Below are 71,332 nucleotides of genomic sequence, written 5' to 3' on the forward strand. Positions count from 1 at the left end.
CACTGAGACTGTGATACTAGTAATTCACTGACCAACGATTATGTTAATTAAAGCAGGTGAGGTGAAGAGAGGTGAGGACAGGAGAGGCGAGGCGAGGCGAGGCGAGGTGAGGCGAGGCGAGGCTAAGCTAGGCGAGGCGAGGCGAGGCGAGGCGAGGCGAGGCGAGGCGAGGCGAGGCGAGGCAAGGCGAGGAGAGATCAGAACATGACAGGTCAGGTCAGGTCAGCCGAAGTAAGGTGAGGTAAGCTACGGTAAGGTAATGCTAAGCTAAGCTAAGCGTCTAAGGCCCTGTTTACACAACCCCGGGTTGCTTTTTACCCCGGGTAGAGTTGTCAATCTGCAATAGCGTGTGGTTTGCTTCGAGCCTGACCCGGGCCAGCCTCTCTACCGATCAGAAACTGAAAACATGGTTTAGAGAGATGACGAACAAAAAAACCTAGAAAGTACAACGGAATGGTGAGAGGTCCTGATGTACAAACCAAAAAAAAAGAAAAAAAAGAAACAACATGGTTATTTGACTGAAAGTACCAACCCAGGTTAGCTTTTGGCCCACTGTTTACGTGTAATAAGAACTTAAGAAATTGCAACCCGTCTCGCAGGGTCAACCCAAGTCTCGACAAGGGTTACCCGGCAAGAAGGGCTGACCCGGCTTGACCAATGTTTTCATGTAACTGCTTATAAACATTTGACTGCTAAAGGGTTACCCGCCGCGGTGATTCAACCCGGGGTAAAAAGCAACCCGCGGTCGTGTAAAGAGGGCCTTAGGCCCCTCTTTACACAAAGCCAGCCGAACATGTTTTTTAGCTGGGATCCTCTTGACGTAATCCTCTTATTTTCTTTACACATGATCAATACTATTTTCAAACGGATTGTCCCATTTCCGAAGCTCGCAATTATCTTTTAATTTGTGCTACGTTACTTTTTCTGAATAACTAGTTATATACATGTATTTGAAAGACCAAATATTAACTGGCTTCGAATTCTCTACGAAGAGAATTTATCTATACAAAAAAAAAAAAGAACAAAATGTATTTCGCTACTTAAGATATTGAACAAATTCAGCCAGGACAAAACTATATCTTATTTTGACTCATGTTCGGAACTTCGGCCGAGTAGCCAAGGCATATAATTTGACCCTAACTTAATAGACACGTTTTTATGCCGTGTCATTAAAAAAAATCGTCCGACGGCTTCGGAGGTAATCATAAACTGAACCAAACTAACTGCTGTGAAAGTAGCCGGCGGTTAATCTCCTCCAGTGCATGCGTAAGGCGGCTGGCATTTTTTGGTGGGGTTATCTTTGTTTTCATTACTTCATCAGTTGCAAAGAAACGATGCGATCTTGTCTCACTGTCTTGCTGAGTTGTTGGTTCCTTTTCAGGTTTCTTTACTTGTGATTTATGTTGCAACGAGACGTTCGTTTTCCTCTTTAAGGGCATAATATTCATCACCTGTCGAGTAAATTGAAACAGTTGAGCAAAACTGTGCACTTTGTTGCGTATTTTTTTTTTTTTTTTTTTTTACTTTGTTGTGTATTAAGATCGTGTCATTAAGTGTTAGGGCTCCACTGCTCCCCAAACTTTTATTTTTCGGAAAAATGCTAGTTCAATTGGGATTTACTTAATAATGAGGTTTACTTATTTTCCGTGACACTAACTTACTTTTTAGGATTTGTAAAACAGCATGGCTAATAATTATGCATTAGATGGTTTCCTGGCTGGTGCAGACTGCATCTACAGTATTAACAGACTGTACGGTTTTTGTCTGTAATACCAGTATTTGTTGTTATTCCACGTTTTTGTATGTCCCTTTTTTTTGTATAAACCCAGTTTCTAATAATTCTATTTTTTCTCTTTTTTCTCTTTTTTCTTCTTTCTTCTTTATTTTTGCGTAACTCCCTTTTTTCATTCATTATTTATTTCACTTCTCGACATAAGAAATTTGAAGATATTTTAAAAGTAACATATAAGATATAAGCAATCTTGCTACCTTAAGCTTGAGATGAAATAAAGGTCATATTGTATCTCACGTGTTATTTTGTCTGCAATTATATGACTTAAAGAACAAAGCAACTATGCTTTCCAGACTCGTCTACAAACCCTCCACTTTGGGTACTCCGGCCCAAAAAAGCCAAGGTATCAAAATTGGGGCTATGGTTTCAACTTGAGCGAATGTGGAGTCTCATCAAAGTTTGTAAGAAAACTAACGGCAAAAAGTCCCTCACAGTTGTGCTTGCTAAAAACTTCGTTTTTCTTTAATTTCAGATTCTCCCTCAGAGTGTTCATTTAAACCAATTTTTTGCAGCTAACTCAGTTTTAATAAAAAGCGCAATGGTTTTGAACTATCTCTTGCTTTCTTTTGGCATTACGTGAGAATCCCGCATTAAAAATAACCAATCAGAGAGTGGTTCTATTTCTTGTATATACACCAGGCATATAGCACTTTGTGAAACGGAACTCTTTGAGAAGCTTCCCCAAACGTTACTACAACAATAGAAATGATATTATATTAATTCAGTCATTTCCACCCATGGAGAGAAGTAGTGCGCTTCTTATCTAATCATGCACCCTGAGCTTAGAAGGAAACTGGCTTATAAGGCCCGGTCCAAATGCCGCTCCACTCATGTGCCGAAATTAACTCGATTAAGTTCGACTTTGGAGCGACGGCTGATTCAGACGGCGTACTTGCGTCGAACTTAATTCAGGAAGCCCGTGGTAAACAATTTTCGATGAGAAAATCTGCTTTCTGAATTCAATAATTCTGTCCAAATCGAAACGCTGTGGCTAATTTTTCGCTGTAATAGCAATGTTTAGGGACAGTAAATTCAGTCGCAACGTTGCTTGTATTTAGAAAGGTTTTTCCCCGACAAATTCGACCTGCCGAACCAAACTTATTCAAACGCCGCTCGCGTTTGGAACGGGTTATTAAAACGGAAGCGATTGAAAACGGATGCGGGATCCTATTCTTTTATAACCTTTTAAATGCGACATTTCAGGAACGTACCTTTCTTTGATCCATGCGTTTACCGATGATTGCTGGCGGTGCTTTCTTGATGGTGCATCTTGACTTCCGCTCCTTCTTTCTCTTTGCCATGGTTAGGCGTGTGTACAAATTTGCTCGATATTCTGCAACACGAAATATTATAAAGAAAAGCATGGGGGGGGGGGTGGGGTTAATAACGACATTCTCTGCAAAGTCTTTACACAGGGCATGCAGTACTTGCGTTGAAGAAATTCTCTGATGAAAAATAATCTAGCTAACATAAAAATCATAACAATAACGCGGCGGTGAAACTGTTAAAATGCAATCATAAAGCAGGGAGGCAGCGTGGCCAAGTGATTAGAAATCCGGAGGTCGCAGACTACTAAAAGTGAAGTTGTTTCTCGGAAAACCCTGGTTCAACTTTTCGGTAATGCTTGTAAATAGCCAGCTGGTCTGCCTCCCACCAGTTGCGATTTTTAAGCCTATTATGTTTGTTTGAAATATTTCTTTCTTTCAGTTTAACTGGCATGTCTGAGAACTAAGGTGAAGCTAAGCGCATCGACCACAACAACAACAACAACAACAACACATCCAAGGTTTCATACCCGAGAAACGCCTTCCGCCAATGCTTCGTTTCTCAATAAAGACGTGGCCGCAAACACAAGAGCTACTTGAGTCTAAAATCTGTAATATGGTACATGTAGATATAAGTTAAAAAACAACTATAATAATCCAAACTAATTTCAATTTACGTATTGAAGGTAAAAAAAGGTCCACATCCAAAATCTTCAATTTAAGTGATTATATGACAGTTTTGTTTCTAAGATATCCAGTAGTATACGAACAACGCAAAAGAAATATAATGAAGCTTTCAGCACGCGTTCTATCCCACAAGGAAAGCATATATCTTCAAAACAACATTGGATAATAAAGTGTATTATCGTTTGTCTCACGATGTAGTCACTTGAGATGTAGACCGCGACGTTTCGACTGCTTACTGCTAGTCTTCTTCAGCCGATAAGGTCGACTGATTGCACGGTATCATTTATATCACAAAGGTCGGCTGTAATTGGTGCATTTCGATCCTCCTATTGCTCCATTGTTCCGACGAGTAGCTGTTCCCTCAGTGATTCGCTGTTGTACCGTTCTGCTGTTGTTGTTTATCTTGATCGTGGGCATCCATGCTTCAGGAATTTCAATTCCACTATCCCTGTTGATGTTATTAGGCTGAAGTTTTATGTGAATAGCTTCCTTGACCCTACGTGTGTACCAGTGAGGATCTCGATCAATAAACTTGACCTCATTCCAGATAGGATAGTGGCCGGTCTCGTGGGTTTGTTCAGAAACGGCGGAGGTCTGGGTACGGGCGAGTCGTATATCCCTGTCGTGTTCGTTGATCCTCTCCTGCATAGATCTTCCTGTTTCCCCGATGTAGACTTTGCCGCACTCACAGGGAATCCTGTAGATAACACCAACTTGTTTAGCCAGGTTGACGGTGTCCTTTGCGCGCACTAAGTGTGACCGAAGTGTCGTGTCGGACTTGAAGACGGTCCGAATGCCTTGTTGTTCTAGGCAGCGGCGGAGAGACTCCGAAACTCTTTGGACATAATTATATAAGGCAAAACGGCAGTCGATTTAAATTCCGCGACGGGCTGTCTTCTTGGGGTTGTTCGTGCCTTTGTGATCTTCTGTACAATCTGTACAAAAGAGGAGGGATATCCGTTAGAAACAAGTACAGATGACAGATGTTTCTTCTCTCCAGCGATTACTGATGGTTTGGCCACGAGACGTTTAGCCCGGTCGTACAGACATTTCACAATACTGCGCTTTGCTTACTGAGGGTGGTGTGAATCGTACGCTAATTACTGATCAGTATGTGTTGGTTTCCTGTAGACACTGGTGGTAAGGCGGCCATCAGGTTCTCTATAAACTGACGTGTCGAGAAAGGCCGTCGAGTGGTCCTCGGAGAATGTGAGCAGCTACTACAAGTCAAACGTGAAAATTGCTCACTTGAATATCAACTCGATTCAAAACAAGATGGACGAAGTCAAGGAAATGCTTAATCGAAATATGTTTGATATCTTGTTTATCGCTGAAACAAAAGTTGATGCTATGTATAGCGACGATTTATTCAGTCACCCTGGTTATCGCATTATTCGTCAAGATCGGAAAAAGGGAGGAGGCGGTTTAATGGCTTTCGTGCGCGAGGATATGGCGGTGATTCGACGGCGTAGATTGGAGCCAGAGCAAGTGGAATCGATTTGCCTCGATGTGATGGACTCAAGAAGGTCGCGCCACTGGGCGAAACTCTATAACGAGGTGCTTGATAAGCACGCGCCACTGAAGAAAAAGCGTTTGAGAGAAGATCAATTAAAGGAGGCCGACAGTGGAAAGGCGACAGGAGCAGTTTTTATTGACTTATCAAAGGCATTCGATACCATCAGTCATTCCGTTTTATTGAGTAAACTGTCCCGTTATGGCGTATATAATATGGAACTTCAATGGTTTACTGATTATTTATTCCATCGCAAGCAGATCGTTCAATTTCACGGTGTGCTTTCTGAACCAAATCCAATTAACACTGGAGTTCCTCAAGGAAGTATTCTTGGGCCCCTCCTTTTTCTCATCTTCTTTAATGATGTGCATAGTCCGCTTCGTCATTGTAAGATTATCACTTACGCTGACGATACGGTGATTTTTACATCCTCAAGTGATATCGATGCGATACAAAGCAGCCTTTCTCAGGACTTAGATAATCTCTCTAACTGGTTTCGTGATAATGAACTTATTTTTAATCTGAAGAAAGGAAAATCTGAGGTGATGCTGTTTGGTACCGGTAAGCGGTTGAATCTGTTTCAAGGCTGTCAAGGCAAGCTCTTAGTCAACGGTTTTCCCATCAACACCACTACATGTTATAAGTACCTCGGCGTGCATCTGGACCCGACACTTAATTTTGAAACTCATTTTCAAAAAATTTACAAGAAGGCAGCAGGAAGAGTGAACCTCTTACGGCGCATCCGTTCCCGTATTGATACTTTTACTGCCCAACGAATTTACCAATCGATGAGTATGCCAATATTTACGTAATGCGGCTACACTAGTCTTGGATGGTCAGAGTCCCGCAAACGCATGATCCGCTCCATTGAGACCCGAAGCCTCGAAATCATTTCTCCAAAATGCAGTTCGCAGAACTGTGATCTTCGATTTTTAACTGTTGATAACTTTTAACAAAAAAGAGCGTGCTGCTTTGTATTTGACTGCCTTAATGGAACTGCATGCTTTCCATTTAAAGACTATTTTCACCGATTACATCATAACGCTTTAAACACTCGCAAAAATGGGAAAACTGCAAAACCACCAAAAGTCAGACTGGATTTTGCACGCCGTAGCTTTTATTTTTTAGGTGCCTCGATTTTTAATTTATTGCCTTTAAGTTTAAGAAACATTAATTCTAGAGTTTTATTTAGGAAAGCCTTAGACGATTATTATTTGTAATTTCTATTGTATTTTTAACGGTTTTTAATATGTATCTTATTTTATATATCTTAATAATTCTTGTTTATTAGTTTTTAATTCTTAGCAGGACCCCGTTGATAACAGTACTTTGTACTGAAAGGTTATCCTAAGGAAATATTCGATTATTATTATTATTATTATTACCATGGATCACCCCAGAGCTTCAACACGAAATCTCTCGCCGGAATCGTCTATTCAGGCTTCACGCCAGGAATCCTACAGAAGCCTCTTGGGAAGCCTACAGAAAACAAAGAAACAGGGTCACTTTGTTAAAAAGAAATGGCATGAAAGCTTTTTGTACGGACACTTCGAATAATTGTAAACACTACGGTGAATTTTGGAGTAAAATGGAACCCCTCTTACCCAACAAAGGAAAGAAGCAGTCAAAAATCATCTTGATGGAAGTCGATCGTGTAGTCACCGATTCTTCGGCTGTGGCTGAAATCTTTAACGAATATTTTTGTGATGTGGCGGTGAATGAAGGGACTGACAGAACTATTGAAGACTTTGCTGACCACCCGAGTGTTAAGCTTATTACTGAGAAGGGCGATACACAATCATTTAGCTTCTCGACTGTGAACGACAATTATCTGAAAAACATCTTGGACAGACTCAACCCAAGGAAGGCTGTCGGCTGTGATTCTATCTATCAGAGACTTTTGCGCATATCTGCTCCAGCCATAGCGCAACCGCTTACCAGACTAATCAATTACTTCATTACTAACAGATCGTGGCCAACAGTCTGGAAGAGCAGCAATATCTCTCCAGTTTTTAAGAAGGATGATGAGACAAAGAAGTCTTGCTATCGCCCTGTGTCTATTTTGACGGCTCTGTCGAAGATATATGAGCGTGTTGTAGCGGACCAAGTTTATACCGCATTTGTACCAAGGCTCTCACCCAACCTCTCTGGATATCTTAGTGGACACTCCTGTTGTACTGCTTTGCTGAAGATGGTGGAAGATTGGCGATTGAGTCTTGACGAGAGGATGGCGGTTGCTACTGTTGCAGTAGATCTGAGTAAGGCTTTTGACTCTGTGTGCCATACCCTTTTGCTCGCGAAGTTTAAGCTGAAGGCGTACGGTTTTACTGAACAAGCCGTGGACCTAATGTCATGTTATTTAACAGGACGGTGGCAAAGAGTCAAACTTGATGGGCATGCCTATTCTGACTGGAGAATTGTGAGAACCGGAGTCCCGCAGGGGTCACTCCTAGGCCCTCTTCTGTTCAACATCTACATTAATGATTTGAATTATGAAATCACCAACACGTCCTTGCGGCTCTATGCGGACGACACCACAGAGTATGCATCTGATGCTTCTCCTTCAGTCCTGGAATATGTTATTAACAGTGATCTCAGTATATTATCATCCTGGTTCAGACAGAATTACTTGGAGATAAACAGTGCCAAAACTCAGGCAATGGCCATCGGTCCAAAGCTATATCATTATGATTTTCTTGTAGATAATAAGTCTGTGGACACTACAGAGACACTAAAGATTCTCGGTGTTACATTAGATCGTAAGCTTAATTTTATGCATCATGTTGAGGGACAAGTGAAAAAAGCAGGGGCTAAAGCAACTGCTTTGCGAGGAATACCCAAATTCATACCGATTGATGTTATGGGCCGTCTATATAAAGCGTTTATTTTACCACATCTAGAGTATTGTGGGCCCTTATTGCTTGGTGTGGGTAACACTCAGGCTAATAAACTAGAGGACACGAACTATTATATTCTTAGATCGATTTTAGGCTTTGGTAGGCAAACCCCTTATGAGTTCCTTTTGAAGACTGTAGGCATTAGCTCTTTAGAACAGCGCAGGAAATTTCAGGCCTTAGTCCTTGTGTATAAATGCTTACATAATCAAGCTCCAAGCTATATTCAAGATCTCTTTAATTTTAAAGTAAGTTCATATAACCTAAGGGGGTCCGGTACAATTTTGGAGTTGCCTAGATGCAATTTGGAATGGCGGCATAAGTCCTTTTCCTTTATAGTCGCCAGGATTTGGAATTCAATTCCTCCAACTGTAAGGGACGCTAACGATCTTTTAACTTTTAAACGATTACTAGGTAATTATTTTAGGTTTAAGTAACTCATTTCTTATTATATTTGTACATACCTATTTTTAGGCATCTATTGTATATTACATATTTACATAGATTATATAATCCTATTTCTTCTTTTTCTTCTTTTATACAATTTTGAGTCTACGCACACGTTTTAACGAGCGCTTGCGCTCCTAGGTGTGGCGTGGTTAAATAAAGTATGGTATTGTATTGTAGGCGATCTTGCTGGTAGTCTCGATCTCCATGGTGAAACGGATTGATGGTTGACACCCACGAGACCGGCCACTATCCTATCTGGAATGAGGTCAAGTTTATTGATCGAGATCCTCACTGGTACACACGTAGGATCAAGGAAGCTATTCACATAAGACTTCACCCTAATAACATCAACAGGGATAGTGGAATTGAAATTCCTGAAACATGGATGCCCACGATCAAAAAACACAACAACAGGAGAACGGTACAACAGCGGACCACTGAGGGAACAGCTACTCGCCGGAGCAATGGAACAATAGGAGGATCGAAATGCACCAATCACAGCCGACCTTTGTGATATAAATGATACCGTGCAATCAGTCGACCTTATCGCCTGAAGAAGACTAGCAGTAAGCAGTCGAAACGTCGCGATCTACATCTCAAGTGACTACATCGTGAGACAAACACTAATACACTTTATTATTGCATCCACCACAACAACCTTTTCCTCGACATTGGATACTAAATTAAGATAATTCCAACACAAAATATTAAACAGAATCTTATACGCAAACAAGATGCTGTTTGGAAAAGTAGATTATCCCTTATCCGATTTTTGTGAAAAAGAGTTGGAGAGCACAGAACATCTCTCTTTCTAACGTACAAAATTGTGTATGTTTTAGGACGATTTAAAGGTTGTACTTAATATAACTGTTGGGATTTTAGATAAGATTATATAAGCATTCTAGTCAACTACATCCTTGAAAGTAAATATTTTATTTACCGTTGTAAGTTAAATAAGGGCTCTTTATGTTTAAGACTGTTAGTCAATAAATTTAAAAATCGTTTCAAACCGAACGTTTTATCCCGAAAAAAAAAATAACAAAACCATTTCCACGTTAAAAATGGAAACCTTTACTCCCATTAATACAACAGTAGCTGTTATTCGAACCTCGTTTTTCTAAGATTCCCTTAAATTCTCTTTATTTTAATTGAGTTGAATAAGTTATGTAATCCTTGTAGTGTAGTGCAGTATAGGTAAGGTAAGGTAATTGTTGTAAATTTTGTAATTTTAATTTGTACGTATCGATCTGTATGTTCTTGTACTATACTTGTAAAAGAAAAAAATGAAGTACAAATAGAAAAAAGAATAACTACGGTCACGCTTGCTTTCTTGGACTTTTTTAGTTTCCCGATCTAAATAGAGAAAAGTTTGACGAGCTTAGGAGAACTTTTGGATGGGGTTAATGTGACCGCGGTAACAACGACAAAGCGCCATATCTTATATAAGTATCTACCCCAAAACGTGCTGATAAACCACCATGATTAAAAAAAAGAAAAAGGAATAAAAAATATATAGCCTTCAGAAAATTACACTCGCAAAAAGGAAACCTGGTCAGTCTAATAAATCTGGCCCAGTTGTTGAAAGGTGGATAATGCTATCATGGTTAACCTGGTAAATCACTATCTAGTGACTGATAAACGTTGAAGATAAGTCGTATTTCTAATGATCATTGATAACAGTAATATTAGGGAACTTCAGATTGGACTACAAGTACGAGATAAGTTAAGAGCACTATTTTCGAATTTCAAACAGTGACGTCGCAGAGCCCTCGCTCTTCATGCTGGGTCTGTTGGTTTTGGCTGGAGAGGGTAGTTCATAGAATGAGGTGGGTATCTGTGCTAATATGGGGCCTGCAAACTGGAATAAACTTTATCACGGTTTTCGACGCCATATTGACGGGTTGGCAAAGCGGTCAGAAATTACAGTAATTGTATGGGAATCCGAGGACAAATAACTTTTTTCCAAAATTGAATTTTACACAATTTGTGAATCGCAACGTTAAAATACTACGTAGAAGAATGTATTCACCAAGTTTGGAGGATGTAGCTTGGCCAGAGGACGCTCAGTGAATTTTTCTAATTTTCCACGCATTTGCACGGTCTGTAAAATTTGGCTGGGTAGACGGACGTCTAGACGCGGGTCGGGGAAAAAAATTGCAAACAAATGCATGGAAAATTAAAAAAACGAAAGACTTTTATTAATCCTTCATTTCCTTACATCGATCTTGCTCGCACTGCCTAAACCTTTGGTTATTTCTAGCAATATGATTATTCCTGCAGCAAAGCATGCATTTTTTTTACTGGGTTTATATTTCACAATAACGGAGAACACCAGACACGTTGCTTCTTTGTCCACTGTCTGAATTCACTATGTTAAAGCTCTTCTTTTCTTTTCTTTTCCTTCTTCTACATCGATCTTGCCCGCACAGCCTAAACCTTTGGTTATTTCTAGCAATATGCCTGCTAATGTTATTTCCAGTGCATCCTTGTCATAACGCTTGTGAGCTCAACCCCAAACCTGTTGCTGCTAGTTCGCCCAGGACTGTTCGTTACATCAACACCTTTGCCCTCGATCTGCTTTTTTTGTTTCTCATTCCAGAAAGCTATATAATTGTATTTCAATTATTTTTCGATGCTTGTTCCTTCAGATTGTAACACAGATCTTTCTCCATCAGTTCTAATTTTATAGGCTTTTAATTGTGACGAGTGAATAATTGTGTGCTGGTACAAACAAGGCACGGTTTCTGGTCATTTGCCACCCGTACACTAATAATTTTAAACAGAATCTGTTTTTCTGTGCGGCCTATCATATCTACTTTAAACTTTGTGAAGTGTTTCCCATTACACACATATATGTATTTTGTATGGAAATGTCTAGCGAAACAAGTTTTGAATATACATTGTAATTATTTTATGTATCAGTAATGAATATTCGTTATGGAACGCTTCGTATACTGATCGTATACCCTGTACCTATAGTGTAGAATCCTAACCCCTTGTGTATGCATTATGTTCAGTATCGTAAGAAATAAAATCCATGCTTTGTAACGCTTGAAGCTGTTAAGCTGCTGTAGCCCCAAAATATAAACTTGTATCACTTGTAATGCGGAACACCTCGTAGGATGATGTTTTTGGGGCGAATCCGGTTGCTGCGGTAGGTAAAGTTTTACCATCTATTTAGGGTCGCCGGATTATTCCTGCAGCAAAGCATGCATTTTTTTTTACTGGGTCTATATTTCACAATAACGGAGAACACCAGACACGTTGCTTCTTTGTCCACTGTCTGAATTCACTATGTTAAAGCTTTTCTTTCGATTTTAATTCTCGAGTTATGGCTCACGGAGTTCTTTCCAATGGTGAATAATTAAATATATTGCTTGACAAAGCAAAACAGAATTCTTACCTTTGAATTACAAGCCACACATACGTTTGACATATTCTCGGCTTAGAATTCGCTTCCTTGTAGGGCAAATTCGACGCAAGAATCAAGCGAAGTCGATGTAGATTTAATTTCCCCGCAGAAGCTTGAATTTTTGTTGTTTTGCCTTATTCTTAGACCACGCATCGATAATGGCGACTGAGAATTGTTTTGAACGCCATCTGTCTTGGTGTGACGTCACACACGATGTGAAGTTTTGTTTGTTAGCCGCATCCTGTGAGATAGCTCCCTTGATATAAGTCTGTCAAAGTCATTATTTTTCAGTATTATTATATTTTTTAGCGACATATACTGCTATAAAGAACATACAAAAGTTCTAGAAAATTTGGTGTCGTGAATCACTACAGTTTCATTGTTGCACGAAAGCGAACGTTTGAAGGGATTCTTATATGGATATATATCCATATTATATCCTTATTTTGTCTTGTATCATTTCATTTTTCGTTTTGCTTAGTAAAATACCGAGCAACCTATTACGCTGCTTAGTTTGCTCTGACCGGAACAGATAAAAAGATTGTTCTCAACAAATCAACTGATTCAAGAGATTTCAATGTTTAATCAATGGTTGTTCCTCCTTGCAAGGACAAGTCAGCTCAACTGTTCCCCATTTGACATGTACGTATGCAAATTAGGTTTGTCCGGCAATTAGTCCAATAAAACGATATCGCGACGAATTCTAATTGCAGGAACATTTTAACTGACTTATAGTGTATTATGAATGATACAACCTCATTCGTGACTTATAAGGACGGTCTACGATCTTAAGATTATGCATCAGTCAATTCCAGCAGTGCCCATCCCCCCCCCCCCCGGGCAACCGCGGGGCATTTGCTCACGTTGTCAGTCCCGGGGGTGGGGCATCCGCAATTTTATCGCGGCCCGGGGGCTGGGCATTTGCTTACCCCGGGGCGATCCCCGGGCATTCGAAACACGTGTTTTGGAAAGTGCCATGGATAAGTTCATCGGGAAAGGCGAGGCATTTGTCGAACAATGGCTTGTCCGTCAGGGACTAGAGAAACTTGCAGATGTTTTTAAAGGTATGTTTTCTCAATGCTAGATATTTCTTCATTACTTGTAAGCATATAAATATAAGCGACAAGGGGAACTATATTTTGTTTATCACAAAACAATCACTAACGTGAACACGACTATTTCGCATTTCGCATTCAAAACTAGCCTAGCATTTTTTAAATTCATGAAAGTGGAGTTAAAATACTTAAGGTTTGCGAATTCAAATGATGCGATCTTCAAGACAGATCTCGCGAGCTTAAAATACAATGCATCATCATTTAAAATGTCTTGATTCTTCACAGAAAAAGTAGCCTGCGAATACAGGCGCCTATCATCGCTCGCGGCTGGGGGCACGTCCGCCGCAATCCCAGCTATCCCCTAGCAAACTGTTAAAAACAAATATAAAGAAATAAATATAATCAGAATCACCTAACACGTACTGTTGTCCTTGAAGTCTTACCGTTGCATTAAAATACTGAACAGTTGACCATTTTATTCACTAATTAATGAAAAAAATGCAGAGGTGTTGGAAGGCGACGATCCCGGGGGCGGGGCATTTGCCCTCATTCTTCGTCCCCACCCCGGGGCATTTAGACAGCTTATGTGTGCCCACCCCGGGAATTTGCCCATTTTTTAAAAAAAAATGCTAATGCCCGGGGGTTAGCCCGGGGGAGGGGGATGGGCGCTGCTGGAATTGACTGATGCATTAATAGTAAAGTGGTTTGACAAGTTATGTTAGGGTTTAGGGTTAGTTGATTAAGGGTTAGTTGGCATTTGAGAATGCATTGAGTTCAACATGACATTTTAACTGAAGTAGACTCGGCTACTTCATCTTATAGCTGTATATTGCTTTCAGTAAACGAAGGGCAAAAAATCTTATTTCTATAACAGAACGGAAATCTAACGATGACATTATTTTTAGGAGGTAATTTTGCCCATGCAGTTGTTTAAAGAAATAAGCGTAAGGTCCATTGTTAGCCGTAGTCAAGGTAGATAAATACTGACTTATCTTATTCAAGCATTTAAAATGGTGATAACAATAAACACTGACATATTTTAAAATTATTGGTTGTTTATTTGAGGAAAATATCATGCATGAAAGCAATTTTACATTACAATTTGAGGTGGTCATTTTATACGAAGAGAACTTATCACGTGGAATAGTGTTAAAGATTTATCTATTCTTGAATCCGGTTGCTTTCTTTTCCCTCTGTTTGTTATCTCTGCCTCAAAATTCCAAGGGATAGAGATCCTTAAATGCAAGCAAACAAAAAGGACGTACAATTATACACGAGATTGACACTCAAAATAGAACAGAAACAAAAAAAGAATTAAAAAATGCAAAGGGTCTGCTAGCAACTGATAAGAAGCGACAAGAACTTACCCAATAGGTTTGCCCTCGTTTCACCATTCGTTCATATACATGGCCTAACGTTTTCAACTGTAGAGAAAAAGAACAAAAAATTGACACATAAACATAGAATAATGTGCTTATTGAGACTTTAAGCGGGGGTGAAAGAGTTGTTGTTGTTGTTTATTTATTTATTTATTTATTTATTTTGTTTTCCCGAACTCATTAAAATAATGAGAACCGAAAAGACTGAAAGTGAAGCTTGCAACTGTGGGAAGGAAATTTCCGTAATGGCGCGAGCTAACATCTGCTTACCTGAAAATGTCACAAGAGTTCTAATTGTTAGCTCTTTTAATAACGGAGAATTGGACAAACAATTAAGAATAAAAATCATTGATAATAACTTCGAATGAAGTCTCGATGACTCGTTCGTCATTTTCAAATTCAAAAGAAATTAGATAAGAACAATGGTTGAAGTGTGAAGTGGTATCGTTAAATATTGTTATCGTCTTCGATTGGATCATGGCCACTTCCTTCTCAGCAGATAAATTTCATTTTGATTTTGAAAATGATGAACTAGCCATCAAAACGTCATTCGAAATCATTATCGCTGATTTTCATTCTTAACTGTTTGCTCTTTGCTCTTAAAAAACGTGTACTAAGAAATGTACTCGCTCGGCACTATCTTGCGTTCCTCGCTTATTTGAGAAACGAGTATAAAACGAAAATAGACGATAACAAAAGATGCCCAATTGATGGCTGATTTATTCAGGTTGTTTTATTACTATAAAACGGAAAAGGAATTAAAAAAGACAATGGTGAAGTGGTACCGTTAAATATTGCTATCGTCTTCGATTGCATCATGGCCACTTCCTTCTCAGCTGATAAATTTCATTAGATTTTAATTGAGAGAATTACTGGGTATTGATTTTACATAACAGAGACAAACATTGAAAACTTGTTTCGAGGCTGATCTTTAATTTTCTATTCCATTTTATTTCTTTAGCGTGTCTTGATAGGTTATTACTATAGAGAATGTAACTTCGAGCATAGCACAAAAGATTTCGTTCGTGGACAACCTTATTCATTCCAACGAGTATCGCGTCCAAGGTAACAATTACTGTCTCATCGGGTTTACTCGACTGTGGATCGAATCAAGGTTCTAGAGTGGAATTACATAATGTTAAAGTGATGTTTGATCTAAGAAGTTTGCACACTTTCGTCTAAAAGAGAGATATTCTAGATCTGATATTGGCATTTGAAAACAAAAAAACTTGATCATTTTCATGATTTTGTCAATTTCAGTTGAAAATGGCATATTAGAAAGACTTGTCGCTAAGGGACAGTATGATTCAGGTGTAAATTCCGGTGAGATAACAGAATAACTTTCCAAATACTAAAATGCTTTCTTTGTTGGATATGATCTTCGGGCCCTCGTCATCGTTAGATAGGTGTCCTTATTGATTCCCAGTATAGCTAACGTTCTAAATATATTTGAACACCAACCTGCTTCCTTACGTAAGAGCGCTTTCCATTTTTACGATCGCAGTACATGGCACCTGGTCGGCATTTATACAGACCTGGGCTAGGTTTGGATTCCATAGACTCGATTGGAAAGACAGTTAGGTAAGTCAATACTAAAACCAAACATATACAGACCCTGGCTATCATTTTCTTCCTATTTTGGAAAGACTATTTGATTTGGACTTCGCTAGATAAGGGAGAATGGTATGGTGTCGATCGGTTTGACACTGTGTTCTTTTATAAGAGGTTATTAATGTTGAGATGTCTTTCTAAGTGCCAGGGGTTGTTTTAATGGTAGGTCGAGTGACATGTTCGAATGACATTGTGGGCGGTAAATTTTTAATTACTATAACATTTAGGAGGAAACTGACAAATATGTAATAACGTCTCTGAATTTTAGATCCGACTAAACACATAGGTCTGTTATAACAGGTGTTTTTAACCAATAACGTCGTCGTTAAGTGAAATATCAATTAAGCACACTCTCGATGAGAATCTGCTCAACAAAACATTAACAGGCGTTTGATTGGAACAGTCTGCGGTATTTAAAATTGAGTTTCTGCTTTATCCATAGATTGCTCTATTGTTAACGGTTCTGGTTTTAATCAATATAACACATTAAACACCTTAAATGTTTACTTTTGAGGTAGGTTAGATCATATAACAATATATATATATATATTTTTTTTTTTTTTTCTTTCAGCAATGTAGGATATGACGGTGAAATTTACCTATTCTTACCGCCTTGATGTAGAGGTTTTCCCCGCTCGCTTCTCCAAAAACAATTTTAACAACCGATCAACTTTTTTTGTGGTTAGATTTAAAAATAAGGTTTGTCTCCCCAAGTTTTACATGGGTGTGAATAATTTTGACAGGTTTATAAAGCGGTTTCCATTTGAAATCAATTTAACTTGATTTGCCTTAAAAGGCCATAATCGAAACTAAGGACGAAAATACTTTGCTTAGTTGTTCCGCTATTCCTCCAGTTGACATTTAAATATACACATCACGAAACACAGGAAGCTAAAGCCTTTGCAAATTCATGAAAGACACCGGCGATAAGATTAAAAGTAAATTAATTTCCGAAGACAATTTGATTGCTGCTTTCACAAGGACAAACCATCGATGTTGGGCGGAAGATGTATAATTAATAACAAAAAAAAATTAAACGGTTTCTCATAGCCCTGTAGTAGGAAAGCCTTAGTTTATGATGACTTCGGCTGTCAGGTACAAATTTATCAATCATGCTGAAAAAGGAAAGCACTTGAACACAGCCTTAAACTCTTCCCACTCATATAGTTGGCAATACAAAGGTACTTAATACATGTGAGCGTTTGGGGTACATGGGGTACTACATGTGCGCGTCCGGTTCACTCGCCGTTCGTCATTTGCCAGCTCCAGAATTGAATGAAACAAATTTAATGTAACGGCCAAGCAGTTCAACTTGATTTTTGTAAACTACAAACCGTACAAGTTTGCCAACCTGGAACATTTCGCATAATTTACTCCTCTCAGATTTTTGACTCTTAATCATAATTTTTGTCTCAGTAAAAATCAAATACCAGGTCTGATGCAGTTTGTAGTTTGTTTCTATGAGTAAAGGTGCTGGTTAAAATTCAAATCGTTTGACCAGCACTGTGGAAATAGCGAAGTGTCTAGCGAGGTAGCTGTCAACTTGTTATCCACTTCGGGTTGTTATCAGTTGTTTTTGTCGGTTTTCGAAGGGGAAGCGACAACAAGCAGATAATGAACTTTCTTGGCAAAAACTTCTTTAAGTACCTCAGTCACCTAAAAGCCAGGACGAAATCTACGACGAATTGGGCAAATGAAAGTACCTCGATATGAACGGATGTGACTAGTGATGTTCGTTGTAAGATGTCCGCTGTACAGTCAGCAAAATTCTTTCAGAACCTCAGACTTTGCTCAACGAGTTTTAACAATAACCACACAGACTATATATAACATCTAATCTTTTCTCCGACTTCCATCGCATCACAAAGAAATCGAAATTACATATATCACTAACTAAAGAGCTTACAATTAAATAAATATTTTGTTCTACCCAAGCAGCATCGAATCCTGCCACCTTGTGATTGTCAGATCTGTGCATATCCTATCAGAGCTCAATGGCACTTATTTGGCCATAAAAATAGCCCGCATTCATCTTCAACAGCAGTCTACATAAAATTAGTTCTCAGTCCTCTTCCGCATTGACACGCCTGGGCAGTATAATTCTCGGTCATTTTGATCAATTTTGAGACCGGGTTTCTGCAAAGGTTTCCCAAGTTCATATTCTGATAACCGATGACCGATGACCGTACCTTTCCCAGGCTTCAGGCATGTAACAGGGTAGGGATTTCACAAGTCGAGCTATATGAAAGGGATACGGAAATCTGTCATCTTGACTCCTGCCACAACCTGATCTGAACTGAATGAATAATACCTTTTTTGTTTTTTTGTTTTTTTAACTTTTGTTTTTACTTTTTTTGAACTTCTCTTCTGAAGCTTGATATTCTCGCGTAGTATTGTTCATTAAGTTTGTTCTAAGGGTTCAGAAAAGGGTGCAGTGTTCTTTAGTAGGTATGTGAAAAGGGTATCTTTTTCAATAAAGGGTACACGAAAGGGGTACAAGTTCCTTTTCAGTCGAAATAGTGTACTAAAGGGTAAGGGCAGAGCCTCCCCATCGAAAACTTTGTGGAGTACTCCTCCCGGGTAGTTTTGGATTGTCGTCGTAAAATGCTGGAAAGTTGCCCCTGGTTTGCCAAAAAGTTGCTAAAAATTTGCCAAAAATCCAAAAAGTTGCTACCTAAATTTATTGATATTTTTTATGTAAACGTTAATTGTAATTTTTATTTTTAGTTCTTCAAAATAATTACTAATATCGGCCAAGAAAAATAGCTTGAAACCTACATGTAGTTTTAAAGAGTTCCTTGCAAATATGGGCGAAATTTAGGGATACTTTTAAGGTCGGTTCAAAACAGTTTCCAGCATTTTCCAAGACTTAATAATAATAAAAATATTTATTACAGGAAGCTCTCTCACCGACGGGTGATACTGAGAGGTCCTGTTCTAAATATATCATTAGTCGCAAACCTACCCCCGGAGTTGCTATCCGGCGTTCTACTGATTTCGGCAGTCTCACGAGGCGGTTCGCAAGTGAACTGGCGCATGAAAATGTACATGGTTGGTAAACTACTTCAGCTTTCGTTCGTGGCTCTCGCTTTAATTACTCGCGCTGGTGACGTGGAACTGAATCCTGGTTTTCGCCGTTTGACTGAGATTAAGGAAACCCGTGGTTTAAAGGTTGCTCACCTGAATGTTGGAAGTCTGCGGAATAAGGTTGACTTGTTACGCCTCGAACAGATCAATAACAATAGCCGGTTGACGTGCTAACATTATCGGAGACTCGGGCATTCAGGATTCAGAGATCTCGCTTCTTGGATTTAGCAGTGTTCGGCGCGATAGAAAAGGGATAAAATCAGGCGGTGGAGTTGCTATTTTACCTTTCCGTGTTCCGAATGACATAAACGGCGGTAAGAACGAATGTTTCTGGGTCGAGCTCTTTCGTGCTAAATGTAAGCCGACTTTGATCTGTTGCTTTTACCGAGCACCCGACATTGACTTTACCAAGTTTATTTCCAATCTTGAGAGGTGTATGTCTTCCCTGGACTTTGATAGATGTGACCTTGTTATTTTAGGGGATTTAAACATTGACCTCGGCTTCTACCGAAGTCGTCTTTTGAATTGGATGCGAGCAAAATGTACAAATTCTGCATAATTTTATGCGTTCCATGAACCTCTCAGAAATAATATCTGAGCCCACCCGCATCACGGAAAAGTCTAAATCATTGATTGATGTGATTCTAGTCAACAACTAGCATCGAATCGTCGACAGTGGGGTTGTTCCCTTATAAATGAGTGATCATTCCCTTGTTTACTGTATGTTGAATACCGGTGTTCCACCCCGCAGTGTATCAGTGTTATAAAAAAGAATTTCTTGCTCCGCGACAGAACATGTGTAAGTTTTCACTCTTGGTAATGTTTAACGGAAGTTCGTTAAAAATCCTTGCACCGGTACCGCTGGAAAGAAAGGACCGTCTCTCATAATTCAGACTAACCTTTGGTAAGGATAACCTACTTCTCGGCTTGTAGAATAGTTATGAATGCTCGAAAATCTTGTAAAATATGATAAAAAATAGATTGACTTAGACTGACTTCGATTTTGATAGGTCGTTATAACCATTCTTCATCAATTCATGCTACAATCATGGTGTAAAAACCTGTCCAATCATTGGTTAACGGTTGTTATCATTTCCGTGACACAATAGGTTACCATAGCAACAGCATAACCTGCTAAAAAACCGTTATGTTCAGCTTTAAGGGCTTATAATTCAAAAACATCACGGTGAATTTCTTTTATATTATCAAATTTTGATCAGCAGGATAAGATGCAATTTTTGTCAAAGTTTGACAGAATCTGTACATGGGATTCAAAACAAAACAATAGGCCTGCGAAACGTTGTCAAGTGACAGGTTATGTATTCCAACTTCGAAAGGTTGATAAACATTCAAGAAATTCGAGTAAATTGAAGTTTTCTATGAAATAGTTGACTATTTCGTGCTCTAAACCCATATTTTGCTCAAAAGGTTGCTCAGAAAGGCAAATCTTGCTCGAGGTTGCTGAACAACGAAAAGTTGCTCAAAAAGCCAAAAGCTGCGCAAAAAATTCCGAGCACAATCGGGTCAGGCCTACCCCAGGGCTTCAAGTAATCGAACCCTTCTAACACAGTGCTGTTTGAATATTCTCGTTTAAAAAGCCCGATGGAAACGGATAAACACAGCTTTAACAAACAAGATCCAGGTCTTTTTTACAACATAGCTACCAAGTTTCCCTCTACAAATGCGTATGTCTGTATTTAAAAAACTACCGCTGGTCATTACAACTTTCCTCTGAGGAACGAAAAAGGAAAACAAAAACAAAAACAGAAGAGTGTAAAATAATACAAATATTAGTTACATGAGTTAAAACTTCCTGTAGAAGTCAACAATGTTTCCTCAAATTTTAACATGTGGGGGAATCAAAGTTCTCACAGTCACAGAACGTAATCCTGACATCGTGGCCCCTTCAAAGTTTCATGTAAATGTCTATAATATTTCATACATTTTCAACATGCAAGAAATGTGTTCATTGTCACATAACAAAATCTTTTAAACGTAGAGGCTTTCTCACAATTCGTCCATCTGCTGCTTTGTGACTTCGAAATTTCCTCATCAGATGAATAAATTATACTTGCTCTTGAGATTTTGCGGTGGGCTCTTCAAGAAATGGAATGGTCTGATTGGCTGTTTCTCCAAAAGGTGAATCTTCATTGCTTTCACCGATGGTCACTCGCGATGAGGTAAGAGTCTGTTGCTGATGGGACGCTTTCTGGAGATTTCACTAACACTGCTCTATTTCCGCGGTATTCTCCATCTTCATCATTTCGATGAATGATGTTGGTCTACTATTATTTCCCACATGTACTCTTATCTCTCTCTGTCTCGGGAAGGTTTTTGGTACGCTCAACAAACTAGTGTTTCTACTTTTCTTGTTTGATATTCAGTTTTTAGTTAACCAGTTGTGTTTGTAGTTAACCAGTTTAGCAGTGCCAAGTACCACTAGGCTTCGACTTTCTGCTGTCACTGACTAGACATAATATACTAGACGTTCTAAGAGCGTTTTCTCGTGCTTTGTATAGATATAAAATTGTACTCTGCAAGAGTACAATTTGATATCTGTAAGAGAGAGCGAGCGTGCAGTGCGGACGCTTGTGAAGTGCTCCGCAACTTTCACAAAATTTATTACTAGTTTCTGAAGTGTGAGTCCTTATTTATCTGTTATTCAACATGGGAGACAATGTTAAGTCTTTAAGAAAAGCCAACGAAACGGTTTTTCTTGTTGGTGTTTAATACTGTAGTTTTCCCTTCTATTTTATTAGTTAAATTCTGATTTCGTATGTTTTTGTAATTCGGCTATTAGGGCATGGCCCGCCTAGATTAGCCTTCGCGGGCATGCTCTTTTTTTTGTAACATATAATTTGAAAATAATAAATTGTTGGGAGAAAACATATTATCGTATTGGGCTCCGTCGCTGCGAAACTCCGCCTAAAACAACACAAACCGACTACTGTGAATGATTAAGACCAGTTACCTGCCTTTCCTCGCCTACATAAAGGCAGTTATATTTTACATTAAATAGCTCGTGGAAATGAGCTTGTATACAGCAAGAAGTACTAGTTGTTTGAACTGTGCAAATGGCAAGAAGTAAGAGATCAGCAGCGAATCCAGTGATTCATCTCTGTAAGAGGGTGTCATTGGATTAACTACATGTGTTTAGCGTAAAATGGTTGCTTTTTGCCATCGTAAACATATAAACCAGAAATTATGAACTGACTAACGTATAAAATGTGATCGATTGTAGGGAGCTTGGAGTAACTTGCTTCGAGCTGAAATTGTTTTGCCTGGAGAGGTCGATCACAGGACCAAATTATGACATCGATTATTCTTAGTTATGAGTCTGCCTGTTTGGCTATAAAATTAATGGTCATAACGGCCTTGAAAATTGGAATACTAAGTGTGCAATAAACACCCTCGATCCCAGGGCCTATTTCCTGGCCAGGGAAAAGGCCTTGGGAACGAGGCTGGGCAATACAGCGATCAAAATTACGTCATTTTCAAAAATTCAAAAACTGAGTTTGTTTCAATCATCTACAGGCAGTAAAAGTCATAAGACTTACTAATCTCCTCTTTTACTGTTTTCTGACTAAATCTAGTATTAGTTTATTAACTAAATTGCTTGTTTAGCTGTTTACTGTCTAGAGCAATTCCCCATTGACACCCTCTTGGAAAGTGTTACAATTTGATGCGCACTTGACCCACCTATTTGAGTGTCACCGATATCAATTTTTGAACCTGTCACACGCGGCAGAGGGAGGACGACATTACCGTGTTGTAATCAGTAATGATTTGTCTCTCGCAAGCCATGCCATTTACCAAAAGCCACCATTTTGTATGTGTTGTCAGTATGCACGTGCTCGTGAGTGCGCGCTAATTACGCGAAAATCGTGCGCGGTAGGGATGCGCAATGCAATTCTGAGGAATAACCTTAAGCGTTATAGAGATGTGATCAAGCCATCATCCTTAATGATGATTATGGACATGCTAACTCAGTCTTAATGCCAATTCTGTTTTCGTTTTCATTTTATAAGACTGCTCAACCCATCCTTACGAAGAGAGGCGACGGGAAAGAAATTGTTATATCATTCTAAGCATCATTCTTTCCATTGGCCGAGAGCTCGCCACTTGACTTGCAAATAATCGCCTACAAATAAGGGTCTGCTCATGCGTGGTACCGTCTAGATGTTGTTTCTTCTGTTCGTCCGTAATTGAACCCCGCTCTCGGTTGAAAAATGACAGATCGCTTCCCTGAGAGTGATTTAAATATGAAAACAAAAAACAAACTTGGCGATCAAATGATAAAAACAATTATTGAACTCGGTTATCGCAAAATATCGTGATTTATTGGTGTCTTGACAAATCAAATAATTGATCTGCTCGCCGCTGACAAATTACGATATTTTCCTAAAGTACCTCGTCCAGCAATTGTTAATTGTTCAGTTTGGCAAATGGGAAAGTAGGTAAACTAAGCCAATAACGAGGCCATAACTTATTTTTCATGTTTTTTATTATTGCCAACTGAATTAGTTTTATAACTGTTATGCCACGCACTTCGGCGTAGCACTTTTAGAACCTTTTACATTCAGTCAAATCAGAGACAACTGGTTGCTACTTCTCGTCTACATTGTTTTCTTTTGATGATAGATTCCTAGACTCTTAGCTGATAAAGTAACTTTGTTAAAAGTTAAAATCAAAATTAAAATATATTGTCCATTTCTTGATCTAGTTTACGTTCTTCCCTCTGTATTCCATACTTGTCGTCTTGGACGTTATATGTTCCCTCTTCAAAATTCTAGAACGGAAACAAAACAGCAAAAGCAGTGTAAGTTTATTATAGCATTGTCATGTCAAGTGTTAACAAAGTAAGTAGTAAAATAATAACTTTTATACTCAGTGTTAACGCAAGAATGTTAAAGAGCAGAGAACCCTAAGAATGGTACCTATATAATCATGTTGTCCCCATAGGACCCGTGGTAACTCGTATTCCTTCCCATGGATATTTTAAACAATCTACTTAATCACGGCTAGTAGGAAAAATTACCATACATGTAAGGTGGTTTCTGTGCCTACCTGAAACGTTTCGTCGTCGTCAGTAAGACTACTACTTAGAGCTGACTGATTCCCTAACTGGAAAGATGAAAAGTGAAATTCTGTCTGCATGAGTTTATATAACAGCCAACTTATATATATAAGGATAATTTGCATCAAAATAATGCTATGATAGCTTTTTTTATATATATTCTATTATTAATACCGTTGTAGGAATCTCACTGCGACCGATGTTATACCGGCAACCCATCGATCCAGGCCGACAGCGAGGGGCTGCCTTGGAAAGACCAAAACGTAGGAGGACCACTAACCACAACACAGCCAAGGATTTGTAAAAAATCAAACTTTTCATTCTGACTCAATACAGAATTTTGGAAGTTTTTAGTTCATTGCATCAGGACGTTGTTGTTTTGAAAAACGTACTATTTATAACCCTGCCCGTTTCTAATTTGAGAATATTCATTAGTCTTTAAGATCTTATTTAAAATTGCCATTGTATTATTTTCCGACTGATTATATACGAGAGTTTCCGACATAAACGTGACAAGTTAACAAATTAAAGGCAAAGTAGCTTCTTAAAGAAATTTAAACAAAGCTGGAAAATTCACAAAGGAAAACAGCTGACATACACCTTTTTGATGGCGCGAATTGAACCATGTGAAATCTTCAATGTACATCGTGTATTTCGGTTTTTTTGTTTTACTTCCAGTTGAGTTGCCAGAACTACGAACTTTGATGACGTTTCTTTGGGATGACTAAGCTGGTCGAAAGGCACTTATATCCTTTAGTAAGCCCTTAAATAAACGAACCTGTCGACTGAACATTTAAACTGCACACAGTAAAAACAGTTCGCAGATTTTTAAATAAATAATAAATCTGATCAGTTACAGAAACCGACGTTTCGGTGCATCTTGCGCCATTATCAAGGTTACATAATTAAAGATAAAAAGCGGTTTGTGAAGAGGCTAAGTTGAAGCGAATTTGCATAAAAGAGTGCCAAGCTAATTACATGAATACTTTAGCACGAAGAGAGTCAGACTGCACATTCAGTGAAGATCTTCTACACGTTGCTACAAAGGAACAGCTGTTTCAGTTTGACAGAGCCCTATACGAACAGACCGATGGAGTAGCTATGGGGTCTCCCCTTGGACCCCTTTTGGCTAATGTATTCATGTGCTCTATTGAAGAGTCCCTAAAAAGTCAAGGAAAACTCCCAGAATTTTACCGCCGCTTCGTAGATGACACTCTAGTCAGGATACCAGATCTGGCAGCAGCTACAGTATTTTTGGATACCTTGAACCACGCCCATAGCGCCGTGAGCTTCACTATGGAGGTAGAGGAAAATGGGATGCTCGCTTTCCTAAGGGTGCAGCTTCTAAATCGCGCACCATGTGTTGAAACAAAGGTTTACGTTAAGCCGACAAACACAGGGTTACTCCTGCACTATCATAGCCATGTGGACAGCCGCTACAAGCATGGTTTGCTCGTCACCATGCTTGATCGCGCGCACTGGCTATCTTCATCGTGGGCGCATTTCTCAGAAGAGTGTAAGCGCTTGAGAGGAGTCTTCCGTAAGCTGAGGTATCCGAATCACCTTATTGATTCCGTCATCAACAGGTTTATCACCTCGAGAGTCACAGTGGACCAGCCCAAACAGCATACCGATGACGCCATCCGGATAGTTATCCCCTATAAAGACCAGCATGCTGCAGTGTCTGTCAAACGACAACTTAGAAATCTTAGCACCAAGGTGCAAAAGACCATCCAACCCGTGTTTACTAGCCGCAAGCTTAAACAGGATCTAAGCCTCCGTGAGCCCAAGCCTAACATCGTAACCCAGCAATGCGTTGTTTATTTATTCAAGTGTGACCTGTGTGGTGCAGGTTATGTCGAGGACACAAAGGGCGCGTTGAGGGACACCGTCAAAAGGCGTCATCTATTTACTAGCATTATTCCAAAAAACATAACACTGTTGTTCCGACCAATTTCTTAGCACGCCTCAATATAATCAAGAAATGCACGAACAAATTTGACTGCCTTGTTAATGAAATGCTTTGAATTCAAGATCTTAAACCAGCACTGAAGGTGCAGTCTGAATCTCCTCGTGCTAAAGTGTTCATGTAATTAGCTTGGCACTCTTTTATGCAAATTCGCTTCAAATTAGTCTCTTCACAAACCGCTTTTTATCTTTAATTATGTAACCTTGATAATGGCGCAAGATGCACCGAAACGTCGGTTTCTATCACTTATATTTCTTTCTCATGTATTTCCAAATCGTTTCTTATCTGATCAGTTATTTAAAAATTGGGTTTTCCGAGAAAGTATTAATCCAAGGAGAATTAGGAGAGATTTAAGGTTTTAAGTAAAACACATTATTTCTAAAAATTCAAACTATGTTATCGTAATTGTTACCAGCTGCTGGTCCAAAGCGATTAAAGAGAGGTAACTCTTCCCTGTAACACTCTCAGTGACACAAAGTTTGACAGGTTTTTTTTTGTTTGTTTGTTTCCTTCGAAAAGAGTGAAATATTGTCTTTTAGACAGAATGCTCTTATTAACAAAAAATTAGCGAGTTTTAACGTTACTTGAATTCCCAGTGATATTAACGCTGACAAGGCTTCGAGTTTCTTTTGTACCGTCCTCCATATTGTCACTGACCAGACAAAACATACTAGACGTTCCAAGAGCGTTTACTCGTGCTTCGTATCGAAATATCAAATCGTACTCTGCAAGACAGAATTAAATACAACAAAAGCAAATAAAAGAGTCAGGATATTGAACACAAGATTTACGCTTAGGTATCTGCTATTCAAATCGCTTCGTTGAGTATCCTCTTTATCCAGTTGTTTGTCGTTTGTCTCATCACCCTCAAAGTTCTGTTCACGAACATTCCTGATTTTTTCAACATCTGAGGAATAAATTAGAACTAGTATGAACTTTGCTAATTTGGTTAGCTTTCAAGCCAGTGATGAATTCGTGGATCAACCAGTTCCGAAGACACGCCATATCTTTGTATGTGAGATGAACGTATAACACATGATTCTTTCGAAAGCTTTCCTCACAAAACACAGCATTCTGTTAATTGTGCTGCCCGCGAAGAGCGGGCACGGCGATTGGCAAGCTGTTGCAGTTCTCGTTCCCAGTTTCCACGCTCTCCGCTAAGAATGTCTGGCATTATGACCCGCCATTTCACAACCAACAAAAAGGGATGGTCTGCATTTTCTTACTCTGGTTCTCCTACTGAAGCCCGAATAATAATGCAACTCCGTTTGTTTGTATATGATAAAATATCAATAAAGGTAATTTATGTCATTTAGGGTTCGGAAAATGACATATTGCGAAGCTCTCTTAAATGCAAGTGGGTAAGGATCTCTCTAATGATTGCTATTATAGAAGAAACGACGATCTCCGTAGCGAAAACTACAACTGACAATCTGTTCAACTAATATATGGAACACGATAGACCGTGTTTCATCGGGATATCCAAACACCGAGAAGAGGGTTTAAAACACCATGCACAGCGGAGTATTTTTGACGAAATCCTCGGTGTTTGGATAGCCGATGAAACACTGTCTCGTGTGTTTGATATATCGGTTCCCAATCGAAACAAAAACTAAGGAGTAAACGGTGAAGTAAAATCGTCAAAATCTATTCTAATTAGGAACGGGTATCGAAACCTCCTTCACGGTTGTGATTTTCTTTGTTTTAAATTGATGAATTGTGAATGAGTTTGAGAAAGAAATAGCAAAAGTTCGATGACTCAATGATTGACGAAAGTGCGCGGAGCACTAATGTCAAAGTATGGTCACGAGTTGCAAACGAACTAAATTGTTTTTTTGACCAAGGTATTCATAATGTGTGTCGATACATCTGGACCATACACTGTACCCACGTGAAGCATTTTTACTGAGCCTTTAAGCTGTCTTCCCAGCCTTATCCGATCGATGTAAAAATTTTACCAGTTCTTGGAGATGGAATGAAGTTAGGTATTATTTTCTTAAACCAGAATATAACAAGCATGTGTGGCGAAAGTTTCATAGAGCCCCTTGCGAGTGCTTTCTCAAGATTTGTGAAAAAACGCTCAAAAGCCAAAAAATGCTCGAAAATTATATACATGTGGGTAGTGATTTTAAGAAAAACGTTCGTTCTCGAGGTCGCGAAAAAGGAAATAAAGAACGCATTCATGGTGTCAAAACCCACTTTGGAATTATTTTTCACCAGTTCCATTAAAATGTGGCATATCTGTCGCTTCACTACTAATAATATACACCAATATGGTTTGAATTGTTGTTCCAATTTACTCGAAATAAAATGTACAGCTTCTTTTTATTCCTCTATATTCCACTTACACCATACAGCACAGCTATCCTTTAACCACTTTCTAACTTAAAGAGAAGGGGAACGGCCCGCAACTTATCACAGCCGGCTTTACTACTTAAAATGCACCAAATATTGGACTTTGAACAACGTCTCTCCCATGCTGCCGTGAACGGTCATGTTCAATCAGTTAAGAATAGAAATCAATTTCTTTTTTTTTTAAGTAATGAAAAAACAAACACTACTATTGAGAACGAATAAAGCAAGATACCTTGCTTGTCTCTTGATTCAGGCACTAGCTGGGCTGTTTCGGCAGACAAGTATATCACTTAACTTGAAGTTGATTAACGTAAGTTAACCGCTGTGACGAGTTTGGGAAGCGGACGTTTTGAGTGTTAGCTAAGCTTTGTCAGAGCATAGTACAGTCGACATGTCAGCTTCACTAACTCGCACTGCGGTTAGTTTTCTTTCATCAACTGCAAGTTGGTAAATTGCGTAAGTAGAGAATTAAAAGAAGAAAAGAAGCGTGTTTGATTGGTGCCATTTCAATGAATCAAACTGAAATTTTTATCCACAGACAGTAATGTTGGTTAAGATGAGGCTTGGCTTCTGATTGTTATGCACTTTTAATGTAATTTCACTGACAGGTTACACCTATATATCACAATATCGATATCGTGGTAATTGTGCTTCGAAGTTTGAGATTTGACATCGTAGCAAAAGATGTCAGAATCACCCGCAACCCTGATACTTAAAGGTAATTATCAAAAGCTTCCCTTAAATTTCAAAACATGTCGTAACGACATCAATAACTCAGATTGAAAAAATCCTGCTTCAAGAATGACACGTTGCTGCGGCCTTACCTTTCCTTCCCGTTTTCCTTTTCTACGTTTACACATCATTAAACCCGGCCGACACCTGGCTTCTACGACATCAACATACATGTATATCAACTGAACTAGTAGTATCGTCGAGAGAAATAAGCCTCTTTTGCAGCTCATTTTCCTGTAAATCTAAGATTCCGTAGGCTTAACCTCGTTATGTTAAGGTACAGATCACCTCTTGTTCTATGACGTGAAACGTATATTTCGGCGTAGCTTTAATAACGACCATCACTACAATGCGAGGAATTTCGAATTACTTTGGCGGCATATAATAAATGACAGATAATCAATAAGTGTGGGGACTAAAAGGAAATTTTTTTATAAATCAAACGGAAAAAGAGTGGAGCTTGTTACTTGATCAACAGTCTGTTTTAATCAAAACAGAAAGGCCAATCTAATCAGGAAACTAAAAAAATCGAATGCAAATTCCGGTAAAGAAAAAATATGAGACGAAACACACCAGCAACTGAAAAAATATGAACCACATTGTCTCAATTGCGAGGACAAAACGTAATTGTTTACACGGCAAAATTTGTTTGATTTACAAAAGATGAGTTAATTTTGATTATTTATTTTCAAATACAGGACAATTTCCGTCCTTAGCTACTACATCAACAGTTTACATTAATAAGATTTAAAGCTTTCAGCAAGTTATAAACGATGTTACATCAATACGAGGACTTGATGATGTCAATTTCACTTTTATCATTAAATTCTACCGTTTACAAACTTTATCTTGTGTTGAATTGGACTTGCCCTTCACACGAATTTTAAGGCCTTGAGAGCTGTAATTACTTTGTTGACACAATAGCACTAAGTTCATTTTAATCGAAAGCATAACACATCAACAACCCATTTACCCAATATTCAAACAAGCAGCAGAAGACTTGTTTTTCAAAAGAGCCGACGACAAATATCGGATCTTAATATCCGAGGAACCATTTTATTACACCTACAGTCGGCACAAGAAAATTAAATGAGAATCCGATCCTAAAGGAAGTGTTCGTTTATATCAAGAAGGGTACAAAATTGACCTAACGGTTCTTTTTGTGTTAACCTGAAAGAAAATCTAGACTTATTGCTCTATCTGTTTGTTTTGTTCTTTTAAGGCCTCGTGGCCAGATCAACGTGTGTTCAAACATCCTCAACATCCTTCACAAATCAAGCACTCCTCATTTTTGAAAGTTTAATAAAAGATCGCCGTTGATTGACTGACGAGAATTTAATCAGAACATATTGGTCGCTTTTTAATTTTATTATGAATTGGATCAGACTGCGTACCGTACGTTTATCGAGTCAAGGATGCACAATCACACGGGCGTCTGGTAAGCACAGCTGCTACTTGAGAAAAGTGCCCGAGAGAGCAAGTCTAGCTTCTCAAGTTCTCTTGGCATTCCCTGTACCATTGGGCATAGGAAGTAGAATGAACCAATTCTTTAAGAACATAGCAAAATGAACAGAGATCGGGAATAGGCGAGAAACTGTTCTGTTGGTTTGGGCCGAATCTCTAGCGCGAGAAATTACACATTTTAGCAGCGTCGATAAAAAGGTCATGGTTCTGCTTTGTTTTTATGGTCTTTGCAACTTAGAATACCCACACCGATCGAAAGGTTGAGAACGTAACGGTTCTTCGTCTATCCACTTACTGATACGCGCTCGTGCTAGTGGATCACGCGGATTTCGTGGCTATGTAAAAATCAACGGTGGTGGATGTCTCTAGCTATTTAGACAATAAGGAAGAAGTCTCTTACTTCAACTTTTTCCCTTTACAAGAAGATAGATCCGTATCGCGGTTTGCAGCTAAGAAAATGATATAACTCGTATTCCAGGTCACCGACCAAGAAAAGACAGGTACTACAAATTCATCTTAGCCTTATCTTCGCCAGAATGCTTGCATCGCCATTTATTGTTAATTATTTTTATTTTCTAGCGAAAGAGATCCAGTCGTTGATTTACAGCAACTGAAGTGTTACATTGCAAGAAGAGCTCTAAATTTTATTCTCTACCACGGACGTATGAAGAACTTTAAAGCTTGAACTGTTATTTTCAAACCTTTTTCTTATATTCCATTCTGTTCAAATTCTGAATGGATGAATATATGATAATGATTACACAATGAATCATACATGCATTGAGCTCATTTGAAGGGGATAATAATAATTCATCATCATCAACGGTCCATCTTTGACGTGTGGTTCCGGATTCATTTTGATCAAGTGATTATCGCATGATAATTTAAAATTTATTATAATATTTTTAGTTTCCATTTTTCACTGGTCATTATTAGTTTCAAGGTTTACTTTTTATAATTTTGTCTAAGAGCTATATTTCTGTCACAATATTGCAATTTCACGACGATTTAAAGCTTTATCCCAATGTTTTCTGAATACTAATCACGGGTTTACGGTTTATTTCTTTTTAGCTGCTCGGTTCGGTCGTTGCTTCGTGTAGCTCATTGCATTTCTCCTGAAATTAAGTTCTTAAAATGGAAACAAAGAACTGAGCGGTCTAAGTACGTGTAAAATCACATTGATTGAAAACTGGACCAAAAACAGTTACGACACCGGCCGTGTGAAATACAGATCTGCCTCGTGACAAAACTTATAGCGGCCACTGTATAGAAAGTTAACATTGAAGGAGATATAGAGCGGGGCTTCGTGAGATTAGCTACTAATGCAAACACTGACAACACCCTTTTTAAGCATTCCTGCGGCATAATATCAAAATCCGTTTAATAAAATGAATTTACAGTAGATTAGCTGGCTTAAGAACCATGCCTTTCATGTAAAGATGAAATTGATGGTTGCAAAACGAAAGCCAGAGTTCGTCTAGTAAGGTCATAAATTTTGATATCTTCAAACTGTCAGGAAAGAATAGGACCGACGGATGATACGGCATCTATCTCACGATTAAAATAATCGTTCAGCCCTCACAATGCTTGTTCTTATCTAGAAATATTGTGAACATCTATTTCTTGTTTTTTTCTCTGTATGCACTGTTCTTCAGACATGTGCTCGTGAAGCACTTTATATGAAACATTCAATTTCCTTTGCAAGAGAAGGTTGCCGCCAATAATAACTACAATTTCTTATGTTTACATTTTCCTTAGAAAAACGTAAATGCTTTCTATTACAGTAATTGTGATTTCTACTCACCCATACAATTATAATTTTAATTCAATCATTTAGTCATACACGTTAAATAGACCAATAATCAATCGCTCTGTACTAATTTTAATACTTCTTGTGGCACCAAAATTTCTCTAGGCCATTCTGAATGAAATACGGCTGGTAAAAGTAATATTAACATTTCAAGTCTTTCATTTTACTTTTAATTCGATCTTTATGAACTCTCTGTCTTGACAGGTAGGCATTTAGAACAGGAAATTAACTCAAATTCATCTTCATTTTAGATTAAAGAGATGTTTGTTAATTGCTTCCATTTTACCGACTATTCTATCCACGTAAATTAAACAATAGGTTGATATTCGCTCGCCGGCTTATCGTTTGGCGGGAACATGTAATGAATGCGTAGTAAAAGACAGTTGACAACCTTTGATATCCGTATTCTTTGACGATATATATCACCTATCGCATTTAATGCATTATTTATAAATTCAAAATTTTAATCGTTCATTTTACTTTCTTTTTCTTTTAGAATGACCTTAGCAAAGCATTTTCTTCCAACGTTTGAAGCAAAAGGAATATAAAAGTGGTCAAGTTTTTATCTTGTCCTTTTTTCCTTTGAGTCTTGATCTTTATGTTGATGTTTTTAGGCTCCAGGAAAATAATCTTTCGCAAAGAGGAGAACGTGTCTTTTAGATGACAATTCAGTAGCTCGAGGGTAGTGTACTACGTACTGTCGTTATTATTGTATTGGCAGAAAACTTAATACGGTTTAGAGATGAACTTCATCTTATTAAAATTTCCTACTCTGTTAAAGGGAAGTTCACATTTAATATTGTTCGGTTGGAATATCTTATTAATATTGTAATAAAATAACGTTAAGCAAAATAACACCTTTTGCCTCTAGAGGCAGGCGTTAGTTTGACAGCAAATTATATTTATTTAGGCCTCGTTGTCGGAATCTGAACGAATTTAATTTACTGTATAAACCCTTTACCTCGTCGAACATCTTCCCCACAGAGAAAACTGAAAAAAATGAGGTAATTTCAGTGGAAGTTTGGCAACGTCCTGAAGCTTTTCAATAGACTTTGAAGAAACAAAAGCCTCATGCAACAACTGAAAGATAAATGCCAATATCTCTTCTCGACGTTATATTGAATTTTACGTAAGAAAATAAATCGTAATCTCCGCAATGATTAATCATGAAACTTACCGAAACTTTTAAAAGATAATAGCTAATGTTATTGAAGGTTTGTGCTAATATCAGCCACCAATCACACGTCAAAACCAGGTAGGTTCTGCGTATACCTTTTAATTGTTTGCCTTACAATAGCACCAGCGCATTTAGTAAGGAGAACAGGAAATTGAGAAGACTTTCCTGTGTTAAGTTAATTAAACAAATAAATTAGTTGCCGTGTTATCAATGCAGGACAAAACGGCTAATTGCTCCTAACTACCAGTGGCTCTGCTGCCGTTAAAGGGTGCTATGAAAAGTGTAATAGTAATTCATTCGTGTTCTAAAGAACTTCTAAAAGGCGACGCAATTAACAGTCATTCATCTTTTTTAATATTTCGCATAGTAGAAATTAATTGATTTCCAAAATTTAGACCAGTAAGGCAATACCAAATCGCTCCTGTATAAAGAGAGCTCACAAGGGAAAGTTTCCTTATTTAACTAGAATATTTGACAAAGAAGTCGAGCGTTTCTCTTCTCCCCTTTTACATTTATTTTTTAAGTGGAAAAAGCATGAACAAAGTAACCAAGGTGACTGTGTTGGTTATGATTTGTGCGATTCTTATATTGCGCCCAACTCGCGGACAACGACTACGATGTGGCCCAGGTTCCATGATTTGTGGACGTAAACGTTCTTTTATTACAAAACAGGTAGGGAGGAAAGAGTTCATGCTGTTTACGACGCCAAGTCGTTAATAATCTTGATTTTAGGCCCATCATACTTGAATTACATGTGTATAAGCTAATCCAATAGATGCCAATTCAAAAGTCTTGTAGTTACCTAGCATTCGTTCTTTGAAACGGTCTTTCTCGACAAGAAAACTTACTTTTGGATCTGATTTACAGTCCAAAATTACTGAGTTTGGATTGGTACGATTTTGAGAGACAACGAAAGGTCTGGATCGAAAGCGACAAGAATTCGGTATTCGAGTAACGGAAAGCACTCCTCGTCAACCACATGCGTTCTCGACTGTTAAATCACGGCAACAGAGGCGATAAGGAGTAGAATTAAAAGCTGCGTGATTTTATTTTATTTTACCTTTAAAAACTGCCAGGCCATTAAAATTTTTATTTTCTCTCGCTGCACTTGCAAATCAAACTTTGTTCACTTTAGTAATTTGTTCACTTTTATGTATAAAAGCACGCTGCCACTGGGAGGCAAACTTAATAAACGCCTTCAATCTCCATGAAAACAATTCTCAAGGCTAAGAATTTGCGAAATTTGAAATATGTCAGTGAAACATCAATAAATAAAGATACACCATTGCAGAACAGCCGATAACAGCGAAAGTTAGTTCGGGCGGTGCCTGTTCAAAGAAATTGCTTTTTCAGTGCAGTGCAGTGCGTTCGTTTTGAAACATGTAATTTCTCCTATCCTTAATTTAGGCCTCGTCAACATTAAGCCGGAGAAATTTGAAAACGGCGTATTCGCTCTGAAAACGCGTCAAATGTTTTCTGTCCACACTACGCCGGAGAAATTTGAAAACACAACAACCACTGCTCATTTTGGATTTGTGTTTGAGGAATACTCGAGCAGGAAAATCACATGATTATCGTGGCGCCGTCGTTTTCAAAAAGCCCCCTGACAGACTAAAATGCATCGCCGGCGTTTTCAAATAGACCATTTTAGCTTGGGCCGTTTGTTTTCCCATTACAGACCACGTGGTATTCTCTAGAGAATTGTTCTTCAATCCATCTAAAAATTATTCATTCATATATATACGCAACTATTTTAAAATTTGAAAGCAAAATTTTCAAGAATATCATCACATGGTCTGAAATGGGGCAACAAACCTCCCAAGCTGAAAAGGTCTATTCCTCCAGTTTGAAGAACGTCTTCGTGACCGATTAGTGTAAACGATAGGCCTAACTGTAAAAATAAAGTTGTGTTTTCAAATTTTCGGGCGTAGTGTTGACGGGGTCTCATTCATCTTCAAAGTTATCATAAAATTCTAGCCTTGGCATCGGTTTCGTTACGGGTATCCTAAGGAAGAATCGCGGCTTGTAGTTTTAGTATGGTAGTACAGTAGTAGAGTTGGTGAAAGCAAAGACTGAAAATGATTTCCTATGAGCAAAATATCTAGAGCGGAGACTGGTTGTAGAACAATAAAATCCAGCTTTATTGACTTAACGATCATATTATTGTACCGTTCGTATTACAGCAGTTTAAAGCACCACATAGCGCAGGGGCCTAGGTTAGCCTCATAGGTCCCAGAATTAGTGACCTTGCTTAACTTAGATAAACCTTTATAACTGCTAAATTAGGTTGGTTGTGTTATATTCATGTTCTATTAGGAAAACTTTTGACTGTCGGTTTGATTGTTCATCTTTTTCAATCGATATTGTTTGGAATGGTTGGCAAAGAAATTTTCTTGGTCTTAACTCGGGAGTGTGCTCCAGATTCATTTCATACTGTCCTTTTTCCGAAAGTGTGAAGAACGCAACCGCACAGCTATTGGTCAGCCAGGTCCACTCTCCTTAATTAAGGCACCCTTCCCAAGCATTCTTCGTAAGCGCTTGTATTCAGTTAATTAAAATGTTTTCAAACAAGGAAGCAACAAAACCCGTACACCCCGCGGAGTCCAATACAGTAAACACAGTATCTCCGTTACCATATTCTAAACGTTTTAAAATTTAATTCAGGTTTTTGAATTGTATATTCTTCGAAATGTAAAATTCAGACTTGATTTCACGGATTTAAATTCTATAATTTCCCAGTTACTTTCGTTGTCATTGTTTATTTTTGTTGTTGTTACTAGAACATGGATTTAATCAAATTATATACTTAAAGAATCAGTGCATCCCTTAAATGTTACGTAATATACCAACTAAGCGACTACTTCTATTTCACTGATTAGAAACTTGACGGTCCACTAGAGGATGCCAGGCAAGCTACAGCCAGACAGCAGATACGGGATACGAATCAAAGATCCATCTTAACCAACCTGAGGAGAATGCGCATTAACATCTAGCGGTCCAAGAAAAGACTGTGATAAACAAAAAAGACGCAAACGAACTTGAAAATTGATTAATGATAATTAATTCATTTGTTATATTACTTATAAAACTGTAACATAGGTTTGAAACGATTCAATAAAGAATATTACACAGCAAACAACTCCACGGCTCAAGATAATCGTGGCAAATCTACATTCAATCTCAAGGTTTAGAATGTCGTGCGAGTATGAAGTCTATGCAGAAAGATAAAACATACAACAAGCATACGGTTAACCATACGATAAGCATTCGGTGGGTTGTTCAAGAGAGAATTACAAGGACGGGATTAAATAGCTTGTCTTTATGATGGAGCTATGCCAGACGTACCGGCGGATCAACAGGTCTCAGTCATGAATTAACAGCAAGGGGCCACACAGGACTTACTCATAAATTTCCAGGAAGAGGGTATACCAGAGGTACTCATTAATAAACAGAAAGAGAGTATACCAGAGGTAATCATGGATAAACAGGAAGGGACAATACAAAAATAAAGTAACAGGGACGGGCTATACCGGACTTGTTCAAGTTTTACCCTTTGCAAATTAAGTCTTCACCTTGCCTTATTTTACCTTACTTTAACCTTACCTTACCTTACCTCACCTCACCTCACCTCGCCTCGCCTCGCCTCGCCTCACCTCACCTCACCTTACCTCACTTCACCTTACCTTACCTTACCTTACCTTACCTTACCTTACCTTACCTTACCTTACCTTACCTTACCTTACCTTACCTTACCTTACCTTACCTTACCTTAACCAGGAGCCTGCCTTAACTTATCTATACAGGGCGTAAAAAAATGTTTAATGCTCAATGTAATGTGTAGGTTGCAGCCTGGATTTTGAAAGGTAAAATAAACACAAAAAAGAAAATAAAAACAACTCTTGTGCTAGAACAAAGCCTTTTCAGTTCTTAGTGCAAACGGCCATGAAGGTATTTGCCTCTAATATTCGATATACATTTTGTGCTTCCATTTCCACTTTTCTATGAACATTGAAAATCGAAGCTCCAATTATATCCCACTCTGATTACTTGTTATGTAAACATTTGTAATCACATATTTGTATTGCGAAATAATTTAATTGAGAAATAGAAAACATGTACCGTGTTTCTACGGAGTTATAGAAACACGAGTGGAAGTTTGGGAGAACAAGAGATGCTGTGGGAACACCTGCGGCTCGTGTTTCCACAGCTTTTTCGAGTTCTCCCAAACTTTCACGAGTGTTTCTATAACTCGATAGAAACACGGAAAACACATTTTCTATTTCTTTTAGAAAACACCGCGACGAAGAAAAGGAAAACAACTTGTTAACTTTGATTATCAAAATGTAAATTATCTTTGCTCGCGCTATCATTACGTCAACAGCTCGTACTAGTACTAGTTCTGTGTTTCCATCGAGTTATAGAAACATGATTTTTAACCAATCAGCGCGCGTATTTTCTTAGTACTGTTTTCTAACAATATATACAACAGTAAATAATCATCACCATCATCGAATCATTTCATATCGTCATCATCAGACTTTGCAATCGTCGTCGACGTAGGCAATGACAGTTTCTTTCGTGTCTTTGCCTCTGATGTCATTTTTCAACATGTTACACTTCCCCTGATTAGTAACAGGCTCTTTTATACCGTTCAGATCGCTTTGTACTTATGTGGAAGTTATGTCAAATGCATGTACATTTACGTCGTTCCCAGTGCTCGTTTGTGTATCGCAGTTTCTTAATTACCAGTGATTCTTTTCTGCTGCCAGTAGAACCCGTGTAATTTTTCGACTAAGAAAAGAAGATTTGACTTATTTATTTCGATGTGCTCCTTAATGGAATGGTAGTGGATCCATTTTTTAGGGGACGTTTTCGTAAGGCCAGCCTGAAGTCGCGTTTAAAAAACGTGTAGAGCAGAGGATTGGTGATGGATGTCATGTATCGAATAATAACGATTACTTCGACAGCTTTTTCCATTAATGCTGAACTGCCTGACTTGAGCTCCAGGGAACGTTTGACGTACGTTGCTAGCACGAGACTAAAGTATGGCAGCCAACAAACTACAAATATTGCCGCCATCAATGCAAAAACTAAGACACATTTTTGGTCACTGATGTTTTTCCGTTGCAATCTTGATGATTTTCTATTAATTGACGGCCGTTTTCTCTTGACAATCACTTTGAACATGGCCGTGAATGCATAAATCATAAATGTATACGGGACAAGGAATACCAAGACAATGCACAATGTGGCATGGATAATGTACCACGTAACCTTTGATTTACTTTCATTCCAAGAGATAGGTATGACAGCAATGAACGCAGACGTGATCCAGATTCCCACCAAAATTTTCCACACAGTTTTCTTGGTTACCAAGTAGTGCCTGAGTGGTCTGACAATTGCTAAATACTTTTCCGCGGTTATGGCGAGTATGTGATAAGCAGCTGATACGGCCATAAGATTGTGCAGGATATACATACCATAAAAAAAAATTGCTGACGTGGCTAGTGGTTCAACATAGGAAGAGAAAAGAATGAAGTATGGAATGTTGATTGTTCCTGTCAAGAAGTCACATATCGCTAGACTCAGGAGTAAGTAGTTGGATGTCGTACGGAGGGCTTTCCTTCTGTAGAAAATGACGAACACTAGTCCGTTAATCAAAGTTATTGCTATGGCAACAGGGAGAACTTTGGATAACGCTTTGACACCATAGTTAGGTTGCTGTTGAACACCTGAAGACGAGGTGTTGTTATCCATACTTACTCCAGTTACAACTCGAATTGAGGCAACGAAATCTAGAAAAAAAAAAGAACCATTCCGCAATTAATCTAGCTCTGAATGATGGGTCTCTTTATGGTATCCCGGAAGTGGTTATCTGACTTACCTGGTCATCGTTGTCCACTCCCCATATCCCTCTCCAAGGTTTAATAACACTGATTATTTTCGCACTCAACGAAAAATTTGAATTAGAACTTACCCGATTTCCAACCCGGCTGCAAGGCTGTAACGACGCGTTAATTTTTCGAAGATTTTATCATTTTTTTTTTCATTTTAAGTTTCCTTGTTTATATATTATATGGTCTGACTACAGCCTTGCAGCCATTGACCAGTTGATGCGATAGAAGTTTTAGATCTATCTCCTCTGATTATTAGATCATGATTCGCTACTGACTAGTTATCCTTGGCATAACTGAAGAAAAACAGTGCGCTTAGGTTGAATGTTATCCTTAAGAAGAACCAGTTACAAATAGATATTGCTGGTTGGCTGAGGGCCATGAGCAACAGAAAAGAAACTATTAACCTTATTCACATGAAACTGCGTTTTCAGCGAATTACTTTGAAAAGGTACCTAAAGAAACAGTAAACTAAGTAGCTAGTTGTTTATGGAAATACCCAAAGCAGTACCCTAAATAAGTGTTTTCCCCGCAAAAGACGCAACGAAAACGCAATCTCGATCAATGAGTCAACCCTTGGATTTGATTGAATTGGATTGGAGTATATTGTGCTTCTTCGACATTCAGGCTCAAGCAATCCAGGTTAGAGCAGTGGTTCGGCATTGTGTTGTATAGTCTTGCTTTGCTCGCACTGTTTCTCTCTCCACCCATTGGGTAAATATATCCCGTTAAAACAGTGCTAGCAGTCAAACGCTGGTGAGAACCTCTGTCTCCTCCACACAAGCTTCTGGTGTCATTCACGTACAGGCGCGTTTGGAAAGATGTGAGATTGGGGATACAAGGCGCGCATTGAAAAACGGGGGGAAAGAAGTACATTTCACATTTTCCCCGTTGCTCTCCCTGTGCCATTTCATTTATTGACCGATTGGGAAACTCAGTGGCAGGTGCTTGACAGGCGATGGACTGGTATCCCACCCAGGGGAAGCGAAAATACTTGCCCTTAAGTTCCTTCATCCTACAGAAACCTAGAAAACTTCTGGGAAACTTACTTGTCGGGGAACCACAATCTCACGAAATTGGGAAGGGAGTAAGAGTTTTGACTGAGATCTCAGTGAAGCCTCTTATATCCTAAGCTCAGTTTTAGATTACTATTATTAAGTTTAAATATCTACTTGCAATTCTGAGTGGAGTAGAAAAGAAAAAACGCAATTGTACATTTTTGGCAGCATTGGAGCAAGAGTCCGTTCAGTTTAAATGTTTTTGCTGTTGATAAGCGCCAAGACGTTTTAAAACTTCCCCAAGCCACCAAGACAATTGAGAATGGTCGCAGCCTACTTGCTAGTCTTCACAGGTCTTCATAATAATATGAATAAAAAGAGTTTTTATACTTTACGTTGTTATATTTCGCGTTACAGACATTTTTACACTTTACGTTTAAAGATTGTTACATATCTTCAGGGGTAAATAATTGTTACATTTTGCGTCAAAAGTTGTATAAACATCTGGCAGTCCGACGTTGAATCGATGCGAACAGTTCTCGGATCGTTGCAGTTGAAGGTGTCTACAAAACGAGGACTGAAGACCGAGGACCTTACACCTAAAACCGAAGACTTAATTTTTAGGCCTGTTAAAGTACTTTCTGCTGAAACGCTTTGCCAGACGCTTCGATTTTAGGTCTTCGGTCTTCTTTATAGTTTCTTGTTATTGTGTTTATGATCTTGTTTCTTCTTCTTACACACGTTAAGCCAGGTTTATTGCGATTCCTTCGGCTATTTTCCGTATGATCGTTACGATCTACGACATCCTTTAACTCTTAGCCGATTCATAACTGTACAACAGACTTAAAGTATATTCCGTATATCATTTCCTCAAACATTAATCCTTATTTCTTTGGTTATGATTTTCTCCATTGATGCATACATTTCGCAGTTAGCATCCTCAGTTATCTTGTTCCCGGGCAATTGTTTCAAACAGAAGTTATAAATAATAATACTTGCTCTTTAGAATTTATAAACAAATCATTTTCCATATTGGACCATCTTGCGTCTGAAGAGAGCGACAATCTCAAGTTGTTGTCGACAGACCTTGGTCGCTTTTTGAAATACAATATTTTTCGTCTCGATGCCGCGGGGGATCCGCTAAACCGTCTTTTGAAAAGGAAATTTCGTATTTCAAGCCAGAAGTCGCGTCTAAAATATGTATACAGCAAGGGATTTGTGATAGAGACCGTATATCGAATAATGGCAAATGCTTCGGTAGCTTTTCTTATCGATATGGAAGTGTCTGACTTTACATAATCGTTAATGTTAATTATCAACATCATGGCAAAATACGGGAACCAGCAAAGTGCAAAAATTGCTGCCATGATGGCAAAGATTAATACACACTTTCGATCGGTAATGTTCTTATGTTGTAGTCTTGATCTTTGACTACGTAAGGGTGGCCGCACTCTCTTGCTGATCATTTTAAACATGACCGCGAACGCATAAATCATACATGCGTATGGGATGAAGAAAACAACCAAAAGACAAATTGCAGAATGAATGATATAACAGAGAAGACGAGAAGAGCTTTCATTCCAAACGACAGGAATGACTGCAATAAGTGTTGATGTCATCCAAATCCCCAGCAAAATTTTGAACACATTTTTCTTGGTTACCAAATAGTGCCTTAGTGGTCTCACAATCGCCAAGTACTTTTCGGCGGTTATGACCAGTATGTGATAAGCGGCTGATACGGACAAAAGTGTGTGTAGGATATACTGAAAATTGTTAAACATAGCCGATGTTACAACTTCGAAAGAAAACACAATAAAGCAGGGAATGTTGATTGCTCCTGTCAAGAAGTCGCAAATCGCCAAACTAAGTAACATGTAATTGGATTTCGTACGAAGACTTTTTCTTCTGGAAATCAGGGTGAGGACGACTCCGTTGGTCAGAATTATGGCTATAGCAACCGGAAGAAGAGTGCACAGCGCTTTGAGACCATCCTTACGATGCTTGGACAAATTTGGAGGGGAGCTGTTGTTATTCATGTTTACTTCAGAGGAAAATTTGACGAAACGTTGGATATCTAAAACAAAATCATGAAGTTTAGTTCATTTTGTATATCAAATGTGACACTCTTCTAGGACATTCAAAAGTAGGGAAGGGACTGTGACTAAGCCAAGTCGTTTAGGAGTTTGGACATGCCGATGAGACCTACTGAACTTGGTAACCTACTACGCCAAACCTTAGGAAAATCTAAACAATGCTAAACAAGAATTCAAAGCCACAAAAAGACACATTAATATTTTGCGTTTGCTTAGAAATGGTTTATCATTGTCACGTTGTTTGCATCTTTTGATAAAAACAAAATAGTATAAAAGGATTGATTGTTTCACAGGCCCCTGTGTCTCATATTAAACATGTCACACACAGGCTTCTGCTTGCAAATTAATTGTATATTTTCAGGTTTTCGAATAGCACCCTTTTCCACATTTTCAACCACGGTTTGCTTGGTCATTTTTCAAGACATAAAATGGGCCATGATTCCGTTATCTTTGATAGAAATTACCTGACTTGTCGGGGCGCTTCCCTTTACCAAACTGAGAAAGGTTTATACCGTCGCTCATTTTTCCCTTTGCAAACAATTAAGTATACTATATTACATGATAAAAAAGGCGCTTCTGGTAGAGAAAAACTACATGGCTGAATCACTGGCTTGTATTTTGCCTGAGGGCACCTGCCTAGAAACCCAGATTTTCCTCGAGATTTACTGGGGTTCGTCATTTAAGACAGCTACCGATTGCGATATCACTTACCGACAAAAAATAGCTTCAAAATCCGCGTTCAAAAAGTTAACAATATTCTTTAGCTATGCCTTGATCAGTTTCTTAACGTCAGCTCTGGGAAACTGAACAAATTAGTTCTCAGAACAGGTGAGTGAAACGATTATTATCTATCAAGCCAATCACATATCAGGTTGTGAAAATATACACGGCTAAAATGTCTAGAAAATATCAACCGATAATAATCTATATTAGAGCATGACACTAATGAGTTGATTCTGTGGCTTATATATTTTTTTTTTTTTTGAAATTTGAGTTCTCAAATTTTACCATTGCCCTGATAAAGAATATTTTTAATCCCTAAACTCTGGCTTCTAAATAACAAGAGCTGGAAATGTGTGTGCTATCAAGCTTAACTCTAATTGACAGTAACTAACATGGCAATATTGTTGGTCGAGGTCTTGAATTCATACGGCATTTTGTAAGAATTTCATAATTCACAGCACCTGAATTTTAAAATTATTCGCTTCCTCAGATAGAAGAAGCCGCTTCACCGCGTGCTTATCCCGAAATAGAGACGATGAAAGATTAATAAGGCACCGCGAGTGATTGAACTTTAGCCGAGGGGAAATTTAGAACAAAAAAACAAGAACTAAGTGTTTCACTAATTAGATGTGAGTTTGCACTGTGTCTGCCATCTGTTTGACGATGGGCTGCGTCAAAGCAATTGCCAAAATAGCTCTAGCTTCATTAAAAAAGTAAATTGCCGAAAACGTTAAGAAACTTTAACCAATGGCTGCCTGTTATTTTAAATCAGTAATCGCCATAGTTTGATTGAGTTTGGCACCTGCGTGATCCGAAGAAAGATAAAGAGTAAGTTGATTGGACATTATTGAGAATATAAAAACCAAAGGCCACTTTTGCAAAGATAATATCTGCTAACGAGTTTGTTTTCTTATGAACCGAAGCAGCATGCCAGTGATAATAACGAAATTTCGTGCACAAAGGGTATTTTCTGCTAAAAACCTAAGTTGGGTTTCTAATGTCGCGAGTCTTTAAGCAAAGCAGTGGCTGAAGTTTTCTTTCCCGCGTGAGAGAAAAAAAATAAGTAAATTCAAAGTCACCCGTGCAGGAGGTAGACGGTAACGTATTCCATTATTAAAAGGTGGAGATTTCAACTGGTCAAGTTGACTTATTTTCTTCTTCAACTTTCAGTTCTATAACAAGGTCAGGCATGAAAATTGCCATACACTCGGAATGTACTGGTTCACGAAACGAAGTGTTCACATAGGCAAAAGGCTGCCCCCTGAGGCAAGTGTCCTGCAGCATTCTTAACGTGCCTTCAGAGACACATTATTTAATTATTTTTTAACCACTAAAGGCGTCTGCTTGAAACTGAGAAATGCGCCCAAAGAGGAAACGTTTAGCAACAGTTTCCATTCATGTTATTTTTACAAACATACACCTTGTTGTATCATACCTGGTGATCCGGTCGGTTAAAAGTGGGCATTTCATTTGCCTTGCCGGTGGCAAAACAGACATCAGGCTTCTTCAGTCCGCTAAAAAGTCTTTTGGAGAGTCGTCCTAGAAGTTGAGAAAATTCTGTTGCACGACCTAAGTGTTTGCCGACTTGTTCTGAAGGGCTGTAGTTTTAAACTGATAAAACTTCACACCATACAACCTGAAGTCTCAGGAACATAAATTTCCGCCATCACTGTCCTGTTTGCAACCAGCCACATTAAATTATTTATTTTGTCAAATAAAAATTATTTTTTAAATTTCACTCTTATGTGGTGAATTTATTTTTATTTTCGAATGTTGTACAGAGGGATGCAGAAATACAGACAGGGGGTCTTGCGCGGGATAGCCCTTAGGATGAGGTTAATCAATCTCATATCTGGGGATGACATTGCACACAAATGAAAGATCCATTGACTAAAATGGTCTTCTTAGGTCATTTTAGATCGCCTTCTGTTTTATTATGGGCGGTAATGTTTGCTAGAAGCCTTATTCAAGAGAGGATATATTAACATTTTAAAATATTTCAAAATTTAAATCTAAAATTTTCATCATAAACTTAACTTAATTTATAATTATTGTATTAAGGTTATGATTAACTTAGTCGACAGTGTGAGTCCAGAGTTCAGAGTCCAGAGTCCAGTTCCTATCTTCCGGCTCGCCTTTGGTGGAGAATGCCACGTTTGTCGGGGGATTATTATTTGAATAAAGAATTTAACAGCAATAGCTTGACATGAATTCTCGACGAGTACAAAATTTGGGGTACACACTCAAAGCCGCGTGTAGTTGTCCGTTTTATAATATCTGGCTGTCTTCATAATAATTCTGGCTTTTTCAATAATGTGGCAACATGAGAGATATAAGAGTCTTTCGCATCAAATGGTTTAGCGGTGAATTTTATTTCTGAATCAATTAGCAAGACAAAGCCATTTGCAATACATAGATGTAGATTATCAACATGGATATGGCTAAGCTGTAACATAAAACTTTTTGTCACCTGATGTGTTGAGTAATGGGGAAAATACGCACTTCACAGCACATATTAAAAGAACGGGAAAATGCAAAGCAGTTATTAAGTTGATGCGGAATATCCATGTGTTTGTCACTCTACCGAGTTCGCAATTTCTATTATTTAACACATCTCAGATTTACAATAAAATTAGTTAAATTAAGGGAACTTTGTAACTTTGTGAGCGAACATTCAGCATTGCGAACAGTCTCTTTTCATTCGCAATGACTCATTTCGCCTTGCAGATGACGTTCTTTTTTTAAATTTGTTTTATTCACGGTTTCCACCAGAAAGCAGGAGCAAGGAACAAAGCCGTTGTTATGAAATCCTTCTGTATATTTACCGACTAAAGGGATCGTTCATCTCGTTTTCACTGACCAAGGTGAACATCCTCTTTACGCCCCAGAATCTTCCGTTCCAGTTTGATTCATTTAGCTCAGTTTGATGTTTAACTTCCGAAACAGTTCGAAGAAAAAGCTACATAACAATGCACTACCATATACTGCATATTGCTATTTTCATTCCATTTGCGTCTTTGTCTAGCGTCGAAAAATGTACAAATTTAAATACAAACCGTGCTCGCTGAATAGTTTCTATTACGTTCGAATACTTACGCAATCGCTCAGCCCAAGAAAAGTACGTTACAAAGATGAAACGAAAAGAGAAACAATAAAGTTGCAGATATAAAAGAAACTCGGTTCTACTTACTTGGTTTAATATCCCTGCTGTGGCCCGATGCTCTGTTAATGCAGATCCTGAACTGTGTGGAGAAACCGGAAGTTTCAACAAGAAAAGGGGCAATTCTCCTTCTTCAATTATGGTTTACCACACTTAAATTTTACACTGTTTTGATCTGTAAATAGCAAGAAATCCACTGTGTTTTGCATTATAGAGACAAGATCCAATATGTATATAAATCTTATCGGTATCATTACATCATATGATATAATTTTGAAAGGCATAAGTTCTTTTCCAAGCCCTCCCACGTTTTTTGTCAACTGTTGAATATTCGATTTGCGGTAGTTTTAATTTGACAAGGAAAAATTTAGTAAGTCGGGAAATGGGGTTAATGTAATTAATAATTGAATAAAGCAGCTGCTAAGTTCTTAAAAAGTTTTGGCTCTAGAAATCAACAGTATTGTGGTTTTGAAATAAATAACATATTTAGCTCGAAGCTCGCAGCTAAAACTTCAAATCGAGCGATACGTATACTGGTGTCATTTACGTGGTCTCGTGTGGTGCGTTTTGGAAATTTGAGATGGGTCCGGGGTCTGCTTACATAAATAATGTTTTTGAATTGTACTTCAAATTGTAAAGACCATAATAATAATAACTGGTAATAGTTATCACTAAATCTGCTCCCGCTTTATTTTATTTCTGCTTTATTGTATGAACTAAAAATTTTATTTTTTTTTTGTAAACCATATCACTCATACTGTTCCAGTAACTTAGGCATCTTATCATGAATATGATCCAAACAATCAACTAAGTAAACTAAACCAACACATTCTGTTCAACTCTGACATTCTATCACATGATATTCTTTACATAAAACTCTCACGAAACATTTATAGCAGAGAGGTTTATCATATCTCGTTAGAAAGGACGCAAAAAGTACTTTCTGGAAAAACATAGGTTGCCTTCATGGAAACTAATATTTCTTTTACAAAAATTTCACTCAGTAGAACTTTGTAGGGAGAAAAAAGCTAGTTAAAAAATTATAGCGAAACAAGAAATTAGTCAAACTACGCTGCTGTTCCAATTGATGCTGAAACAAACCATTTGTCTCGATACACGAGCAAACGTATCTCGAAAGCAGAACGAAAGTCGGGTTCTTTTTTTCGAGACGTAAACAGGAGTATCGCGTTACATTCACCATATATGCAAATTGGAGCCTCAACGAGAACGTTGCAAAACAGTTACATTTACATTTGGATCCTTGCAAAGTCACCCAGCCCACACATGAGCTCTACGCCACGTAGGATTACTCAATACAAATACGTGATGCGAATAAACGATATGCCAAAGGTAAAAACTGGCGATCGGAAGGGCATTTTGCCATCTAGTTGCAACTGAACCACACTGGCCTTGAATTTCTAGTATACTTCAGAATTTCTTACGATACCCTCTGAGTTGTTTTTCTCCCAAAATCCATCTTCAGGATCTTTGAAATCGTTTTCAATTTGTCCTAGGTGAGAATCTCGGCCATTTCGAGGCGAATTTATTTGATCGCGCTAAAATCGTCATGCAGGCCATATTGTAATTGGAGTGTACTTTTGTTTCGTTTCCTCAGAAACGAAACGGTATTGTTTTCAGTTCAGGGGTGAACTATTTACATAGTGATTTGTAATATCCAATCAGAGTAAAGTTCGTAATTGTTGATGTAAATACGGTGGAAATTCGGTCATCGCAACAAAATGTGGCGTTCCGAACATTTCAATTGCTGCTTTATTCGAAAATGGGGAATTACGACTGAAACTCTCGTTTCTCGTTATTAAAATACACAAGAAATCTACACACTGGACTTCTATTCGGATAGTAATAGTGAAAAGGAAGTTTATTTTGGAGGTAGAGAGATCGCCAGACCACGCGATTTGTCCACTAATGCGATATTTTAAGCCGATGAAAGCAGTTCGTTTTGTTTAGTTCAACGAAGAAATGGTACTGTTTTCCGTTTCATAGTGATTTATTGCCATAGTGAGTATGGATGTTATCAGCCAGTAACGATTGCAATTCACAAGGTAAATATGTTCAACAAAAATAACTTGTTGTTTCGTTTCCTCAGAAACGAAACGATATTGTTTTCAGTTCAGGAGTGAACTATTTACATAGTGGGGGTAATATCCAATCAGAGTAAAGGTCGTAATTGTTAATGTCAAAATTTCAGCCAAAACTTGGTGCATCGCAACAAAATGTGTCATTTGCAACATTGCAGTGAAACTCTCGTTTCTCGGTATTATCTTACACAAGAAAACTACTAACTGGACTTGATAGTGATAGTGATAGTGAAAAAGAAATGTATTTTCGAAGTAGAGACACCGCCACACCACGCGATTTGTCTACCAATGCGATATTTTAAGCCGATGGAAGCAGTTAGTTTTGTTTATTTCAACAAAGAAATGGTACTGTTTTCCGTTTCAGAGTGATTTATTGACATAGTGAGTATGAATGAAATCAAGGTAAACGCTTGTATTATCGTTTGTCTCACGTGCACGATGTAGTCACTTGAGATGTAGATAGCGACGTTTCGACTGCTTACTGCTAGTCTTCTTCAGGCGATAAGGTCGACTGATTGCACGGTGTCATTTATATCACAAAGGTCGGCTGTGATTGGTGCATTTCAATCCTCTTATTGTTCCATTGTTCCGGCGAGTAGCTGTTCCCTCAGTGGTCCGCTGTTGTACCGTTCTCCTGTTGTTGTGTATTTTGTGGGCATCCATGCTTCAGGAATTTCAATTCCACCATCCCTCTTGATGTTATTAGGGTGAAGTCTTATGTGAACAGGGACTTAAAGCAAATCGCTACGGCTGGCGCTGATACGGCTGCCGGAAGTAAATTTCCCCCAAAATGAGACACTACGCATGTACGTCGGTTGCATCCAGCCGTAGCGTGAAATATGACTACGTGAGTCGAGATGTTTTGCCGTAGTGGCCACTACGTTGGGTTTATTTCGCTTCTCAGGCCCTTTTCAACGGATAACTGGGCATTTTAAGAATTGCATTGGATACTAGATCCGTTAAACTCAATCTAAGTCAAAGATTATGTCAAGGTTGCCTCTCATAAGCTTGTAAATTCGTATCCTGAATTTTCGATAAGTTTTGGCAAAGGTGTTGGAATGGCGAAGCGTGTCAAGTGAAATATTCGTGTTGAGCACGAGGTTGTTTTTCTTCGGTTAATTTTGCTTTGAGAGTTTAGTGAAGATGTTTTATATCTGGATAACTATACGATGCTATTTTGCTTCTTTGAGTATTGATATATTTGTGTTCTTCACTCGATATTCTTTGAGATATTTGTCTCTGATAAAATTCGTGGTCATATGGACAAAGGGCTATTGACGGGGGCAGTGTTTATTGACCTGAAAAAGGCTTTCGATACTGTTCCTCATGACGGTCTTTTAAACAAGTTGTACAGATATGGAATTCAAGACCAGCCTCTAGCTCTCGTGGTTTGAGAGCTATCTCACTAACAGGACTCAGAGAGTGTCCATTGAAAATCACCTTTCTTCTGCCGCCAACATCAGCAGCGGAGTACCTCAAGGTTCCGTGTTAGGGCCTCTCTTGTTTATTCTTTACATAAACGATCTTCCTTTGGCCGTTGGTCTGTCTAGTGTTATGTTATATGCCGACGACACCGTTATTTTTACTGCTGCTTCAAACATTGACCAACTACAGCTGAACTTAAGCCTTGATCTCAATAACGTCTCTAACTGGTTAACAGCGAACGGTCTTTTCCTCAACCTAAAGAAAACTGAGTATGTTTTATTTGGAACTCGGCAGAGGCTAGTCAGATCTGAATCTCATAGTCCGCTTTGCATGGAAGGAAAGGAAGTCAACCAAGTAAAGTCGTTCAAGTACCTAGGAGTCTTGCTAGATGAGTGTTTATCTTTCAACGATCACATAAGCTATTTAAGGTCAAAAGTTGCCAGCAGACTTGGCCCCCTGTCACGATTACGAGGTTGTTTAACCACGGAAGCAGCAAATAAGATCTATTTGTCCACGGTGCTACCGATATTAAGCTATTGTGATACGTGCTTTTGCCCTCTGGGAAGCACTAACAGAAAGACTCTTGAACGCCTGCAACGACGAGCTGCGAAAATCGTATACGGTTTTAAACCTGACATAGCCACGGAAACAATACTCGAGAACCTACGCTGGCCGCCTCTTGCAAAAACCATGGAAAAGTACTGTGCACTGTTAGTTAACAAGTGCTTGGTCGGAGAAGTTCCTCTATACTTTAAAGATTATTTCCTGTTACGCTGCCAGAGCGACAACCAACATGTTTTTAACAGATGCACTAGATCGTCAATCACTGACATAATACTTCCCAAATTTCATTTAGATGTCGCTAAAAAGTCTTTTTATTATCATGGTGCATGCACATTTAATAGCCTTCCAACGAACATAAAGATTTTGCCACCTAAGGAACGTTTCAAGGCTATCTCCGATTTTTTTTCTTAGGTTATTTTTTAGAACATTTTCAATTCGATATCCAATTTTTATGAGAACGCTATTACCTTTTTAAGCTTTTTAATTTTTTAAACATTTCAGCGTATCTTTTAAAGTAGTTAGTTTTTTATAGATATATATTATTTATACATGCTCTTTTTATTTTACGTTATACAGGGCCCCCGTTGATACCAGTCCTGCGACTGAAGGGGTCATCCTGTTTAAATATCAATTATTATTATTATTATTATTATTATTATTATTATTATTATTATTATATTTCATCCATCAAATTGTTATGGTACAAAGTGTACGGCATTCGCTTTCACTCAGAAATAATCTGTTCGTCCTACCGAATAACGGCTATCGTTCTTTGAGCGAAGCCATTTGGCTGTGAGAAACTAAATAAAAGAAATTTTAAACTCCTTAGCCAATGTTTCTTTCATTTTTGTATTTCGCTTAACTCGCTAAACTTAAAATTTGGCAGACCGCCGAGACGTACTCTCCCCAGACCTTTTCAGTAACGGCAGCCGTAGTAGCACCAGCCGTAGTGATTTGCTTAAACTCCCTAATAGCTTCCTTGACCCTACGTGTCTACCAGTGAGGATCTCGATCAATAAACTTGGCTTCACTCCAGAGGATAGTGGCCGGTCTCGTGGGTGTGTTCAGAAACGGCGGAGGTCTGGGTACGGGCGAGTCGTATATCCCTGTCGTGTTCTTTGATCCTCTCCTGCATAGATCTCCCTGTTTCCCGATGTAGACTGCCGCACTCACAGGGAATCCTGTAGGCAACACCGTCTTGTTTAGCCGGGTTGACGGTGTCCTTTGGTCGCACTAAGTGTACCGAAGTTTCGTGTCGGACTTGAAGACGGTGCGAATGCCTTGTTGTTCTAGGCAGCGGCGGAGAGACTCCGAAACTCCTTGTAATTCACAAGGTAAACATGTTCAGCAAAAATAACTTCTCGAAACTAAATTTTATATCATGACACGGAAAGAAAAGGAGATCAAAATGTCATGCAGGTAGAAATAATTGTCGACTTAAATGTTCCTAAGTCTTACTGAGACGATTTATTCTAGAGAATCGAAGATATCTGTTTCCCTGGTTGATTTAAATGTGATTAAGATCACAACTACGGCGACATAATTTTGGTCAATCAGAACACTTGTCAGGAATAACAATCCCGCCCCTATTCATTGGCTGTTTACGGGAAAAGAACACGCATTTGGTGCATTTGGACGATACTACAGATACGATATATTGTGGAAGGTAACTGATTCATCATGTTGTATTTTAATTAACGTTGGTATGTTGCAAAATAGGCACAATATGGCTTTTATGAGGTTTTCTTCATATCGTAGGTGTCGACATTTTCCAGTTTTAGTTGAATTTCTCGAATTTTCCGCCTCAATTCCAGTAGCTTTACTTCTTCTTAGCTCGCTTTTAAAAACAAGAAAATTTGTATTTCGACAAACCGCGGCATTTCAAAAGCTGGTTTCCATGAAAACACCGATAGCATTAGTATTCTAGCTTCATAGTGGAGGAATAATTGCACAACTGTCGTCACACATGAGGCGTCCTTTATGAAAAGAAAAATATACTACGTCACTGACAACGAAACGTAGAGTGCCGCATCCATTCGAATCAAGGACTGCCCGGCACAGAAATGGAAAAATTATGCGTCAAATGCTTTTGCCTCTTATCTTTATTTAACCTCACACACAATACTTTGAATTTCTGAAAAATTTGGAGGGGCTGTGTCGCCCGCTTCCCAAAACACTTATCCTATTTAAGACCAATTTATGGCCTGTCCCTTAAATTAAAACCCTCTTTCAGATCTGCCGTTGTTCTCTAGTTCAGAATGATGTTAAAGGTATTGTGAATGGCTTTAGTTGCTGGTCTTATCGATAATAATGAAAAAAGTAGCTTCTAAAAAACATAATTAATTCAAGACTAGAGTGCAAAAACCATACCCAGTTTGAGACCAAAATGACCAAAATCGATAATCTACTTCTGACTAAAATGTCTTTAAAAAAATGTCCCTCTGACGCTGGCCATACCTATATAGCCGATATAAGGGAGCACCCCTCCCCCTCTCCCCTAGGGCAGAGTCAAAGTGAAGTATCACAAGTAAATACATTTCGAAGCGCGTTGACTGAAATAACTGATACATGTGTATACAACTTAAATTGATTAGCCCTTGCTCTTTTACAATAGGTTAAGTACTAAACCTCATCTGGACGAAAAACCCCAGGCTCTGGCAACTGAGCAGATCAGTGCCGTGCAAAGCGGCGCATTAGCACATATCCTCCTCACCCCAGGACTTCTCATGCACAAGATATCAAAACCCCGACCTTTCTCAGACTTTGAATATCTTTCCGGAAACGAAACACAATTTCTTTCTGAGAAATAGCTTCTTGTTGACCTTGAAATGCTGCTAGAAGATGGCTAATCGCGAACTCGTGGTTGCAAGAACCTTGAGATCAAGAGTTTCATGTACCCGATACCACTTAGGCTCGATTTCCAGCCGTTTTGTGAACCCGCGTTCCTTGCCCCACATTACCCGAGACCACCGTGCGCGCCTAGTTTCCTCAAATCGAGAACGCTTCGCATACTACCAACACATTTCTTACTTTTTTGAAATTCTTTGTATGTATACTCGCGGGGAATCGATAAAACCAGGAACATGGAACATCCCGGAACATGCCGGAACATTTCGGAACATCCCGGAACATCAAATAATTATGAGAATTATGAGAAAAACATGTAAAATTAAATTTTCGAAACTAAAATAAACAAAAATAAACTGGTATCAGCTCGAAATATATATATGTTATTTGCCGGCTGGGAGGTCCGTATAGTGGTGAACCGACCCTAAGCCGGCAAATAACATGTTTATTTTTTTTTCCTGCAGTAAATTGGTTTTACAGATTACAAATGGATTTGTTTACGCAACTCTTGTCATTGAATCGGCTTGCGCACCGTCTACTAACGATTTGTAAAAAATCCTGGCAACGAGCGAATAACTCAGATAGTGGACAAAGAAAGAGGTATCAAAGACCAAATATTTTTCGAACTAAGTTGCACTTATTTCACCAGTTAAGGTGGCCGAACACAGTTTTCAAGAGCCTATGCCTAATTCACCATTACTTTTAAGCTATTTATGCTTTGGCACTCGTTTTTTGCAAGAGTCAAGGTTAACCACAGAAAAGTTTATTCTCGCATTTTGGCTAAGGTGTGTACTGTTGCCATGGCAACGGGGCTGGTTAAAAACAAGGCTTAAAAAATGGTTTTTGTTTATTTAAAAAAAATCCAGTCGTTAGATTTTTTTCATCTTTTGCCCACTACGAATTGACATTAAATCCCTTCTGTCAACACTGTTCTAATAAAATTTTGACATAGGCTATTTTCGTAATTCGCCGTAAATCGTTTTCACCGCATGTTCTGTATTATTAAAAATTCCCTATGTCAAAATTCAGATTTTTTTCGATAGATCATTCACGTGGTTTCTGAACTATTTTTTTGCCAAATTTCTTGAAATTCTAACGACTGGATCGTCAGAAATCCGCAAGTTTCTGCAAAAGCAATCAGTCTCAATTTTTCGAGCAACTGCGCATGCGCTGCATTTAACTGGGTTCTTTCGGTAACAAAGAGAAAGCTGAGAATTGCTGGTTTCTTTGCGTCGTTACCTTTTCTAAAATATCTTTGTAATAAAAGACTAAAGCCATCAATACACTGCATTCAATAATAGAGAAAAAACAGCACAGATAGTGCGGGTGTTGAGTAAATAAAATGATCGCTCTTTGCAATCCTTGTGCGCGCGCTCAATTGCACCAGCAAAAGCGCGCGCGAAAACTGTGTTCGGCCACCTTAAGTTCTCCAAAATGTTTTTGCGGTGTAAAATTTCGTGCGAAATTTGAAGTTTTACTACAACAACAATTTCTGTCAGTCGTTGCTTTTAAAATCTTTTGAAATCAGGCTTTTCTACCGTAAATTGTATAGCAGAAAGCGAGGAAATTCCACAGTTGTATTCCACAGAAATTCTCCTAAATACAGCAACGATTAGAGAGGTAAACTTGACTGACATTGACTCAAATTTTACGGCGAGAGAAACACAGGATTACGCGCCATTACAGCGCCAAGCTACAAACAACCAAGCAAACTCTCACAGCTTCAAAACAGTCAATTGAATTTACTTACAGTGACTTTCCTTGCCATTTTAAAGTGAACAGAGATAAACTTGCGTTGACTAATCGTCGATGGATGTGTAAAAAAGGCAAAAGATTGACGATTACCGCTAACTTTTAGGGGCGAAATTTCGGCAGCGGGGAAAAAATCCGGCCTGTGGGCCGTATCGTAAAAAGCTGAACCGGTCAGGTGCGTATGATTAGCCAATCAAATTCGAGGATTTAGGATTCCGGCCCGCTCAGATGCTTAAGACAAAAATTTAAAAAAAGATATTTTGGGGGGTAGGGGAGTCTGTAGAGGAGGGGTAGGGAGCTTTGAGTATTCCTTCAACTGACCACAATGGGTCCAGGCTCCTCTTCTTTTGCGCCAATTTCGTCGCGGAGCTTTACAGCACAAACATGGACGATTCGGACGAATGCCAGGTAATTCACTGCGTTTCCTTTGTTGATCCCTGATTTCTTCAACATCTGAGGTGTTCGTAGGAGCATCATACAGCTTGTTAAGTCAGTCGCCATAGTTTTGTCACTGTTTCGTCTTCGTGTTACAATTATCATCCCCAGTTTCGCGATCTTCGCTGGGAACGCCTGGCACTATGACCCACCAAGTGCAGACTCGGCCTTTCCGGTCAAAGATTAGAGCAGTGCGTTCACGCGCGTACTTCGTATGTTTGGTCTACTTTGGTGGCGTTCGAATGGCTCGATAGAAAACTAAGTTTGATCTACACGTGAAGTTGAACTAGCGATGAATAGATTATAGCCTACGGTAAAAGTGTTTTTAATTAATTAAGAATTATCTTGTACTGGAGAAAACATTTTCCAGGAAAGGCATTTGAACTGTTGGCGACACTTAGAATTCAATTTCAGATCGCCAACGCGATATGATAATAATAATTATAGTAATAGTTATAATAATTGTAAGAAATAGTAATTCTTATCGAGTTCATTCAAATTCTTCACTAAAACTTTACGTGATAATTATTTACAGCACAAAACTATTTACAATAACAATTCTAATAGAGTCGTTAATAATTGTAACAATAATAATCATAATACAGGAGCCATAGTCGGGGACGGAGACCGTAAGTCTTGGGATCCGCGCGTACCTATGATATGGGACAATTTTTCTATTTTTAGAACAAATTGCGCCATCCTGACGTCATATATCCGCGCGGATCCACGCACATGTCGGGGGCTCTCGCGCGGATGTTGTCACGTTGCGTGATCAAATGGTGGTGAGGGTTGCAAGATTCTCTTGCAGATTTTTCACAGCGATGGCAGGGAATAAGGCAGGGAATGAGAACCAGAGCTCTTTTATGTAGTGTTATGCTCTGAGCTTATGGAAAAGGTGTGTTTTCAGGGTCGAAAACAAGATTTCAATTTCGCGCTGTGAATGAATAATATCTGTTCGCGCTAGTTGTACGAGTAATTAGATTTTGCGTTTGTTCTGTAAAGAAAAGTTATGTAAGAAAACTCTTTACTCTGGTATCGAGTTAATTTGTGAGTTTGCCAAACAATGCTTAATCATAACCAAACCATGTTTTTGATAGTTTCTTATTGTTTCTGTTTATTTGGCGAGTTTGTAAAAGGTTTTGAAAGGAAAGTCTGACGCGTACAAGTAGCTCATTTGCATAGTTCAGCGCGTGCACTTTCAAATCCGAGTCGGTGTTTTCAATTGTCAACAAATCTTGAGAAAGATTTCTTTCGTTGTCTGTTGTGCTGAGATGCTGCAGCAATTTTCACCAAGACCAAAAGGCTACTAACATCATGTGTGTATCTTTAATATAGTGAAATTTTTCACTGCGAAAATAAAATAGACAAGGAGTTTTGATAACCCAACCAACAAAATCGAAATCGTTTATATTCGAGTTGATTGAAAAAAGCGTCATCGTAACTTTGCTGATTATTTCTGCTGTATTCACATATTTTCAGCTGTTTTTAATATGTTCTCAAACATTTATCAACCTTAAACATATTTAAAAACTAGAGATATTATATGAGTTCGATGTACGTTTTCGCACGAAAGTGGGGAAGTCCAATTTGTCGTGTTTTTCTGACTGTACAAAACACGCATCGGCGGGCGCTCTTATTCATCGACAACAGACAATTTATTGGATTTTTTACACAAACAAAACTGAGCAGCATCTACAGACATAAACTTTATTGTCACTTATTGGGCCTTGATAAAACATCCAGCGTTACTTACAATTCAGGCGAAACTCAAACTTACAATAATTTTTTTTACTTTTCGGTCGAGATAGACTCTGGCGAAATCCTCGCAAGCGTGTTGCAAGAGGAGAGAAACTTTGAAGTCCTGAAACGCTGCTATATCCGCGTGTGCCGCACGGGATGGCGCAATTTGTTCTAAAATTAGAAAAATTGTCCCATATCATTGGGACAGCCCCAATAAAAAATAGAAAAATTGCCCCATATCACTGGGACAGCCCCAATACTAGAAATGGCGCGCGCTTACGGTCTCCGTCCCCGATTATGGCTCCTGTCACAATAGTAATCATAATTATAATCATAATCGTAATATATTAACTCTTGGTCTTTGGCCATCGTAGCTTGATTAAAAATATAAAACAAACAGCGGTGATCTGAAACATTTTAAAAGCATGCGTTTTATGATTTTTGTTGTAGAAACCGTCGTCGAGTTTCCTTAAACTTCTGAAGGCTCTTGTCAAGTGGCTGTTGCGAGATATCTTCAAAAGGAGTTGTAAGGTCTTCCTGATTTGAAACCATGTTGTAAGAAATTTTATAAATTTAATTGTTTAAGTCATATTTCGCTTATTTTAACGGTAGCACTTGCATGAGTTTCTTTGTCGAAGTTATTCAGTGTAGATTTCAATTGAAAACAAGTAGTTTTGTGTCGTTTGTCGCCGATAACCTCACGGCTAAATGTAATCGACAAATCACTTAAAGCAGCTTGTTTAAGAGACTATCCATGCACTATGTGGAAATTTTTACGGTGTCTGGAAAACCCGAATAGCGAATAGCGAATAGTCGCGAATAGTGAATAGCGAATAGCCCCGAATAGCGAATAGCCCCGAATAGCGAATAGCGAATAGTCCTGAATAGTGCGAATTGTCGCGAAAAGTGGCGAATAGCGACCAATAGTCGTCAATAGTCATCCCTGATCTGATATCCTGCGTTAATTAATTATCCAAATAAGCAACAGAATTTCAGTGAATTTATTACCTTTTCTCCGGACTCAGGATAGGGCTGTCCATCGCCGACATTAAGACTTGAACAGAGAACACCAGGATAACCTAATAAAGACATATTTACGCTTTTGCAGTGGTTAAAACACTCAGAAGAAATTACGTTTAGAAACACCTTTTGTCCTGATAAGCGTCTGTGCTTTTTAGCGGGAAAATCCCATCCTACGTTGCTCCGAGGTTGACTGCGAGATACTGGGTAACCTATTTGCTACGATTTGCCACTATTTGCCACTATTTGAGACTGTTCGCTACTATTCCCACTATTCGAGACTATTCGCATTATTCGTACTATTCGCTATTCGCTGTTGGGGACTATTCACTGTTCGCTGTTCGCGACTATTCGCTATTCGCTATTCGCTATTCGGGTTTTCCAGACAATTAATGCCCCTCGAGTATCTTACAACTTTGTGGGGAAATTTATTTTTGAGTGAAATTTTCCACCAAAAACTCTTCTGCATATCTTTTTGTACAACATCTGCTTATTTACCTGAGAATTCTTGCGTATTCAAATAAGACATCGTGAACTGATGACAACTAGGTCTTTCACATCTTATGCGCCTCTTATCTGTGAATCAATTAAGCAATGCAAGAGGAAGCCATGTGCAATACACTCTTATAGATATAGATTAACAACGTCGATGTGGCTAAGCAGTACCATAAAACTTCTAAGTTATTTTTGTCACTTGACGTGACGACTAAAAAGATAATAACAGCTTCCCAGACAGCGGGGTAAATACGTTCCACAAATTAAACAAGCAGGAAAATGCAAAGCAGTCATAAGTTGATGAGGAATATCCATATGTTTTTCATTCTACCGAGTTCGCAATTTCTATTATTTAACACATATTTGTACTGAAATTAAAGCAACTTTGTGAGCTTACGTTCAACATTAATTGCGAAGATCCTTTTTAAACTCGTGGTTACGGGAAGGGTAGAAACGTGTTTGTTGTGGAGACTCCGATATGCAAATGTGTCACTCACTCACTCAGGTGTAGACACTGTTCGTAATTAGTCGGCCCGAACGAGAGCGCCCGAGTCCGACGCCATGTTGGAATAGTGACCGAGCCCGACGCCATATTGGAATAGTAACCGAGCCCGCCGCCATATTGGAATAGTAACCGTCCAGTCAGTTCGAGACTACTACTCAATGCGTGCACGCATTGCGCCAGCCCGAATATTGATGATTTTGTAGCTTTTACACGACAATTAATATCAGGTGTTTCGCTAAATTGAAGTGGAGTTGACTTCGAATGTTCGAATTAGCACTATGACAAACTTGAAGGCTGAATTTCATGAGCATTTGAGTCGTCCAGGCGTTCAAAATGACCAGGAGATGTGCATTTGTTTGCTGGAAAGTGACCTAAGAATGATTAAATCTCATGCTGATGTGGTAAGCTTTGATGAGAATGTGTCTTATTCCTCGACCTTAATGAACTTATATGAGCGAAACGAACAACTTTTAATGAACGAAACAGCTATTGGAAACAGGACAAACATCGGCACCATTGTGTAATATTGTAATTTCATTTGATCTGAACTCTTAGTGGGATGTGAAATGCACATAAACTTGGAAAGAAATTCTCAAATACTTGATTTTCAAAGCTTGAATGATTTTTACCCTGTCTTTTGTTTACACTTTTGCTTCCTGATTGAAAAGATAACAAAGGGAAAGAAACCCCTTGTAAGCTTGTCCCCAATTAGTAGTTAAGAGCCAGTGCCCATAACTATGGACCAAACAACGGCACAAGTCGAAAAATCGATTTTGCTCATTTTTTGCCCATAGATTACCCCTAGCTAGTAAACAAACGGACCATAGTTAGTTTCTGCTAATGCAGCTTTTTTGGGGAGAAATTTGCGAAAAACGATTTTGCCCCGATTGAGCTCAAAATCTACTTCCTGTTATGCTAAATTTTCTGAAAATTTGATTGCTTTGCGCGTCGCACAGCAGCTACTTAAGAATCTTTTAATGGTCTTTACATTCAGCTCAGGTCTTCATGGTATGATTGAGCGAAAAATAAAATAAATCGAGGTTTCTTTTGAGCCCGAAACGAGATCGAACAGAAACGCAAAATATTACGATGTGTTGCAAACGAATTATAGCACTAAAAAATCGCCATATTTTTCTATGGGCTATAACTTTAAATGCCATAAAAACACTTTCTACGGGTTAACTGTACACCCACCTGTTTGAAAATCAAAAAATATCTCTGGGCAAATGGTTTTAAGTCGCCCGCCTTGGCCTGTGCTTCTCATAGATTTTTCCCTGAACCGTCGTGAGAATGTAAACAATTGCGTGACGCGGGCGGTCACCGTGAATACATTATTCGTTTCCAACAAACCGCAGATGGCTATCTTAGAACATTTGGGTGAAAAAAGAAACACAATGGACCACTTTTAACTTTAATATTTTGAAAGTCATCGCTTTGGAAATTTCGTTAATTAAAAACGTCAATTAAAAGCAATTTTCTTGGAGTTCGGATGTTACTGCTATGTCGTTTTAAGCTGTCGTTCTTTCTTTGATCATTTTAATTACAAGAGCGAGTTCTAGAAAGAAAATCGTTCTAAGTTCATTTGTTAAGCGTAATGACAAGTTGATATTGTTGATTTGTATTGTAGCCTTACGTGATCTGAAGGAACGCTACAGTGATTCAATTTGTATTTGTTGATTGATTTCGACGGATCGATTTTCGGTTAAACCTTTTTATTTGTACTAACACATTTAGTGCCTTTTCTCCTTCTAAAAAGTTGGAAAAAGTAAAGTAAACAAATCCTAAAAGTTTAAATCATAAATAAGAGGCATCGACATTGCGAGTGTCTCGGTAAGCTGTTAATTTGAACAATTACTGTGCTGGACGGATTGCTTTCCAGGTTACGCACGTATTATACATATAGTTCATTGTGCGCGAATGTTTCTGTTTCAAACAACTGAAATGCTCAATGCTTTTTTTTCTTTTTTTCTTCAGTCTTAAAACTTAAGGTTAGAGTTAAGCTAAACCCTAAACTGTTTTGGCGGCCAACCTATTTTTGGCTAATTGCTTAATCAAATTATATATATATATTTCATTGAAATTCGCTCTTCCGTGACCGACTTCCGCGAACAAAACAAGATGGCTGTTCGCTGTTCATTTAAGACTACAATCCTGGTCAAAAGTGTTGGGACAGTTACGGCAGATGACTTCACAGGCAGCCTATCTTAAGACCAAAACCGCGCAAGCCCGCCTACCCCCCTCCCCCTGTCAATGTTGATAAAAATCTTGAAGAAAAAAAATCCTTGACAATAGCTTCAGAATAGCCACGTTTGAAGAATTGTTCGCCTCCTAGAACAGTATTCTCGAACTAAAGAGACGAGAAGATAGATATTCACGTCTTATTCCAATAATAGCGATTTTTCAGCAATCGCGTTTGGTTCCAACACAACTGTCTAACCACTTTCTATTGTCCCTTTTTCCTTTTTTCCCACATCCGATCTAGTTTTTACAATAGCTTCGTTTTCATGCAACATTGCCAGGGGGGAGGGGGGTCAATTGTACTTGCTTCTATTCATCTTTTGTTCTAAAACTTTAAGGACGTAGTTGAAATCGAGGGTTTTAGCGCGCAAAAGGGGGAGGTGTCCCAACAACTTATGGCCTGGATTGTAGGTTTACACGAGAGGAAATTGTTCCGGATTCGTGATGAATTCGGAACGTTTCAGTGCCGGATTGATTTTGCCGTTTACATAAAAGTGGACGAATCTGAAAAAAAAAAAACTCCCCGGAATTTAAAGTGGGAACTTTGAATCCGAAAACTTTTGAATCTGGAGAGTTTTGTCGTGTAAACAATTTTCTCTCGAATCCGCATATTTTTCCGCCTGTGATCTTTTGAGTTTGCGGTGGAACGAAAATGGCGGATTACATGATCCAGTCGTCTACGTAGTCGAGTCGTAGGCACATTGATGGCCATTTGATGGCGGTCGCTGGGTGATTACCTCGTGCTGATTCAGGTGTAGATAATCACTTTTATAATACTGCGCAGATGACGACGATGGCACGATCGAAAACCTCGACGGTTCTAGATATTAAGTAAAGACCAGAATAACTTCCTGGAGGGACCTGACATGATGGACAACAGTACCTTGGTCAGCGAGTCGAAAGAAAACTTCAGACTGTCTCAACCTACCCCTAGCCTTATTTTCGGAGGCATTTTGTTTCTCGTTGTCGAGGCAACAAACTGCTTGTTAACCATTCCATCATGAATGTGCCCGGAGTTATCGTCGTGTGTAAGCGGTTAAGAGTCCGAATATCCTTTCACTGTAAACCCCTACTAATCCGAATACTCTAAAATTGATGAATCCGGGAACTTTTACGAATCCAAAAAAAACTCATTTAGTGTAAACCTAGTCCTAGATCGACCACTGTAATGTTTATTTGTCTACCAGTGTTATGATCTGCAAATTTCAGTTAATTGATCAAACAACCAAAGTAGAAAAGATGGAGTTTTTCCCAGTATGATCTAAACTTAAACGCAATTTCTTCCTGGGCTAATTCAATTCAAGAAATTCCAGGTTTTCTAGCTGAGTTTGAGCATATTGTGTAGGTACAAATTTTCTACACAGCTAGAAGAGCTGAGATGCCATCACGCAGTTAGTAGTTTATAGAAATTATGGTATTTCCACTTGACTTTATTTGTCAGTCAATGATTCAATTGCCATAAACCATAGAGGATTGGTTAAGTGTATCTCTAAAACTGCCACTATATTGTAAGTTATCGGTGAAATCAATAAAATAAACAAGTGTTAAAATCATTTCCCGGAGTACTGTAGCAACGTTCTTTATCAGGGATGTCGTGGGTGTTGCAATGCAAATGAAAAAACATATATATTTATACTAACTTAAACAAAAAAAAAAAACATTTTCCATTATTTTATCCACACAACGTTTCAAAAATTGCTTTCATCGGATTGCTGGAAACGAATATTTTACTCGAGATTGGCTATCCGCGTCACGCAATTGTTTACATTCCAACGGCGGATTTTGGGCAAAATCTATGAGAAACACAGGCCAAGACGGGCGACTTGAAACCATTTGCCCAGAGATGTTTTTTGATAGCCTAACAGGTGGGTGTATATTTAACCCGTAGAAAGTGTTTTTACGGTATTTAAAGTTATAGCCCATAGAAAAATATGGCGATGTTTTTAAGCAATAATTCTCTTGCCACACACTGTAAAATTTTGCGTGTCAGTTTGATCTCTTTTCGGGCTCAAAACTAACTTTGATTTATTTTATTTTTCGCTCAGTCATACTACGAAGACCTGAACTGAATATAAAATCCATTGAAATATTCTCAAGTAACTGTTCTGCGGAGCGCGAAGCAATCAAATATTCGGAAAATTCAGCAAAACCGGAAGTAGATTTTGAGCCCAATCGGGTCGAAATCGTTTTTGGCGTATTTCTACCAAAGAAAGCTGTATTAGCAGAAACTAACTATGGTCCGTTTCTATTCTTACTAGGACCTATCTATGGACAAAATACAAGCGAAATCAATTTTTCGACTTGTGCCATTGATAGGCGATTTAAGTCCATTTTTGTAGGCATTCACTCTTAATACTAAATACATTGACACTTCAATAAAGCTGTTATTATTATTGTTGGAACACATATTGATGGGTCGACAGATTTTTCGGATCAACACTGAAAATGCTTGCTAGAGTCTACTTATTTTGATGTATTTTACGTGCAATATATATAGAGACATTTCCTTTAGGATGGTGCAATACACATTCGAAAAGTGTGGAGCAACGCCTTTCAGAAGTGCTATCGGCTGCTACAGCAATATTCCAGATTTAAAGAAAGATATACTGTATAATTTACTGGTGATGATCGGTCAATGGTACAATAAGGATGTAAACGATGGGTTGATTTTGTTGAACCGAAACAAGCGAAGTGAGTCTGGGAGAACCATTGAAGAACTCTCACTGGAATTTGTTCCGCAGACTTCCAAATGCAATTTTCAAAATTTTCTGCTTAAAGCCAACCAGCAATTTCTAGAAATACTACCGACAACCTATACATTGCATCTTCCAATCCCGCAGTATTTATAACATACATGTAGCCGCCAACCAACACTTACTTCTCTTTCGATTTAGATAAAAGTCGAAGATTAATCCTTTAGAATTACATGATAATCAAATTTGTTAGACTCACAGAGTTTTTCAAAGGTTTGGAAATCACCAGTGCAACAAACATTCTGTGCAATACTGAGTAGTGTCGAAAATATGACCGCATGACATTATCTGCGGACCGCTTAAGGAAACCATCCTTTTCGCTTATCCGACGAATTTCACTACGAACTTTGAGAAAAATTTACATTTGTTATTTGGAGTTACGACTTAAAATGTGTGACAATGTGAAATCGATAACTGCATGAAATGTTTCCTTCCGACTTGCTTCCCGCAGCTTCAACTGAAGTCCAAACAATTCTACGATTTTTTCAATCGATCGAAGCCAGTTTTTTGGTTGAGCTCTCTATAATCACAGTATAAGTATAGGCCAGACCAATTCTTAAATAGAACTGAGTCAAAACAAGCTTTACGTCCATTGAGTTGATTGCAGAAAATAAAACACAAGCTGGATTTACTAGAACAACCACACCTTGACGAAATACATTCTCGCTAAGGACGAATGTAAACGGGCTATAAGCACCGTGCATGGGAATCTCGTGTTTAGGTGACTAAATTACCATCCAACTGACTCAAAGCACTTCTCGAGTAATCTTTCCTGCTTTTTGTTTGTCTGCTCCTCCACTTAGTATATTACTTGCCATTCCTAATAGACAAGCAGCTCGCCCGCAAAGAAGTCTTCCCCGTCGTCACTGAAATATTGCAAATTGCTCTCGAAGCTCTTGAAAGCAGTGAGTTCACAGTTGTGGAACGAGCTAAATCCAAGTTTATTTCGGAGTCTCCTAAATCGAAACTTAACCCTGACTCCAGTGACGAAAATGAAATGTTTTCGAAACAAACATTGGACGTTTCAGTCCCAGAAATATCTTGGATCTTGGAACGGTTAGTTTTGTTTTCCATTTTCGCGAGAAAATACAGAGAGCTGACTGACTGAGGCGCTATTGTGTTTGGTTCCTGGGTAGACGTCATCAGCAACCCCCGCCACAGACTCCCTAAACGCGGTCACGCTTTTTTCAAGCCCGACTTGGAAAGGGCACAGAAAATCGAGGATCCAAGCAAATTCAAACATTTTTCCGCCCAAATTCTTCGAATAACAAGTGGATTCGTTTCAGCAAAAAACATATGAGTGGTTAGGTGCACTATTGAACTAAAATGTCTCTGAGCAAAAAATATGATATAAGATACTAGATCTTACTAAAACTACAATGAATATTACATAGTTATACATGTAGTTCACCACAAAATTCTTTGTCTGACACAACAATTGACTGAGCTATATAGAGATGGTAATGTTTTGCTTAAATGCTTAATGCTTAATGGTTTGCTTAAATTCTGATAAATAACTGAATGAGTGATACAGTGTAAGTAAGAGATAAGATTGTGGCTACCACGAGCAATTTTTTGAAGCTGACATTGGGTTGTCAGCTGTTTATCTTTTGCAAGTCAATAGTCCGTGGCCATGAAAATGTACACGTGGTGTCTTATCATTCAGTCATCTGGAAAGGAACCTATAAGATTTTTCTTTTTCTCCTCATAGAGATCTGATGAGCCAGAAGAAAATGGGGGAGCACTCGCAAATGAAGACGAGGAGTCACTACCTGGAAAAGAGAACAGACAGAAGGAAAATGAAAATCTGAATGGTAGAGGATCAGAACAGCCATCCAAGAAACGAAAGGAAGACTAATCTACCCCACAATTTGAAGTAAAAAGGCCATCACCTGGAAAGAAAAAGGCCTGTTTATTTGTTCATCAACTGTACATCTAATTTGGTAAAAAATTAAAAACGATCTCTGGCTGAAACGATTAAAAAAAATTACAAGAGACTTCATAAACATTCACCTTGTGCACCTAATCCCTTCCTCTCTCTTTTTTGTCCTTTCTTCTTATCTCCCCTCCCCCACCCCCGGTTTGTCTATAATATGTATCTGGAGAAAAATAAAACAGGTTGAAATTGTGATTGCACTTTTTATCTCTCACTTATGCTTCTCATCACACACAAGATGACAACAGTTTAATTGAATCAAAGATATTGTTTTCTTGCTCTGGAATCATGATTTTAAAAACTATAAAAACACATCTTTCAAGGAATTCTTCAGCTGTTCATGAACGTTACCAACTCACGGGACATTCAGTGGATTGTAGCAAAACAAAAGTCATTACCACAGAAAGCAACACGTTCAAACGCCGCGTAAGGGAGGCAATCGAGATCAGATTACGTAAGCCCTCTTCGAACAGACAATGGCTTCGAATTAGCTAGCATTTATGACACCATCTTAGCCACCTCGAGACCATGATAAACATATAATCCTTCTTAACATTCAAATTTGTATTGTGGCTGACGAAGTTTGGTAGGTCCAAACGAAATATCTCACATTTAAGATTTTAAATTGCGTTCTGAGTACAGACTGAAATTATTCTCTAAAAAATATTTATAGTTTTTAAAAACAGTTTAATTGTTTTACCTTTAAGGATGCTATGATCGATGAGCATTGCATTCAAGGAAGGGCTCAAGACTCCACCTCAGGCCATGGACCAGAATATAATTGGTGCAAACCAAGATGTAAGACAGGTAGGTTTATCCTGAACAGCATTAATGTCTTGCTTATCATCTAAAGTTATTTCAAGAAAATACAGTGATACATTTTTAGAACATTTTTTTTTGTCACCTGCTTTGTTTCTCTCTCAGGTTTTTCATAATGTTGTGAGCATGTGGACGGCCAAGGAGACAAGAGAATCTTAGTTATGATCGATCCAAGGAGGATGCAGCCTGGGCACAAAAAGACATCAGTCAAAATGGTAAATAATTGCGAAAGTCAAAGGAAGTAGTGTTTGGATTATTTGCCGAAACTTTAACAAAAGGAACTCGCAGCTAAACTCGACGGAAATTTTGCAGCTAAAATGAAACTGCACACGTCATGTTATATACGCACGGCCGTGCTTATATTTAACAAATAAAGAAGCCGAAGCCGTGTATTACATTGTGATAAAACACGACGGGCATATTAGAGCACAACTGAAATGTAGAAAACACGAGCCGCAGGCGAGTGTTTTCTACATTTCTCCAGTGTTCTCAAATGGCCGGAGTGTTTTATCGCAGTGTAATACACGGCTTAGGCTTCTTCACTTGCTCTATGATATAGAGGTAATGTAGCGAAAAACATAAAACACGCTTTTTCTATATTTTATACTCTGATAAAACATGTTTTTGACCAATCAGAGCGCGCGCAGGGTGCTATCTATATTATAAAGAGATTTCTACCATGATGACTCAATAGGAATAAGGTAGGACCAGCGCGCGCTATATAGTAAAACATTTTCTTTCTTAAAAGAAAGAAACATTGAAAGTGACAAATTAAAAATTGAGCTAGGTTTAATGGGGTGTTCTCTTAGCTTACACCTTAAGTAAAACCTCGATTAAAAACGTTTCCCCTGCCCCTCTACTAGATGTTCTCTTGTCCCTCAAGCTTTTCCAGTATCTGCTGTGCAAATATCTGGGGGTAGTGCACAGTCGGAAATTTGCTCAAACACATGGAGACCACCCAGCAACACATTACATGTATCCAAAGGTAACGAAAACCGTAAACTGAGATTCGACACCTTGCCTTTTTAGAGACAAATCAGAATTTAAATCGCCCATGATTACTATGTTTTTTCGCGTAGACCAAACCTCCTCTAACATGACATTAAACGTATCATAGAAGGAGAGATCAAGCGGTGGTCTGTACACACAAGCAAATAGCCATGATTGCGATTGGCTTCGTACATTTATCCAAACACCTTCGATGGTATGAGGGACTTGCATTCTAACCTCTTCGTAGGCTGACAAAGAATCTTTGTACATGGCGGGCGGACGTGCCTTGAAACTATCCATGGTTCTTTTAGTTTCTCTGTTGCTCTTATCGAGTATTTTTAATCTCAGAAGAGATCTTCGTGTACCTGGTCATCGCAATGTGATCATATCAGGAGCTCCAGGACAAGAACCAACACGAAACAACCCACTGCTAAGTAAGTTTACTCTAACGAGCGGAGGCCATGTTGATTTCATGCGACTTAAAGTAAAGAGATACTTTGGTCTCCGGGTCAGCCGCTATCCCAACACCGATTCTACATTCCAACTACGTAGATTATTTATCAGTGGAGACATTTGTCCAAACCCTGGACCCTTACCAAAACCGAGCTGCCAGAAATGCTTAAGAACGATAGCAATAAATCACCGATAGCAGCCGGTAACGGTTGTTTTGTTCTTTCTTTATCTCGTTAGTTATCCACGGCAATTTGTTTTCTCTCTTTCTGACTTTCCTGGTTGAGATGTGGTTAGACGCGATTTCCTGGTAGATGTGTTGCCATGCCCATACTTGATCCTCTAGGTCATCAAAAATCTCGCATACACTCCAAGGGGCACATTCGATGTCGTTTTTAAATTTTTGCTGGTCGAATTTCTTGTAGTTGTTTACGGTTTTCGTTACCAATGGATTTTTCTTCTTTCTCATTCGCAAATTTGCATAGACAAAACTGTGATCAGATATTCCCAGGTGGGCGACTCCAGCTGTTGTGATGCTCTCCGCATGGCTAACAATTAGCCTCAAAAACATTAGACCAAATACAGTTCGAGAAAGAGGCGTGCCTTATTAAATCTAAGAATAGTGCATTTTTATATTTTTAAAATACTCTTTTTATACTTAATTTTAATAGAAATGTAAATTTTAAGTCATTTTAAATTATCTTTTAGTAGCTTTTGAATCCTAACGATGTATTTTTAATAATTTTAGATTTTAGTTTTTAGGTATATATTTTATGGCAGGTCCACACCAGCCCTCTGGGTTGCCAGACGCAGACCTGCCTCATCAAAAATATATGTATGTATGTATGTATGTATGTAGGGTCTGTTCTCTCTCCTCCGCAGAGATTAGAAACGTTTCTTATACAAAGGCGCTGTGCGAGGTGAGCGCAGGCGTAAAGTCCGATTGGATCGATCGGGTGGAGAACCTCGGGCAGATGCATGTCGATTTCTCGTACATCGTTTTCCTTATCTCGTACATCGATAGATTTCTCGGCTTTGCCTAAATTTGACAGCTTGGAACATTATTAATTATGCCGCTACAATTTACATTCTTTATTTCATTTTATTTTTTTTTATTTTATTTTATTTTATTTTATTTTACTTTAGTTTATTTTATTTTATTTTATTTTATTTTATTTATTTTATTTTAGTTTAGTTTATTTTAGTTTATTTTAGCTTATTTTAGTTTATTTTAGTTTATTTTAGTTTATTTTAGTTTATTTTAGTTTATTTTCATTTTGGGACACACAAAGGCAACCTGTCGGGGCGGGAATATGTCGAAATGCAGGAGAAAGTATTGGGCAAGAAGAAGTTGGAGAGAAAAAGAGGAGCCCCAAATGGCTCCATGAAAGCTGCCTCCTGACTGAACAGAGAAAATCGTTTGTATTCTGACCAATCGGCGTCCAGCAGGTCTAAGTCCGTTTCGTTTGTGCTAATGCAAAATCTATACAAAGGTAGATCGTTCACCATATCTGTTTTGCTTGTTCGCGTTTCGGTGACAATTCCTCTCAAGGACAAAAAAAGTAGGAAGATCGAATGCCATACCCTATTTTGAAGTCCTCGCTTCCTCTCCATTTTTTTCTTCTTCAATTTTTCCAGTCGTTTCGACTTTCCCTCGGATCCACCGACAGTCCCTAGGTCCAAGGGATTTTATGAATGGGGGATATTTAGCTTCTGGCTTGGACATAGAAGAAAATCTACTAAGAAAAGAATCATTTTCCATGGTACAACATTTTTAAACTCAAGTTAGATTAGCCCTTGATTGCGACACTAAAAGAACTAAAAATTAAACCGCTGAAAATCGCTTGGTTGAATAAATTTCATTTTTTGAATACTATTAAAAACGATGTCACTGCGGGAATAAAGAGTATCAGTAATATGCCTGCTGATTCATGAGACTGTGTTGTATGCATTAAGATTGGTTTGCATTATTAGGTAAGTAGTGCGTCACTTTAATGCGAAAAGCCTAAATTTGCCGTCTTCTATCGGTTCAATTAGCTCTCCTAACTCTAATAGGATAAAAGGCCTTTTAGAGCTACGCATGCAATACGTCGTGAAAGAAAAATATTCTACCTCGCCCCCGCCATTGGTTCAGTTAGATTCAGAAAGTCGTTTGGCAGAATCAGAATCAAAAATCAGTCCAGTATAGAATATTATTTTGTATTATTTTAGTTAGAGTTGAAACGTGACCAGGCTGCAAATTAATAAAATTATGTTTAATGAAAACATCAGTATTATCCTTAATTTGTACACTGCTGAACAGTCAGCCCATGTAATTCAATGATTTCCTGTTGTGAAAGCTTGCCGGAGAGAACACAATGGTTTGAGACTATAGGTTGCTCGTTTAGCGGTCTAATTGCGATATGGAAAATAATTTGTGCGTCTTGTATGTAGACATCTTTGCTAACGCCACGTGTTCTATTTGTGTTCACTTAAACGAATCTGAATTTGAAATATACTGTAGATGTAACGATGAGCAGCTGTGCATCGATGACGTAAACAAACGCATTACCAGCGAATAGCAGGCAGCAATATTTTGATGGCAATCTTAATCATTATTAAAGAATGCTTGCAGTAGCCAAAATGGCGACGAGGTATGAAGGCGCTCAGTGTTGTAAACAAGGATTT

At 38.5% G+C, this 71,332-nt stretch overlaps 5 protein-coding genes, 3 long non-coding RNA genes and 1 pseudogene across 11 annotated transcripts in view; 3 read left to right on the top strand and 6 right to left on the bottom strand.

Moving 5' to 3' along the window:
* Positions 1-877: 877 nt before the first annotated feature.
* On the bottom strand, positions 878-12,215 carry LOC110053670 (uncharacterized). Of its 2 annotated transcripts, XM_089275997.1 has the most exons (5): positions 12,005-12,215; positions 6,643-6,736; positions 3,588-3,666; positions 3,004-3,125; positions 878-1,451 (listed from the first exon to the last, which is right to left on the bottom strand). In XM_089275997.1, the coding sequence occupies exons 2-5, from the start codon at positions 6,643-6,645 to the stop codon at positions 1,203-1,205; spliced, it is 453 nt and encodes a 150-aa protein (XP_089132123.1). In that variant the 5' UTR covers positions 6,646-6,736; positions 12,005-12,215; the 3' UTR covers positions 878-1,202. The 2 variants fall into 2 exon arrangements, with proteins under 2 accessions (XP_089132123.1, XP_089132122.1); XM_089275996.1 differs by lacking the exon at positions 6,643-6,736.
* Positions 12,216-14,105: 1,890 nt separating this feature from the next.
* Positions 14,106-16,199, bottom strand: LOC149100851 (uncharacterized). The gene is made up of 3 exons (XR_016202987.1): positions 15,909-16,199; positions 14,436-14,492; positions 14,106-14,303 (listed from the first exon to the last, which is right to left on the bottom strand). It is a non-coding gene; the product is annotated as an uncharacterized LOC149100851 (long non-coding RNA).
* Positions 16,200-23,631: 7,432 nt separating this feature from the next.
* LOC149100852 (uncharacterized) lies at positions 23,632-29,626 on the bottom strand. 2 transcript variants are annotated; one of them, XM_089276052.1, is made up of 3 exons: positions 29,371-29,626; positions 24,213-24,269; positions 23,632-23,934 (listed from the first exon to the last, which is right to left on the bottom strand). In XM_089276052.1, exons 1-3 carry the CDS (start codon positions 29,506-29,508, stop codon positions 23,839-23,841), a joined length of 291 nt encoding a protein of 96 aa, XP_089132178.1. In that variant the 5' UTR covers positions 29,509-29,626; the 3' UTR covers positions 23,632-23,838. The 2 variants fall into 2 exon arrangements, with proteins under 2 accessions (XP_089132178.1, XP_089132179.1); XM_089276053.1 differs by lacking the exon at positions 29,371-29,626 and adding an exon at positions 24,397-24,921.
* LOC110053684 (uncharacterized) lies at positions 25,200-26,467 on the top strand (annotated as a pseudogene).
* A 4,488-nt stretch (positions 29,627-34,114) lies between the features above and the next one.
* LOC149100853 (uncharacterized) lies at positions 34,115-36,868 on the top strand. The gene is made up of 2 exons (XR_016203037.1): positions 34,115-34,401; positions 36,609-36,868. It is a non-coding gene; the product is annotated as an uncharacterized LOC149100853 (long non-coding RNA).
* Positions 35,847-46,907, bottom strand: LOC110053669 (histamine H2 receptor-like). Of its 2 annotated transcripts, none has more exons than XM_020759929.2 (2): positions 46,628-46,907; positions 35,847-39,524 (listed from the first exon to the last, which is right to left on the bottom strand). In XM_020759929.2, exon 2 carries the CDS (start codon positions 39,484-39,486, stop codon positions 38,545-38,547), a length of 942 nt encoding a protein of 313 aa, XP_020615588.2. In that variant the 5' UTR covers positions 39,487-39,524; positions 46,628-46,907; the 3' UTR covers positions 35,847-38,544. The 2 variants fall into 2 exon arrangements, with proteins under 2 accessions (XP_020615588.2, XP_089132177.1); XM_089276051.1 differs by lacking the exon at positions 46,628-46,907 and adding an exon at positions 43,426-46,620.
* On the bottom strand, positions 39,759-43,417 carry LOC149100854 (histamine H2 receptor-like). The gene has a single exon (XM_089276050.1). It carries the CDS (start codon positions 42,655-42,657, stop codon positions 41,590-41,592), a length of 1,068 nt encoding a protein of 355 aa, XP_089132176.1. The 5' UTR covers positions 42,658-43,417; the 3' UTR covers positions 39,759-41,589.
* An 18,731-nt stretch (positions 46,908-65,638) lies between the features above and the next one.
* Positions 65,639-70,634, bottom strand: LOC110053688 (uncharacterized). The gene is made up of 3 exons (XR_002297154.2): positions 70,250-70,634; positions 67,107-67,253; positions 65,639-66,242 (listed from the first exon to the last, which is right to left on the bottom strand). It is a non-coding gene; the product is annotated as an uncharacterized LOC110053688 (long non-coding RNA).
* A 280-nt stretch (positions 70,635-70,914) lies between these two features.
* LOC110053714 (substance-P receptor-like) overlaps positions 70,915-71,332 on the top strand; it is a 17,184-nt gene continuing 16,766 nt past the window's right edge. The window contains exon 1 of the mRNA XM_089276093.1: positions 70,915-71,332. This exon is cut by the window's right edge and continues 150 nt beyond it. The gene's annotated coding sequence lies outside the window, so the exon portion shown is untranslated.

The sequence above is a fragment of the Orbicella faveolata genome, unplaced genomic scaffold (assembly GCF_042242905.1).
Source record: "Orbicella faveolata isolate gen_17 unplaced genomic scaffold, um_ofav_v1 contig_4, whole genome shotgun sequence".
Taxonomy (NCBI): Eukaryota; Metazoa; Cnidaria; class Anthozoa; order Scleractinia; family Merulinidae; genus Orbicella; species Orbicella faveolata.

What these genes read in the sequence shown, in the direction of transcription:
- LOC110053670 (XM_089275996.1), bottom strand. Translation starts at nt 12,037, where the DNA reads ATGTCAAACGTATGTGTGGCTTGTAATTCAAAG. An exon ending in TGGCGGAAGGCGTTTCTCGG is followed by an intron (nt 3,126 to 3,587) that starts GTATGAAACCTT and finishes TTCGTGTTGCAG; the next exon opens with AATATCGAGCAAATTTGTAC. An exon ending in AACGCATGGATCAAAGAAAG is followed by an intron (nt 1,452 to 3,003) that starts GTACGTTCCTGA and finishes TTTACTCGACAG; the next exon opens with GTGATGAATATTATGCCCTT.
- LOC149100852 (XM_089276053.1), bottom strand. Translation starts at nt 24,543, where the DNA reads ATGAAAAGTTTGATTTTTTACAAATCCTTGGCTGTGTTGTGGTTAGTG. An exon ending in GCAGTGAGATTCCTACAACG is followed by an intron (nt 24,270 to 24,396) that starts GTATTAATAATA and finishes TCATCTTTCCAG; the next exon opens with TTAGGGAATCAGTCAGCTCT. An exon ending in ACGACGACGAAACGTTTCAG is followed by an intron (nt 23,935 to 24,212) that starts GTAGGCACAGAA and finishes TTTCCGTTCTAG; the next exon opens with AATTTTGAAGAGGGAACATA.
- LOC110053669 (XM_020759929.2), bottom strand. Translation starts at nt 39,486, where the DNA reads ATGGATAACAACACCTCGTCTTCAGGTGTTCAACAGCAACCTAACTAT.
- LOC149100854 (XM_089276050.1), bottom strand. Translation starts at nt 42,657, where the DNA reads ATGAATAACAACAGCTCCCCTCCAAATTTGTCCAAGCATCGTAAGGAT.